This window comes from Heterodontus francisci, chromosome 11 (genome assembly GCF_036365525.1).
Source record: "Heterodontus francisci isolate sHetFra1 chromosome 11, sHetFra1.hap1, whole genome shotgun sequence".
NCBI lineage: Eukaryota > Metazoa > Chordata > Chondrichthyes > Heterodontiformes > Heterodontidae > Heterodontus > Heterodontus francisci.
In genome coordinates, this window is record NC_090381.1 from 31,682,471 (window position 1) to 31,748,960 (window position 66,490).

The 66,490-nt window shown below is 43.7% G+C and overlaps 3 protein-coding genes across 3 annotated transcripts; 1 reads left to right on the top strand and 2 right to left on the bottom strand.

Annotated features, from left to right (window-relative positions):
* Positions 1-6,315: 6,315 nt before the first annotated feature.
* LOC137375010 (probable G-protein coupled receptor 148) lies at positions 6,316-7,383 on the bottom strand. Its single transcript, XM_068041634.1, has one exon. The coding sequence runs from the start codon at positions 7,381-7,383 to the stop codon at positions 6,316-6,318; it is 1,068 nt and encodes a 355-aa protein (XP_067897735.1).
* A 6,923-nt stretch (positions 7,384-14,306) lies between these two features.
* Positions 14,307-15,344, top strand: LOC137375011 (probable G-protein coupled receptor 148). The gene has a single exon (XM_068041635.1). It carries the CDS (start codon positions 14,307-14,309, stop codon positions 15,342-15,344), a length of 1,038 nt encoding a protein of 345 aa, XP_067897736.1.
* A 22,367-nt stretch (positions 15,345-37,711) lies between these two features.
* On the bottom strand, positions 37,712-44,724 carry LOC137374831 (probable G-protein coupled receptor 148). The gene is made up of 3 exons (XM_068041369.1): positions 44,691-44,724; positions 42,837-42,916; positions 37,712-40,362 (listed from the first exon to the last, which is right to left on the bottom strand). The coding sequence occupies exon 3, from the start codon at positions 40,075-40,077 to the stop codon at positions 39,049-39,051; it is 1,029 nt and encodes a 342-aa protein (XP_067897470.1). The 5' UTR covers positions 40,078-40,362; positions 42,837-42,916; positions 44,691-44,724; the 3' UTR covers positions 37,712-39,048.
* Positions 44,725-66,490: the final 21,766 nt, after the last annotated feature.

The following is a 66,490-nucleotide window of genomic DNA, read 5'->3' on the forward strand; positions in this document are numbered from 1 at the left end:
CCTGCCCATTTACCTCCTCTCTCCTCACTATCCCAGGCCCCAAACACTCCTTTCAGGTGAAACAGCGACTTACTTGTACTTCTTTCAATGTAGTATACTGTATTTGCTGCTCACAATGTGGTCTCCTCAACGGTGAGGAGACCAAACGCAGTCTGGGTGACTGCTTTGTGGTACACCTCCGCTCAGTCCGAAAGCATGACCCCGAGCTTCCGGTTGCTTGCCATTTCAACACTCCCCCCTGCTCTCATGCTCACATCTCTGTCCTGGGATTGCTGCAGTGTTCCAGTGAACATCAACGCAAGCTCGAGGAACAGCATCTCATTTACCGATTAGGCACACTACAGCCTGCCGGACTGAACACTGAGTTCAATAATTTCAGACCATGAGCCCCCCATTTTACTTTTATTTTTAGTTATTTTTATTTTTTATTTTTTGTATTTTTTTTGTGTTTATTTTATTTTATTTTATCTTAGTTTGTTCAGTTTGCCTACCCACTGTTTTTTTTAATGTTTGTACTTGCGACTGTTCAGTTTTCAGTCCGTTAACCCTATTTGTACTAATGCTTTGTCTTTCAACACACCACTAACATATTGTTTGCCTTTGCTCCATGACATTCTGGTCAGTTATTCTCTGTGACCTTGTCCTATCTACACCTTCTCCTTTGTTATCTCTTGCCCCACCCCCGCTTTACTTGCTTATAACCTTTTACATTTCTAATATTTGCCAGTTCTGAAGAAGGGTCACTGACCTGAAACGTTATCTCTGCTTCTCTCCCCACAGATGCTGCCAGACCTGCTGAGTATTTCCAGCATTTCTTGTTTTTATTTCAGATTTCCAGCATCTGCAGTATTTTGCTTTTATATACTTATAAAATATGATGGTTATATTGGAAATCAAACAACCGCCTCCCCCACCCATGACATCCTGCCATTTGTTGTGACCAAAGCAAAAGGATCACTGATCACTGCTGAGCATGGTTCACAAATCATCATACAAAACGTGTCATTCTTCAAAGTATTGCAAACACCATCAGCAAGTGTTGCATCTAATCCAGACATCAACACTTTAGCTGTTGCACGAGTTAAATGTGACAACACCTGATGGTACATGTTAATAACCTACTCATGAGCAGAAATGTCACCATACTTAAGCGATTATTTGACAAACTGAAGTAATATCCAAACAGAATGTAAGCAAACCATTGAAACTCTCATTTACCAAGAAGAGGAGGGATGTTGTGTATTTTTCATTTATTGTTCATTTGAGGCCACTGTACCTGCTTGGTGTAGAATGCACAGTGTGCCATGAGAGGGAGTCGACAATAAAGTTTTAGTTTCACAGCAGCAATCCAGAAGATAATGCCATGTGTTTCTTCCAGAGATTTACAGTAGCAGATGTAAAATGTGAGATTCTACAGTCCCCCAACACCTCAACTTTAAAATTCTCATCCTCCTTTATTAATCCCCTCATGGCCTCGCCCCTCCCTATCTCTGTAATCTCCATCAGACATTTAACTCCTATCACACCTCACCACCCCGCACGCTGACTAGCTGTTTATTTCTCTGACTCCCCCACCCCCAATGGCTTCTTGTGCGGCTCCTTTCACCCCACCAGCGGTGGCCATACCCTCAGCCACCTCAGCCCCACACTCTGGACTTCCCTCTTTGTACCTTCACACACCTCCTTCAAGACTGTACTTAATTTCCACCTCCTTTACCAAACTTTCGGCATCCTCAACTAATAACTCCTTCTTTGGCTCACCATCCATTTTTTGATAATGCCCCTGTGAAGCACTCTGGTCTGTCTTTCTGTCTTAAAAGCACTAGGTGAATGCAAGTTGTTGTAACCTTGGTTACTCAGATAGGCTTAAAGAGATGGGTCTTTATACTTTAGAGCAGTGTAGATTTAGAGGTGACCTGATAGAGCTGTATAAAATAATAGAAGGGCTGAATTGTCCACCTATTAATAGACTATTTCAATTTATCAGATCAGGGAGCACCAGGGGATATGGATTTAAACCACACAAAAGTAGGGAAGGTTAGATGTTAGGCAGCTCCTCTTTTCCTGGAGAGTAATGAGCTTCTGGAATGGGTTGGCAGGGTGATGCTGACTCACTACACACCCTCAAGAAGGGGCTGGACAGATTCTTCATTGGGGCAAAGATCACGTCACACAATAGGTAAGTGGATTAACAGTTAATGTACGCATGATCAGTGTGATCTCCTGGACTGGTTACGATTGCCTGAGGGGGTCAGAGAGGAATTTTCCAGTTTTAATTTCCCTTTTTAACCCTTTTTTTCTTGTTTTTTTTCTCTCTTCCAGAAGATTCCATGGCTGTGGGTATGAATACAAAGTGTCTAGTTATGATGCCGCAGTCATGAGTGTGGGAAGGTTTGATTGACCAGCTGGTACTTTCCCACCTATAATTGTTGTATATTCATATGTTGTCAATTCCATTTGAGATCTTTTTAAATTATTTCTTCTCAGGATGTGGGAAATGGGGCAAGGCCACATTTATTGCCAACAAGTTGGTCACCTTCTTCAAGCAATTGTGCAAGTGAGTAATGTGCCAGGGCCTTTCAGAGGGCATGAGTCAAGCACATATGGTGTATTAACATCTGCTGTCAGGTTCCCTTCCCTGAGGAAATTACTGAACTGGCTGGTTTTTTACAGCAATCGAGTATCTTTTATTGTCCTTTTTTCTGGTCCTTTCCATATTTTACCGAATTCAATTTCAGAATTTCCCACACTGGCATTTGAACACTGGTATTAGTCCAATACCATAACGACGACATATGTACGTCCTCAGTTTTTTTGCCTCGGTCTGTAGATTCAGACCCACATCATCTCAGCGCAAATCCCTGCTCAGACCAAACTCCCGCCCTTATCATCTCTCAACGCAAACTTATTTCATTTGTATATCACTCAGTCAGCCCCTCGTAGCTCCAGTCACTTCTACCTGATGACTCACCTGACTCCTGTCTAAATTCACTTAGCCACATCTACTAAATCAATAATAATTAAAGTATTTCTATCCACATACCCATTGCATAAATATGGTTCTGTTTTCTAGGTATAATCAATAAAACTCCATAAGACAGAAAGACTTGAAGTAATTTATTTCAGCAGCACAGGTAAAACTCACCAAAGTTGGCAATAGGACATCCTAAACATAGCATTCCTTTTCACTACTACAGGACTTTTCAGCACAGATTGACAGAACTGGTTCAGTGCTAACAACACATCCTTACAAAAGCAAAATACTGCAGATGGTCGAAATCTGAAGTATAAACAGAAAATGCTGAAAATACTCAGCAGGTCAAGCAGCAACTGTGGAGCGAGAAAAACAAAAGAACAGACTTTTTCTTTTATTCTTCCCCCATCCCCACTTTCCCTGCCTCTGTACTTGCTTAAAACCTGATAATGTCTCTAATTTTTCCAGTTCTGATAAAATGCCATTGGGCTGAAATGTTAACACTGTTCCTCTCTTCACAGATGCTGCCTGGCCTGCTGAGTATTTCCAACATTTTCTGTTTTGATAACACATCCTTACATTTGTTTCTTTCAGTCAGCTCCATCAATCTGGGTTTGGAGGCAAAAATTTAGAAATTGAGAGAAGCACAGTGCAGAAAGAGTCATCACCATGGCAACCATTCAGGTAGAGCCAGGGGAGTTTGAGAGTCAGCTCCATGGTTATCGCCACAGCGAGTGTTAGCATTCAGGACAAGTCCAGTGACGTCCAAGAGTGAGCTCCATAATTGTCACCACAGCAAGCGTTAACCATTGAGGTTATGTTGAGAGAGGTCTAAGAGAGTGCTCCACACCCAATACCACTGTGACCATCAGCTGTTCAGGCTGAGTCCAAGGAAGTACATGTGTCATTTCTGCTTATAATCTGTAAAGGCAGTGGCAGTGAGCTCTCCAAACAAAGAGCTGGGTCCTGTTAGTTGAGGAGCAGGCAGCTAGGCCAGCAGGTGAGGGATGGGTGGGAAAGTGAGGAGGCATTATTTCAACACAAGAAATCTGACTGAAGATAATGCTGTAACTCAAGTTCAGTGAAAGTCCCACTAAGAGGCAAAAGTTGGGTATTTTAACTATTGGTCCAGATGGCTGCCTCGAGCAGGAGAGCTGGTCCATTTTGAATTCTGGGCCTTTTCAGCATTCTTCTGTGAACAGCAGTCCTCCTATAGCTTGCAGGCTTTAAAAGTGGGCGGGAGAGCCTAGGGTGGCAGCAGCCCATTTTGTTCTTTGTGGAGCTTCGATGGGTGTTTTCTCCTGTACTGCCACACTTTACTGAGCATGGCTTTCACAGCTCATGCTCTGCCCACTTTATAAAATATAGGAACCACTATTTATACATAAAGTCATAGGGCTGGATTTTACAATTGGTGGGGGGGCGAACTGTCCACCAGCCAGGTGGTGATCCCGCCTCCACTGGGACTGGGGATCCAGACAGGATTTTACAGTCCCCAGGCCCTTAATTGGTCTTGGGTGGGACTTCCACCTCATTGAGGCAGGAAGTCCCGCCTAATGGAGCTGCTGGCCAATTGGCAGGCTGGCAGCTCTTAGTCCCAGCAGCGCCACCAGATGTGGTGGCCACTGCTGGAACTACACCCAGCTACAGGATGCAGATGAAGGACGTTCCCAGAAAAGAGGTAAGTTTTTGGGGCCTCACTGGGGGCAATTGGTCAGGCCCTAGTGAGCAGGGGGTTAGGTAGGGGGGGGCGGGGGACGGCTTGTGCGTCGGGGGCAGTTGGGTCTTCGGGGGAAGCCCTCCGTGGGGCACAGGGTGCCAGATAAAGAGGGCTCCCCCCACCCCCCAGGCCACCAGAAGGCTGCATAGTTTTATCAGGCAGGTTTCCTGAGGCCTCAGCTGCCCGCCAGCCAAACGTAAAATCCCCATGGTAGCGGGCGGAGGCCCTTAAGTGTTAGTTAATTGGCTACTTAAGGGCCTTGATTGGCCTGGGATTGGTAGGCCGTTTCTCACCACTGCCGCCCTGCGTAAATTGGCAACGGAGGCGGGAGCGGGTCGGAAAGGGCCCCCCAGCCTCCCACTCCATTTTATGCACCCCCCAGCCCCGCCACCAGCCCACTCTTTTGGAGGGCGTAAAATTCTGATCACAAATTCATTATGGCACAGAAGGAGGCCATTTGGCCATTAAAGGTCATGCCAGCTCTCTGTAAAACAATCCAGTCAGTCCCATTCCTCTGCTCGATGCCCGTAGCCCTGCAAGTTTATTTCCCTCAAGTGCCCATCCAATTTCCTTTTGAAATCATTTAGCCCTTGTAATAGTAACGATACTCTCGACTGATTCAGGCAGGGTCTTCAGTCGTCTAGTGTAAGGCCCTGGGAATAATGGCTGCAGTGTGGGAGCAAGGCAGTAAGTCAACCACCATGATTTTTAACTCTGCTACCATCCTGCTTCTAAAGGGTAGAGGGAGTTAAAATCCCCAGCGCTGTGGAAAAATACTAATAAACATTGAACTTGGAGCAAAGGAAAGGTAAATAATAAGACATCTGAAAACCACCTCAAAAAATACTCAACATCCAAAACATCGAAATTACCCCCAAAAAATCAATACCCTCCACCCAAAATGCCGAACCCTCCTCTACAAACACCAATCCACCCGAAGAAAAATCAAATCTCATCTTGAGCATCCATTTGTAGAGATTTGTCCATCAGGACTGCTGATTAGAAACCAGCTTGTCAGAAACACTGACAGCCAGAACCTTGGCCTCTATGCCCAAATAGAATACAAACTAAATAAAAGTGGCCAACAAAAAGTAAAGCGTTCCTGTTGTGATGAATGGACTGTGATGAGAACAGTGGCATTCAATGATTATTTATCGTCACGCTCTGATTCCTGACAAGTATCCTCCAGCAAATTTTGTTTTACGTTGAGAAACCTAGGTGAAGGGCTAAGGCCCAAAGAGAAGATGTGGTAAATCAGGACATGGTAAATAGGTGTCACCAAGCTTGAGTTTTAACAGTCTGAAGATTTCACTAAAATGTTAAAAAATGTTTTAAGCATCTTTTGGGCATGTTGATTGTTGAGCTTATGTGAAGCACAAACACAGGCAGAGTCCAGTAGGGCCAAATCACCTGTTTCTGTGCTGTAAAATCAAAGTAAATCAGAAGCCACAACTTCAAAACATTTCCCTGGCAGGATCTGCAAAATATCAGTTTGTACTGAGCCAGAATGCACTCAAGTGCTGTGTAATGTGCCATGCAGAATATGTATTAACTGAGTAAAATCCTCCTCTCAGTACAATCTGGAGATGTTAAAGAGACTCACAGTCACATACCTTTTCTCTCATGTACTAACTTGCAGTGGCCTTACTTGAGCTGTGGACTTCAAAATGAAGAACGACCGGATTGTGTTTGCAATATCTCGATATCTTAGCCCATAGACATAAGGGAGTACTGCCTTTGGTAACATCAGTATATTGTTTACTGCCACAATGATCCAGACTGCTGACTGGCGCCCAATCAAGTGCATCCCAAAAAGCACTCCCTCTGCTACCAGCAATGCCAGAGGGGAGAAGTAAACAATTAATAGCACTAAATGGATGAGATACGTCTGCCTTGCCCTTGAGTTGCTAACCCATATCCCTGATGTCCTAGTTTTGCAGTATAACATGACATAGAAACTTGAGATCAATATTAAACATATTAGAAAATACAGTATTGCAAAAATGTAAGCAGTCTTTAACAAAAATGTTCCCAGCGGAGAGGATAAAAGCACTAAAGGCACCGCACACACCAATAATCGGGAGGATGGATTCTCTTGTGTCCACAGTGTTATTATGAACAGGACAGAAGAACTACTGACAGAAAGAATCCATATGCAAGCGATGATTTTAATGGTCCTGGAACGGGGTAAAAGTGAGGTATAGCGAAGGGGCCAACTGATGGCCACATAAGTGTCTACCACCGTAGCAGTGATTGTCAGAATCCCATTGCAATAAGCCACCGTTAGCAAGAACAGGAGTGTTTCACAAACTATTTTAGGCATTCCTATATCTGCTGCGTTTAGGTAGGCAATGAAGGTGGTCAGTATTGAATAAATCAAATCATTAAACAAAGTATTTGCAAGTAGCAGATACCTGGTCTCCTGACGAAGGTTGTTGTTTGAAAAGATGGCCAGTAGGACCAAAGGAGTGGCCAACAGTGAGGCAAAGAGACAAAATACCAGAGGAATGACTAAACCATCCCTTCCCCATTGTGGCATATTGAGAAAACATTCCTGCACCATGTTATATAGAATTCGGAGTTCTGAAGGATGAGAGGCAGTTGTCGAGAATTGCACAGTAACAATTTCTTGCCCCAGTGCTGACATCTCATTGTAATAATTACAATTTTCACATTTAGATAAATTCATCCTGTGCTGCTTAAAGAGAGTTCACAATTCCAAGGATTTTTGTTTGCTTGTATCCGATGTAGCAATGGTTTCCAAATTCTTCAACCTACTTAGTGCTCTGACTTTGGATAAACCTTTATTCTGGGTATTTGCTGCAATGTTACTACAGATAAGGTCTGCAGCCAAATATAAGTAATATGTGTAAACTCTCCAAACATAAAGAAAGCAAATTCTTCTGTTCAAATTGGCAGGAAGCACTCAGTTTCCGTGTGTAACACAAACCCGACTTCAAAATATTGTCCTGTTTAATTTTCAGAATCGCATGCATAGAAGTCAATCCTGCAAAAGCTGAAGACAGCAAAGAAATTCAGGCTTATTCCAGTACCACCCAGATCCATTGCACCTACATACCGAGTATCATTGTCCTCTTATGAACATCAATGGATTACATTGACCGTGATTCTTACAGAGAACAAGGGCATATGTTCATGAAGAATATAGCACCAGAACTGTTGCTGTCCCTCGAGCAGAGATTTGAGCAGAGATTCAGTGCAGCTCATTGCTATGTTTGCCCTTCTCTGCAGTATTATCTTTGACTATCTGTTTGATTTGACACTTCAGTGAACACACACCATGCATGGCCAATCCCAATGCACAATAAGTCCTGTTTACACAGGCCAGCCTCTGAATGGCCATTATTTTGTTCCAGATCCATTAGTAAAGGAAATGTGCCATGAATATAAACTGGCACAAGTGCAGGATGTTGCAATTTTGCAATTTCAGAAACAACTTGTGCAAGATCATCTTACCAAGTGGCTGATTAATGACATACAGCATAGCAACAGGCTGGATAAAATCTGGCTTAAAAATGTGGTTGTGCCTGAAAACGGATGCCCAGGGGGTTCAAAGCATTCCACAACCAGCGGACATTGCAGGACATTGATGATGAGAATTGAATCATCATTTAGCTCTCTGCATGCATTTTTAGTTTGACTGGCACTAACAATGTTAGGGGTTTCCTGCCCCACAGGGAGAGTCCTGTAGTTATAGTTATTCTGATGTCATTGGACTCACACCCAATGTCACTCAATCAGCTTGGACATCGATAGAGACTGGTCATTGACCAATAGATGTTACTCTGATGAATCAATCATTGCCCAGGCTATGGTATGTTTTTCTCCAAAGGAACTGAGAGAAGACAATTATCCAGAATAAGTGGGACATGATAAGCAGTCAGGTCAAGTGCAAATTCATTACTAACTTATACAGAGGAGGTCAGGAATAGTGTGATGTAGCAGTATCTGCTCAGACATAAACTGATCACAGTAAACTGGGCTGGACCGTTAACAGGTAATCCTACAGACAAACAGTGGGATGTGTTCAAAGGAGCATTTGGCAAAAGTACCCACAAAAGGGAAAAGCTCCACTTGTGTGGTTAGGTAATTGTGGTCAAAAAATTAGGTAAAATATCGTATAAATTTAAAAGAAGAGGCTCACAGAAATGCAAAGAAAAGTGGAAATCCAGCGGACTGAGTTACAAAAAGAAACAAAGAGGCATAAAGTTATAAGAGCTGCAAAAAAAAAATACAAGAAGACTTGCACGGAATATCAAGACTAAAAGTTTTTATAAATACATTAAGAAAAATAGAGTGGCTAAGGGAAATGTAGCCTCTTAAAGACAGATGCAAGTGATATTGTAATCGCCAATGAGGGAATCCCAGACTTGTTAAATGATGGCTTTGCATCATTTTCACAGTAGGAAGCGAACAAAATAGCATGGTACAAAGGAAACCAAAAATAAATCAAAGGGGTTGAAGTTATTAGATTTAATGTAACTTAAAAAATTATATTCGAGAAACCAACAAGTTTTAAGATAGACCAATCGCCAGGACCAGATTCCTTCAACCCTAGGGCATTGAAAGAAATAAGTAGAAGAAACTGTGGATGCGTTTGTCATAATCTTCCAAAACTCTCCTGATTCAGGAATTGTGCTGTCAGATTGGGAAGTTGTAAATGTTACTCCAGGTAACTGCAGACCTGTCCATCTAATGTCAATTGTGCAGAAGTTACTAGAATTTGTTATTAGGGACAAAGTGACAGAGCACTTGGACAAATGCAAGCTGATCAGAGAGAGTCAGTTTGGATTGTGATGGGTCAGGCTTGTCTGACTAACCTAGTTGAATTATTTAAAGAGGTCATTAATATGGTGGATGTAGGAGTTTTATGGATATTGTCTACGTGGATGTCCAGAAGGCTCTGGAAGAGATTGCTAGCAAAAATGAAAGCGCTTGTAATTGGAGGGACCCTTGTGACATTGGATGGGAATTGGTTTGGAGATAGGAAAGAGAGTAGTGACAAGTGGTACATACTCTGATTGGCAAGATGTGACAAATGATATTCCCCAAGGGGGGAGCTCAGCTTTTATCTAAATTTATCAATGACTTGAAATAAGGAATAAAGAGTTGTATATCCAAGTTTGCAGATGACACTAAGTTAGGAGGTACAGTAAGAATTGCAAGTGGGAGCAGTAAATTACAAAGAGACGTGGACGGATTAAGTGAGTGGGCAAATGGAGTTCAATGTGAGGAAATGTGGGAAAGACAAATCGGAATATTGTTTAAAGGGTTAGAAACTAGGAAATGTGAAGAGTCATAGAGAGATACAGCACTGAAACAGGTCCTTCGGCCCACAGAGTCTGTGCCGACCATCAACCACCCATTTATAATAATCCTACATTAATCCCATATTCCCTACCACATCCCCACCTTCCCTCAATTCTCCTACCACCTACCTACACTAGGGGCAATTTATAATGGCCAATTTACCTATCAAGAAGCAGAGAGATTTTGGTGTCCATGTACACAAATCACTAAAAGGTAGTGGATAGGTACAAAAATAAATCAAAAAGTCTAATGGAATGTTTGACCTTTATCTCAAGAGGATAGAAGTACAAAGGCAGAGGAGGTTATGTTTCAGTGGTATAGGGCTTTGGTCAGACGTCATCTGGAATATTACATTCGGTTCTGGGCACTGCAGGTTAATGGGTTAAATTATGAGGATAAGTTGCATTAAAAAAATCACAAAATCTTCGAGGTAATATTTGAGAACTGGGATACTGCTTCTTTGGTCCTGATCGACTGAGGAATCAAGTGAACAGATGGTGTAGTGGATGGCTTATCTCCATTGTGTGGACTGAAAGTAACTAATGCAGACATACCACCTGCACCAGAGTACCTGTGTAAACAGCTCTAAGTGAGGAACTTATTAATTGCAGACAAATTAGTGACGCAAGACCAGCTCACTGAAATTACTCACTGACTCCTGTTTCTAGGTCTGCCAGGTGACTGTGACTCTTCCACTGAATGGTCAGCTTATTGGCTAGATCTTAATGTTGTTTTTAAGTGCCCCACTCAGCAGCGCTCACAGTGCCAACACAATCCAAGACCCTTAGAATAATGCAACATGAATTTAAACTTTGTATAATTCTGACCTCTGAAGTACCTACCTATGCAGCCCATAACAGTAGAAAATTTGGACATTGCTGAACTCCGAAGGCAGTGCCTGGTTTAGTACTAAGTAATACAAGGCAGAAGGTAGAAGCAAAATACTGCAGATGCTGGAAATCTGAAATAAAAACAGAAAGTGCTGGAAATACTCAGTAGGTCAGGCAGCATCTGTGGAGCGAGAAGCAGAGTTAACATTTCAGGACTGTGACCTGAAGCGTTGGCTGGAATTTTACTTTTGTTGAATGGGAACTGTCCATCGCCTGAAAAGTCGGTGGCAATCCCGCCTCCGCCTGGCCTGGGGATCCGGACCGCATTTTACGGTCCCTGGGACCATAACTGGAAGTCCCACCTAATGGAGCTGCTGGCCAATCAGCGAGTCAGCAGCTCTTTGTCCCAGCAGCGCCACTGGGAGTGGTGGCCACAGCTGGGACTGCAACCCAGCATCAACAAGAAGAGGATGGACGACCTGGGAAAAGGAAATTTTTTGGGGCCTCACCGGTGGGGGGGGGGAGTGATCAGTCGGGCCCCGATGAGGCAAGGGTGGTCGACTGGGGAAACGGTGTCATAACTAATTCCACAAAACACAGTGCGCGCAACAAGTGCACTACTTACTTTCATGGGAGTGAAATTCAATTTGGACAACATTGAAGTCAATAGAAAAGAACATTCAGTGGAGTGTAAAGTGGGTTACTGATCTGCTAGCGCACAAGACGAATTTTGCTCCCATTGTGTTTTTTCTGTCAGTTTATTCTTCCCCCTCAACACCATGCACATTCCCTGTCAGAGACAACTGCTGGAGTCCTGTTCCCAGCTCTCTAGCGATGCTATTGCTTAATTTCCTGCTGTGAGGTTTTTAAATGTGAGTTGAGAAAATGTAAATTGCTACTTTATTTTCCCCTTTCTAGCCCCGAAACACTGAAGCAAATGATGGTGTGCCACTGTTAATCCCAGCTGAGACCAGCACAGACCAGTGATTGAGCTTCCGACTTTCCTGGTCTGTAAAGCTCAATACCACACCAGGCAATTTATTTATTCACTGAGCCAATGGCAGCCTAGCATATCAATCTGAATGGATTCCAAGTTCAGAAGCTCCCTCCTGGGAGCACAGAATCGCACAATTGTTCCCAGTGTCCAAGTAAATATACATTCCAGCCAGCAATGCTGTAATGGTTCAGGAAATGAGTCTCGTCTCACCAGTCATTACAGTTTCAGTTTACAAGAAAGACTAAGAGATGTTCGGAGAATGCACTGAGAAGAAGCTGTGTGTCTGTCAATACCACCAGCAGAACTTTCTAAGTTCCGACCTGTTATTTTCTCCCTGTAAATCTTTTAACAGGTTCTTTTCACCATGTCTCTAGTCTGTGTTATCAAACCATCTTCACCAAAGTTGTGCAAGTCAGTAGAAGTAAGGATTTAATTGCTATCCGTTTGCAAAAACAGCAATTATTCTGATCCTCCCATCCAACCAGGGAATACAGCTTCCAAAAAGATAACATGTGGCCCTTTGCCACCACACTCCGGGAATCTCCTGCAGATTCCAAGCCCTCTCCCAAACTAGTTACCTCTCCAATGATGCCAGGCTGATAGGTTAAAAGTCTGTGAATGTAATAGAATTTCCCCCCACTACTTCCTCAGACTGCCAAGTGTGGGGAGACAAATGACAGTAAAAAATTCTCATAGGGTATCTTTTGTCTCTACTGCGGCATTTGTCTTCAAGAGCAGACCAACGTCTATCCAAAATAGGAAAAATTCAAGGACTTCCCAATAAACCACAAATTTGACGGGCTATGTTTGAAATCCAGGTCTGTTCTCGTCATGGCAATCTTTTGGTACAGTACAGTCAAATCTTTTCTGATGCATGCGAGAATCACCTTTCTGTGATGAAGATAAGGGTGCAATGCTGGCCCCATAAGCATAAGGGTACAGTTGCTTCAAGCACAGTGCACCGCATATATACAGTACATAGCAGAGACTCTGTTAGACTATAATCCTGAAATTTCCTCAGAAATGTTCCAGATCCACTGCCATAACTTCACTGGAAAAACAGTACCAACAGGGTTTCCATCAGACTTCTGGTAAAGATTTAGCAGTGGAGTGGGAGCAGCCTGAGGGAATTCCAGGCTATATGTTTTTTTAGTTTAGTTTTAGAGATACAGCACTGAAACAGGCCCTTCGGCCCACCGAGTCTGTGCCGACCATCAACCACCCATTTATACTAATGCTACACTAATCCCATATTCCCACCACATCCCCACCTGTCCCTATATTTCCCTACCACCTACCTATACTAGGGACAATTGCTAATGGCCAATTTACCTATCAACCTGCAAGTCTTTGGCATGTGGGAGGAAACCAGAGCACCAGGAGGAAACCCACGCAAACACAGGGAGAACTTGCAAACTCCACACAGGCAGTACCCAGAATTGAACCCGGGTCGCTGGAGCTATGAGGCTGCAGTGCTAACCACTGCGCCACTGTGCCGCCCAGTAACTCTGGAAAGCTAAGGATAAAGCTTGTTGATTTTAACAAGTGAACACTCAGCATGTCTGGATGACATTCCACAGTCATTATCATGACAAAGGATAACCTGCATAGTTAAGATTGGTTAACACCTCAGCTAAAATAGTAAATAGAGGCATGTCATATGAAGGAACTAAGTATTTTCCCGCTGATATTGCTAATAATAAACTCTTGGCTTTGGTTTGCCTTTCTCCACAGTGAAGTTTGAGTATCTAACTGGACTTCAAGAACCCAAGTCTTCCTTTGGTCGATTGGTTCAAATATAGGAAAATTGGCACTGCAAGAAATCATTACTGGAGAATTTCAATGGATATTTTTAGACATTCTCTGAAAAATAAATAATCAGCTAAATTAGCAGGTAATAAATAAATGTGTTTGTCAAACAAACAGATAACTGGTTGTTGTTAGGAAAACATTAGGAAAAGTGGAATGTGTGCACTAGTAGCAGTCCAGTTGTTTGCCTTTGTTTGACTAGTCCATCTGTTCACTGCCATGCACCCAGCATGAAAAAAAACATCAATTGCAATGATTTGAAGAGCGACACTTGCTCTAAAGTTTCATGGAGAGGCAGAGAGAAGCGTTCTGGAGCTAATTGAGCTTGGAGTGGTTATGGGGCTTCCACGCTGTTACATTAGGAGTGCAACTGTGCCCACAATATTGGCAACCTGGATTTCGAGTGCAGTTAAACAGAGAGGTGCACTGCACACTGTGTCTTTTTTCTTACAGTAAGACATTTGGATCTTAAATATCTGTTTCCTGTGGGAGAGGTGTGCAATACGGTTTGGAGAGCAATCTAGAACGAATATTAGAACGGAAAGAAATTTGGAAAAGACATTCTAACTATTTAAGATCGCGTTCCCTTTTTTGTAGAGGATAAAGAAGATAGTTGATTTATGAATCTTCACTAAACACAGCAGGATGACTCTACTCAATGCTGACTGTACTTTTCAATTCCACGTCAATGACTCAGCAACAGAGCTTCTAAACTCCACAAATGCCTCCAGCACAATTGCTGGAGTATACTTGCAATGGCTTCAGGCTTTGATGCAGGCTCGAAGCAGACTCATCATCATCCCTGGAGCAATCTGCTTCTTTGCATCTTTGGTAGCCAGTCCGCTGATCCTGCTAGCTATTTTTACCAGCAGCAGTCTCCGCCAAGAATCCAGATACCTGCTGCTCAGCAACACCTTGGTCAGTGACTTAATTTACTTGGTGCTAAACTTCTGCATCCAGCTTTGTAACATTTCCCAGCTGAGCTCTCCCAAGTTGGTGTGTGAATTGTTGCTTTTTACTCTAACAACTACAAGCTGCTGTGGGATAATGACAGTCACAGCCATGGTAATAGATACCTACTTAGCTGTAAACTGGCCTCTGCGTTATACCCTACTGTTTCCTGGCTCCAGGGCTGTTAGACTGGTCATCTTTATATGGATTTTCGTTGCTTTGCCGCAGCTCATCGTCACCATAGTAATGCTAACAACCCAACAGTCTCCATTTTGTGAGTTGGCATTATGTGAGGTAGACTACATTTTCCTGATAGTCCCAAATGGTGCAGCCCTCACCCACCTCTTTTATGGCATGATCATTGCTCTGTTGCTGTCATGTGTATGTTTGCTGCTGAGCTGTTACTTCATGTTGTACTGGAAGACAAGGAATTCCGGGATATGGCGTGGCTTTTATTCCAGGGCGAGACTTACATTTCTAATGCACTCTGTTGTCTTTGCGTTTTACTTTTGTTCAATGTTTCTGCTGGTAGTGGAAAGGATTTTATATAATTGCGGCATGGTCAAGTTCGAGATGGCCATTTTCATAGCTCGGACCATGTCTAATATAATAATGATGGCACCAAAGGCCCTGGCTCCCTATCTGTACGGAATGCGGTACAGAGAATTAGCAAAGGTTATCAAATCTTTCTTTTTTTTAAAAGATGTCAATCAGGTGCAACCCATACGTTAAACCTGTGGGAACACGGAATTTATATAACCCCCTCAGACTATCAGAATATATTTACACTCAACTAAGATTTCACACGTGTTGTATGGTTATGTACGTGTCTGGCTCTCTCTGTTTTAAATGAACTGAAAGTAATTTCTTATAAAACATACCAGTTATGCATTATATAACATATACATTGACTCATTTACTACACCAGTGAATGTCCCTTGACTTTGGTCATGGTATGTTAGAGTAAAAGAAGAAAGTATTTGCATTTTTACAGCAGCTTTTATAACCTTAGGACATCCTGAAGTGTGTTACAGCCAATTAAATAGTTTTGAAGTGTAGTTACTGTTGTAATGTAGAGAAGTGTGAGAGCCAATCTGCACACAGCAAGTTCCTACAAACAGCAATGAAATAAATAAGCAGATCATCTGTTTTATATGTTGGTTGAAGGATAAATGTTGGCCAGGACACCAAGGAAACTCCCCTGTTCTTTGAAGAGTGCCATGGGAGGACAGAGTGGTGAAAATGTAATTTATAAGCCACATGGGGAGAATAGTCCCGACATGGTGTATTTGGCGTCATTAGCCAAATTTGTCCTGGTATTTGCCTCAGTCAATGTAAGTGTGTTTTACTGGTTAAAGAAATCACTTTTGAAAATGGTGAAGAGCTATCTGCAGAGGTCCTGCCATCCCAAATACTGTTCCACTTGAAAGAGAACTCTGTAAGCTTGGATAAATTCCAGCACAAAACTGCACAACAGTTGATCAGTGAGAAAGGTATAATAAACTTCCTGCATGCCCATTGTGGCAAGTATCGTCATCCTCTCCTGCATATAAAGAAGACACCAGCAGACAGTCACTTTTGACAGATTTTGGCATATTTATGTCTTGCCAGACTATAAAGACTTAGAGACTCCAGGTTTAACATCTCATCTGAAAGAAGGCACCTCTGACAGTACATCATTCCCTCAGCAGTGCATTAAGCTGCCAGCCTTGGAGTGGGAATGGAATGAATTACCATTAAGATGGGGAAAGGGTTAAATTTGTAGAAGACAGTGCTTACAAAGATATTGGTAGGGATGTGTTTATTTATGGTAAGGTGAGACCATTTACTTGCGTTTTTAAGTTGGGGAAATAGTGTAAAGTTATTAATTTAGATAAGGGAGATTTATTAATAAAATAGCTGCAGTGAGGCAGGCCCATGGCAGAGAGTAGCCAGGAGCAGAGAGCAGGGCCAGAGGCCTGAAGTTAAAATTTTATTCAGGGCAGTAGGACATGTGAGTAGTAGGTGAGATATTGCAGAGCTCTGAGACGCAGAGGGATCTGGGTGTCCTAGTGCATGAATCGCAAAAGGTTAGTATGCATGTCCAGCACGTAATGAGGAAAGCTAATGGAATGTTATTGTTTATCGTGAGGGGAACTGAATACAAAAGTAGGGAGGTTATGCTTCAGCTATTCAGGGCATTGGTGAGACCACATCTGGAGTACGTTGTACAGTACTGGTCTCCTTATTTAAGGAAGGATGTAAATGCGTTGGAGACAGTACAGCGAAGGTTTACTAGAATAATACTTGGAATGGGCGGGCTGTCTTACGAGGAAAGGTTGGACAGGCTAGGGTTCTATCTGCTGGATTTAGAAGAGTAAGAGGCAACTTGATTGAAACATATAAGATCCTGAGAGGTCTGGACAGGGTGGATGTGGAAAGGATCTTTCCCCTTGTGGAAGAATCTCAAACTAGGGGGTCACTGTTTAAAAATAAGGGGTCGCCCATTTAAGACAAAGATGAGGAGAAATTTTTTCTCTCAGAGGGTCGTGAGTCTTTGGAATTCTCTTCTTCAAAAGGCAGTGGAAGCAGAGTCTTTGAATATTTTTAAGGCAGAGGTAAATCGATTCTTGATAAGCAAGGGGTGGAAGGTTATCGGGGGTAGGTTGAAATGTGGAGTAATCAGTTCAGCCATGAACTTATTGAATGGCGGAGCAAGCTCGAAGGGCCAAGTGGCCTACTCCTGCTCCTAATTCATATGTTCGTATGATATAAGATGTTTATTTCAAATATAGCCAATGGGAGCAGCAAATACATCCCTCGTGCTCAATTCTCTCCAATGACCCTCCATACTCCTTTACTATATTCCTTCCTCAATCCCTCAGAGAACTCCGCATTTCTCCAATTCTGCTTCTTGTGTGTCCACTGCCACCCTTCACCCCACCATTGGTGGCTTTACCTTCAGCCATCTAGGCCCTAAGCTCTGGAATTCCCTCCCTAAATCTTTCCACCTCTCCACTTCTCTCTCTTAATTTGAAACCCTCCTTAAAACCCACCTTTTTGGCCATGTTTTTGATCATCTGACCTAACGTCTCCTTCTTTGGCTCAGTGCCAGTTTTTGTCTGATCACAATCCTGTGAGGTGCCTAGGAATGTTTTACTAAATTTAAATGCGAGTTGTTATTGTTGTTGCTCTAAGTTGTTGTATTAAATGGCAGGAAAGTTCAGGAAACTTGGCAGAGGCAATCGGTGTGTAGGAGGAGGCAGAGTGTGTGGAGATCAGCATTCGGAATAGAGTAGGTGATTGCAAGAAACACAATATTTAGCAAAAAAAGTTTAAGGATGAGAATAAAAAAGTAAACACTTGCTTGAACTTCGGCAGAGATGCTGAAGTGTTCACACAGATTGCTGGCTTTGTTTGAGGACCAGACTTACTATACAGCTCCATCCAATGGTACTTGCTGGCGTGATAAGGGCCTGTGACATCTCCTGGGGGATTTTCAAGTAGCGCCCAAAACGGGAGCAAAGTGGCTGCTCTTCCTGATTATTCATAAGGCCTGATCCTCATCATCAGGCTGTCGGCAAGATGAGGGCACCAAGCAGGCAGCCTGTTATGGCACACCTGGTCCAGGAGGACAGGAAATCAGATGGCTCCCACACTCAACCAGCCACAGGTCGGGCACAGGGAGGGATGGTGATCTGTGATGGGGTCCCAAATTGGTCAGCAGCAAGCCAGACGTTTTTGGGGCTCCAGGAAGGAGCACAAGGGAAAACAATTAAAAGCTTCCTGAGTTGTTCAGTGAGCAGGGTCCAGGAGACCTTTTAAGGCAGAACAGGGTCTGTCCATTTGTACCGAATAATTGCAATTGGCATCCTACAACAGGCGTAAGACTCTAATTTAGATATATCAGCAGCCTCCTGCATGTTTCAAACAGCCAGGCTCCTTGCCATTTATAAGCCTTCCAGAAAATTGGTGGATATTAGATATTAATGGATCAGTAAGTTAATTCAGCACAACATGGAAATGAGTTAAATGAGCTGAGAAATAGCATAACCATTGACATCGACCAGAACAGCTGCATAAATGCTGTGGCTACTACAGAGGTTGGATGTGGGTTTTTTTTATTCATTTGAGGGATGTGAGCATCGCTGGATAGGCCAGCATTTATTGCCCATCCCTAATTGCCCTTGAGAAGGTGGTGGTGAGCTGCCTTCTTGAAGCACTGCAGTCCTTGGGTTGTATGTACACCCACAGTGCTATTAGGAAGGGAGTTCCAGGATTTTGACCCAGCGACAGAGAAAGAACGGCGACATAGTTCCAAGTCAGGATGGTGTGTGGTTTGGAGAGGAACCTGCAGGTGGTGGTGTTCCCATGCATCTGCTGTCCTTGTCCTTCTAGGTGGTAGAGGTCGCGGATTTGGAAAGTGCTGTTGAAGGAGCCTTGGTGAGTTGCTGCAGTGCCTCCTGTATATGGTACACACTGCTGCCACTGTGCTTTGGTGGTGGAGGGAGTGAATGTTGAAGGTAGTGGAAGGGGTGCCAATCAAGCGGGCTGCTTTGTCCTGGATGGTGTGGAGCTTCTTGAGTGTTGTTGCAGTTGCACCAGTCAAGTGGAGACTATTCCATCACACTCCTGACTTGGGCTTTGTAGATGGCATTGGGGAGACAGGAGATGAGTTACTTGCCGCAGAATTCCCAGTCTCTGATCAGCTCTTTTCGCCACAGCATTTACGTGGCTGGTCCAGTTCAGTTTCTGGTCAATGGTGACCCCAGGATGTTGATGGTGGGGATTCAGCGTTGGTGATACCATTAAATGTCAAGGGGAGATGGTTAGATTCTCTCTTGTTTGAGATGGTCATTGCCTGGCACTTGTGTGGTGCGCATGTTACTTGCCATTTATCAGCGCAAGCCTGGATGTTGCTGCATATGGACATGGGCTACTTCAGTATCTGAGGAGTCACGAATGGTGCTTAACATTGTGCCATCATCAGCAAACATCCCCACTTCTGACCTTATGATTTAGGGAAGGTCATTGATGAAGCAGCTGAAGATGGTTGGGCCTAGGACACTACCCTGGAGAACTTTTTTGATTTTGATTTCGAGATACAGCACTGAAACAGGCCTTTCGGCCCACCGAGTCTGTGCCGACCATCAACCACCCATTTATACTAATCCTACACTAATCCCATATTCCTACCACATCCTCACCTGTCCCTATATTCCCCTACCACCTACCTATACTAGGGGCAATTTATAGTGGCCAATTTACCTATCAACCTGCAAGTCTTTTGGATGTGGGAGGAAACCGGAGCACCTGGAGGAAACCCACGCAGACACAGGGAGAACTTGCAAACTCCACACAGGCAGTACCCAGAATTGAACCCGGGTCGCTGGAGCTGTGAGGCTGCGGTGCTAACCACTGTGCCACTGTGCCGCCCAATGATGTTCTGGGACTGAGATGATTGACCTCCAACAACCACAAACTTCTTCCTTTGTGCTAGGTATGACTCCAACCAGTGGAGAGTTTTCCCCCTGATTCCCATTGACTCCAGTTTTGTTAGGGCTCTTTGATGCCATACTCAATCAAATGCTGCCTAAATGTCAATGGCAGTCACTCTCACCTCCCTCTTGAGTTCAACTCTTTTGTCCATGTTTGGACCAAGACTGTAATGAGCACAGGAGCTGAGTGGCCCTGGTGGAATCGAAACTGAGCGACAGCGAGCAGGTTATTACTGAGCAAGTGCCGCTTGATAGTACTGTCACCAACCCCTTCCATCACTTTGCTGATGATTGAGAGTAGACTGATGGGGCGGTAATTGGCCAGGGCGGATTTGTCTTGCTTTCTGTGCCCAGGACATACCTGGGCAATTTGCCACATTGCCGGTCAAAGCCAGTATTGTAGCTGTACTGGAACAGCTTGGCTAGGGGCGCAGCTAGTTCTGGAGCTGGTCTTCAGTACTATTGCTGGAATGTTGTCAGGGCCCATAACCTTAGCTGTTTCCAGTATCCAGTGCCTTCAGTCGTTTCTTGATATCACGTGGAGTAAATCGAATTGGCTGAAGACTGGCATCTGTGATGCTGGGGACCTTAGGAGGAGGCCGAGATAGATTATCAACTGGGCACATCTGGCTGAAGATGGATGCAAATGCTTCAGCCTTCTCTTTTGCACTGATGTGCTGGGCCCCCCCATCGTTGAGGATGGGGATGTTTGTGGAGCAGCCTCCTCCTGACAATTGTTTAATTGTCCACCACCATTCACGACTGGATGTGGCAGGACTGCAGAGCTTAGATCTCATCTGTTGGTTGTTAGATCGCTTAGCTCTGTCTATTTGCACGCTGCTTCTGCTGTTTGGCATGCAAGTAGCCCTGTGTTGTAGCTTCACCATTGAACAAAGAACAAAGAACAAAGAACAGTACAGCACAGGAACAGGCCATTCGGCCCTCCAAGCCTGCGCCAATCTTGATGCCTGTCTAAACTAAAACCTTCTGCACTTCTGGGGTCCGTATCCCTCTATTCCCATCCTATTCATATATTTGTCAAGATGCCTCTTAAACGTCGCTATCGTACCTGCTTCCACCACCTCCCCCGGCAGCAAGTTCCAGGCACTCACCACCTTCTGTGTAAAGAACTTGCCTCGCACATCCCCTATAAACTTTGCCCCTTGTACCTTAAACCTATGTCCCCTAGTAACTGACTCTTCCATCCTGGGAAAAAGCTTCTGACTATCCACTCTGTCCATGCCGCTTATAACTTTGTAAACCTCTATCATGTCGCCCCTCCACCTCCGTCGTCCCAGTGAAAACAATCTGAGTTTATCCAGCCTCTCCTCATAGCCAATGCCCTCCAGACCAGGCAACATCCTGGTAAACCGCTTCTGTACCCTCTCCAAAGCCTCAACATCCTTCTGGTAGTGTGGCGACCAGAATTGCACGCAATATTCTAAGTGTGGCCTAACTAAGGTTCTGTCCAGCTGCAGCATGACTTGCCAATTTTTATACTCTATGCCCCGACTGATGAAGGCAAGCATGCCATATGCTTTCTTGACTACCTTATCCACATGTGTTGCCACTTTCAGTGACCTGTGGACCTGTAAACCTAGATCTCTCTGCCTGTCAATACTCCTAAGGGTTCTGCCATTTACTGTGTACTTCCCTTCTGTATTAGATCTTCCAAAATGCATTACCTCACATTTGTCCGGATTAAACTCCATCTGCCATTTCTCCGCCCAAGTCTCCAACCGATCTATATCCTGCTGTATCCACTGACAATGCTCATATCTATCCGCAACTCCACCAACCTTTGTGTCGTCCGCAAACTTACTGATCAGACCAGCTATATTTTCCTCCAAATCATTTATATATACTACAAACAGCAAAGGTCCCAGCACTGATCCCTGCGGAACACCACTAGTCACATTCCTCCATTCAGAAAAGCACCCTTCCACTGCTACACTCTGTCTTCTATGACCGAGCCAGTTCTGTATCCATTTTGCCAACTCACCTCTGATCCTGTGTGACTTCACCTTTTGTACCAGTCTGCCATGAGGGACCTTGTCAAAGGCTTTACTGAAGTCCATATAGACAACACCCAATGCCCTTCCTTCATCAATCATCTTCGTCACTTCCTCAAAAAACTCAATCAAGTTAGTGAGACACGACCCCCCCTTCACAAAACCATGCTGCCTCTCGCTAATAAGTTCATTTGTTTCCAAATTGGAGTAAATCCTGTCCCGAAGAATCCTCTCCAATAATTTCCCTCCCACTGACGTAAGGTTCATCAGCCTATAATTTCCTGGATTATCCTTGCTACCCTTCTTAAACAAAGGAACAACATTGGCTATTCTCCAGTCCTCTGGGACCTCTCCTGTAGCCAATGAGGATACAAAGATTTCTGTCAAGGCCCCAGCAATTTCTTCCCTTGCCTCCCTCAGTATTCTGGGGTAGATCCCATCAGGCCCTGGGGACTTATCTACCTTAATGCTTTGCAAGACACCCAACACCTCTTCCTTTTTGATGACAACATGACCCAGGCTATCTACACTCCCTTCCTTAGACTCATCATCCACCAAGTCCTTCTCTTTGGTGAATACTGATGCAAAGTACTCATTTAGTACCTCGCCCATTTCCTCTGGCTCCACACATAGATTCTTTCCTCTTGAGTGGGCCAACCCTTTCCCTGGTTACCCTCTTGCTCTTTACATACGTATAAAAAGCCTTGGGATTCTCCTTAATCCTGTTTGCCAATGATTTTTCATGACCCTTTTTAGCCCTCCTGACTCCTTGCTTAAGTTCCTTCCTACTTTCTTTATATTCCTCAAGGGCTTCGTCCATTCCCAGCCTCTAGCCCTTACCAATGCTTCCTTTTTCTTTTTTACTAGGTTCACAATATCCCTCGTTATCCAAGGTTCCCGAAACTTGCCAAACTTATCCTTCTTCCTCACAGGAACATGCCAGTCCTGGATTCTAATCAACTGACATTTGAAAGACTTCCACATGTCAGATGTTGATTTACCCTCAGCAGCCTGGTGCTGCTTCCGGCATGCCCTCCTGCACTCTTCATTGAACCAGGTTGGTCCCCCGGCTTGATGATAATGGTAGAGTAGGGTTTATGCTGGGACATGAGGTTCCAGCTTATGGTTGAATACAATTCTGCTGCTGCTGATGGCCCACAGTGCCTCATGGATGTCCAGTTTTGAGTTGCTAGATCTGTTCGAAATCTAGCTCATTTAGCACAGTGGTAATGCCACACAACGCAGTGGTGGGTATGCTCAATGCGAAGACGGGACTTTGTCTCCACAAGGACTGTGCAGTGGTCAGTCCTACCAATACTGTCATGGACATATGCATCTGTGGCAGGCTGATTGGTGAGGATGAGGTCAAGTAGGTTTTTCCCTCCTGTTGGTTCCCTCACCAACTGTTGCACACCCAGTCTAGCAGCAATGTCCTTTAGGACTCGGCCAGCTCGGTCATTAGTGGTGCTACTGAGCCACTCCTGGTGATGGACATTGAGGACCCCACCCACAGTACATTTTGTGCCCTTGTTACCCTCAGCGCTTCTTCCAATTGATGTTCAACATGGAGAAGCACTGATTCATCAGCTGAGGGGGGTGGTAGGTGATCGTCAGCAGGAGGTTTCCTCACCCATGTTTGACCTGATGCCGTAAGACTTCATGGGGTCCGGAATCAATGTTGAGGACTCCCAGGGCAACTCCATCCCCACTGTATACCACTGTGCCACCACCTCTGGAGGATCTGTCCTGTTGGTGGAACAGGACATACCAAGGGATGGTGATGGTGGTGTCTGGGATATTGGGATGGATTTTATGTTGCTGCCGGCCGTAAATGATGGTGGCCCTCACGTGCAGTTTTCACTCTGCGGAGCCACCACTATCTTATATGCGGCGCCTCATTAACATGGCCGGGGCGGACCGCCCCCCCCCCGCAAATGACATGGAGGGGGGGCAGGTGAGCTGTCCCCAGTAACGGCAACGGCGTCCAGTGCCACTGCGCAGGTGCTGGCACCATTTTTAAATGGCTTAGAGCCCTAAATGACAATTTAAATTTTTAAAGGAACAGTGAATTTAAAATTACTAACAATAATTAAAAACATCTTTTCAGCCTCTCTCCCACCCCCCCCCCCCATAGCTTTACATGTCATTCCTGCCCCTCCCTCACGCCCCGAAATATATGACCTTCCCCTCATCTACAAAGTTCAGAACCTTTTACATTTGCCCCTTCCCATCATCCCCTAGACCAATCAAGTAAGTTTGACCCCGCTCCCCCGCCCTGCACTGATAAACTTCACTCTTACCCCCTCCCCACAGGTGGTGCACCACATTTCCCCGGACAGGGATTTGAAGGCGCGGCAGTGCCAGCCACCGATGAAAATCGCAGCAGCACATCAGGAGGCGATGGGAGCTTTATTGATGCAGGTAAGTAAATTAATCTGAATATTTAAATGATGGTCCTGTCGCCAAGCAGTGGGAGGCCGTCAAGAGGCCTCGCCGCCGCTGTCAAGATTGGGATGGGCTCTGCCGGCATTGAGGTCTGTGGCAGGCCTCATCTGGGGCAATCTTCATGCACCCACCTCCTCCCCCCACCCCCCCGCTCCCCGACCACAGTTCCTGACGTCGAGGTGCTTATGAAATTCAGCCCATTGCAAGGTATGATTCCGTGAGTATGACTATGTCAGGCTGTTGCTTGACTAGTCTTTGGGATAGCTCTCCCAATTTTGGCACAAGTCACCAGATGTTGGTAAGGGGGACTTTGCAGGGTTGACAGGGCTCGTCTTACCGTTGTCATTTCTGATGCCTAGGTCGATGCCGGGTGGTCCGTCCGGTTTAATTCCTTTTCTTAGGCTTTGTAATGGTTTTATACAATTCAGTGGCTTGCTAGGCCATTTCAGAGGGCATTTAAGAGTCAACCACATTTCTGTGCATCTGGAGTCACATGTAGGCCAGACAGGTAAGGACAGTAGATTTCTTTCCCTAAAGGACATTAGGTGACTGGCTCCCCTCCTCATTCCCTAAAGCCTCTCCATTGCCTACAAGGCACAAGTTAGGAGAGTGATGGAATAATCTCCACTTGCCTGGATGGGTGCAGCTGCAGCAACACTCAAGAAGCTCGACACCATCCAGGTCAAAGCAGTTCACTTGATCGACACCCCATCTACAACCTTAAACATTCACTTCCTCCACCGACGCACACTATGGCTGCAGATGTTCTATCTGTAAGATGTACTGCAGCAACTTACCAAGGTTTCTTCAGCAGCACCTTCCAAATCTGTGAGCTCCACCATCTAGAAGGACAAGGGCAGCAGACACATAGAGTACCACCACCTTGTTACGATTCCATTAGGGACCATGAACTTTTAAAAAAAGGAAGTCGAATTTCCAGTTATTATTGAAAAAATTATGCCACAAGATTTCATGTTTTAAACAAAAAACTTTACTGTCCAAGAATTAAACAAAGCAAAACACTACTAACTAAACACTACAATTTGGAAACATTTATATTTTAAAATCTTAACAGAGCTTTAAGATATAGACTTTAAACTCTAAATCTCAATAGAACACACTCAGTTAGCTTCTACCTCCAACCCAAGAGTTCCCCTATACTTTACAGGATCTGGGTGAGTTATTCACTTCTCCTGGGACCAATCCAAAGTGTACCACAGCTCTTAGGAATTCTCTTCAATCTCCTTAATTGCTCAGCTATCTTCTGAGGTTCCAGATCTCTCGAATCTGGACTTCCCAGCTTGAGCAGGGGCCTGCCTCAAAGCAGAAACACCCCCTGTTCCCGATGGCCTCTTTGCTCTTGAATCCATATGGGATGTCCCAGATAGCAATTTAAACTAACTATTTCCAACCCCAAATCTTCTCTATGTTCTGGGAAATCATATGAATTATTCAAACCCCTGATCAAGGCAGCTGCAGACACACCGTTTCCATCAAGAAGTTCCGAGAGGTTCCCATTGCTTTGTGTCTTCACTCCTCTCTAACGCTGTCTCTATAAGTACTCATGGAGAGATGTCTGAACTTTAAAGCTTGGGTGGTCTGCAACCTTTTGAAATTCTTACAGCTACGCATTTACTTCCTAAAAACTAAAAGTGACCTCTAAAATATTGTTACAAACCATGAACCAGGTGATTGTAACAACATCCAAGTTCCTTCAAATCTCACACTATCTTGAATTGGGCATATAGTGACATTCCTTTATCATCACTGAATCAAAATTCTGGAGCTCCCTACCTAACAGCACTGTGGGAGGACCTTCACCAGAAGGACTGCAGTAGTTTAAGAAGAACACTCACCATCACCTTCTCTGGAGCAACTAAGGATGGCTAATTACATACCAGCTTTGTCAGTGATGCTCATATCCCAAGAATGAATTTTTAAAGACTTCATTCAGTAGAGCACAGAAAGGAATCAAATTAAGTTAAGAATAGTGTAACTTCATTCCGAACACTATAGAAAATGAATTGAATCTGCTGGAAAACTGACAAAGTGCTAAAGCTTCAATGGTGGCACGGGTTTCGGAAGTGTTGGGGGCAGGGTGAAGTTTAATGAGTGAGCTAATAGAAAATAATACAACCAGGCAAAGGAACACAGTGATTTGAAAGAGTTGGAGGGGGAAATATTTGAAAAACAAAGTGAAACAATGGTGGCATTGAATCCAATGGGGAGAAAAAGCAGTTCCTGAGCATGAGGAGATGGGGTGGCAGACAGCAGGTCTTGCAGCAGAGCCCACAATGGAAGAGTTGAAACAGAACCCAGGGAAGCAATTTCAATCCAGCCCACAGATAAAGCAAGTTCTATGAAGACAACATTTTAAAATTCACATTTATTTACTGACTACTATGAAGAATGTAACAGATTAAGCTGAGCATAGGAATCTGGAAGAGGTTGAGCAGTGATGGTGTGACAGGGAAATGTTTACCGCATAGTGAAGAAATTAATGTTGGAATTCCAATAGAGTGGCACCCAGTGCATGAGAGGAGGTCATTATATTTAAGTGTAACACATGAATGTTGACATTTTAACTTTGGAATACCCATTGGAAATGTTTACATAGCTGTTTACAATGAGTGCCACAAGCAAATTTTCAGGGCCATGGGGAAAAGGCAAGGGAATGGGACTGGCTGAGTCGCTCTTGCAGAGTGCCGGCACGGACACGTTGGGCCAAATGGCCTCCTTCTGTGTTGTAACCATTCTATGATTCTATAATTCTATGAAAAGCCAGTCTGCCATAATGTTGCCTCCAGGAGGCAAGATCAAACATAGTGTTCAGGTGAACTGGGGTTAGAGAAGTTTGGATAATTGGACCAGGGCATGATGATGTAATTCAGTCTCCAGTTTTAAATCATGTATTCTGTTCTTATTTTTGACAATTATTTTGACTTTATAATATTACTTATAGTTAAATAGCAAAACCCCCAGCAATTTGAGAAACAGAACAGTAGCGTTGGTTGGAACATAGGGGTTTTACTGCAGTATATACTGAGAAGTGCGGAGATATAAAACTGTGCCCCACTGGCAGGAAGGTACAATTGTAGTGTGACAAGTTTACATAGGCAGTTTTCCATTAGCGATGTGTACAAATGCTAAGGTTTTTAGTTTATTATTAGTCAAGCTGCCATGGCATCTTAGTAAGTAGTAGGGCAGATAAAGGGGAACCAGTAGATGTAGTATACTTGGATTTCCATTCAATTGGGTGCCACACAAAAGGTTAATATGCAAGATAAGGGCTCAAGGCGATAGGGGTAATATATTAGCATGGATAGAGGATTGGTTAACAGACATGAAACAAAGTGTATGAATAAATGGGGCATTTTCAAGTTGGCAGGCTGTGACTAGTGGAGTGCCACAAGTATCAGTGCTGGGGCCTTAGCTTTTTACAATCTATACAAATGACTTAGAAGAAGAAACCACAAGTAATATATCTAAGTTTGCTGATGGTACAAAGCTAGGTGGGAATGCAAGCTGTGAGGAGGACACAAAGAAGCTGCAAAGAGATATAGACAGGTTAATTGAGTGGGAAATATGGTGGCAGATGGAGTATAGTATGGAGAAATGTGAGGTTATTCACTTTGACAGTAAGAATAGAAAAGCAGAATATTTTTAAAGGGTGTGAAACTTGTAAATGTTGATGATCAGAGGGACCTGGGTGTACTCATACAAGGAACACAGGAAGTTAGTATGCAGTACAACAAGCATTTAGGAAGACAAATGGCATGTTGGCCTTTATTGTAAGGATGTCTTACTATAATTGTACAAGGCTTTGGTGAGACCACATCTGGAGGACTGTGCGCAGTTTTGGTCTCCATATTTATGAAAGGATATACTTGCCTTGGAGGTGGTACAGCAAAGGTCCACTAGATTGGTTACTGGGATGAGAGAGTTGTCCTATGATAAGAGGCTGAGTAAATTGGCCCTATACTCTCTCGACTTTAGAAGAATGAGAGTTGATGTCATTGAAACATACACGATTCTGAAGGGTCTTGACAGGGTAGACACCGAGAGGTTGTTTCCCCGAGCTGCAGAATCCAGAACATGGGGGCCAATAATTTAGGGCTGAGATGAAGAGAAATTTCTTCAAAGGGTTGTGAATCTTTGGAATTCTCTACCCCAGAGGGTTGTGGATGCTCCATCATTGAATATATTTAAGGCTAAGACAGACAGATCTTTAGTCTCTCAGGGAACCATGGGATATGGGGAGCAGGCAGGAAAGTGGAGTTGAGGCAGACGATCAGCCATTGTCATACTAAATGGTGGAGCAGGCTTGAGGTGGCGTATGGTCTACTCCTGCTCCTATTTCTTATGATCTTTATGTATAACAAAGGCTAAATATTGTCTTCATCTGAAGTGGGTTAGAAGGTGGAAGATAATTGGATCAGGATGCACAGGCATAATTCAATTACTCTATTAAAATCATACATCTGTCCTACTTATTCTATAATACATTGATCTTATCTTGTTTATACTTAAATATAAACTCAGATGGTGGTTCGGTAAATGGAGAAGTAGAGTTAGCTTGTTGGAGAAGACTTTCTTTACAGTGCAGACTGAAGATTGGAGAGATGCAAAACATAAGAACATAGGAAATAGGAGCAAGAGTAGGCCATTCGGCCCCTCGAGCCTGCTCTCCCATTCAACTAGATTTTCCCACATTAATAGGAACATAGATGTTGCAGTGCCACCACTGGCAAGGTCTAATTATAGGTGTGAGATTATTAATATACTATAATAGATGAGCAGTGGCATTGCTTACAGTGTATCCAAGGATATAGTGGGGCTACACCAACACCTGGTAGCCACACTTTGTGAGCAGCATGTCACTAGGACCTGTTTATACGGGGAACTCCCACTATAACAGATTACATGGCTACTTTTCATGATAAAAGTTGGCATATAAAGTGTGACCAACTATTATGACAACATGAGGAAGACCTTTTTTAACGCAGCCACTGGTTAAGATCTGGAATGCACTGCCTGAGACTGTGGTGGAGTCAGTTTCAATTGTGGCTTTCAAAAGGGAATTGGATAATTATCTGAAGAGAAAAGATTTGCAGAGCTATAGGAAAGACAGGGGATGGGACTAACTGAGTTGTTCCCGCAGAGAGCTGGCACAGACATCATGGGCCGAATGGCCTCTCTCTGTGCTGTAACCATTGAATGATTCTATAATTTAATTAAGGCTAACTCAATATAATCCTAATAGCTTTTTATCTCAAATCCCTTTTTAATGTGCATTAATACACAACCTTTAAAACACAATGTTTAAAGTAAATTTTGCCAAATCCTTCCTCGGGAAAACTTGTCAAATGATCCCAAGATTTGACAATTATATACTGTGTTCTTACTCAACATTTAATACACACTGAACCTGTAATACATAATATTTCTTGACTCAGTACGTAAGATGTTGTGAATCTGTGACTGTGTTATGTAATAAACCAGTACTGTATAAGGTATTCTGACTCAGTAACTGATACATATTGATCCTGTATTGTATAAGGCATTCTGACTCAATAACTGTTACATATTGACCCTGTATTGTATAAGGTATTCTGACACAGTAACTGTTACATATTGACCCTGTATTGTATAAGGTATTCTGACACAGTAACTGTTACATATTGACCCTGTATTGTATAAGGTATTCTGACACAGTAACTGTTACATATTGACCCTGTATTGTATAAGGTATTCTGACACAGTAACTGTTACATATTGACCCTGTATTGTATAAGGTATTCTGACACAGTAACTGTTACATATTGACCCTGTATTGTATAAGGCATTCTGACTTAGAACCCAATATGTTTTGATCTTATGTTATATAACTTGTTGAGTCAATAGCAAGCTTATCATTTTCAAGTAAACAACTGCTGATTGTCATGTGGTCAATTTGCAATAGTTGTACCCCTGATGTCATTCATCCACATCAACAGTGATGTGGTGCACAGGAAGAATTCTGCTACCTGCCAGTACGATCACACCTGGAAAAATAAAACAGAACTAAACCTTCCTTTGAAGTGCACCATCTGTGTTACATAAAAAACACACATCCTGAGGTGGGTTTGAGACTTTAGTCAGATGGTGTTCCTGAAATTTTTCTCTCAGACATTGTATCATGATCCAAACCAGTCATTTCAATTACCATCTTGTGGTCACTCCTATCAGTTAACTATTCCACATATGTCCAGTGCAGGTCACCACATTTTAAGAAGGATGTGAGGGTCCTTGAGAGGGTGCAGAGGAGATTTACCAGAATGGTTGCAGGGGTGAGGAAATTTAGCTACAAGGTTAGGTTGGAGAAGCTGTGGTTGTTCTCCTTGGAACAAAGGGCATTGAGGGCAGATGTGATCAGGGGGTACAAGATTATGACAGGTTTAGATAAGATAAACAAAGAAAAGCTGTTCCAATTAGTGGATGGTACAAGGATTAGGGACACAGATTGAAGGTTTTTGGCAGAAGATGTGAGGAAGAACGTTTTTACAAGCGAGGGATAATGACCTGGAACTCATTGCCTATGAGGGTGGTGGAAGAGGAGACAATCAGTGATTTAAAAAGGAATTTGGTTGGGCACTTGAGAGAAATAAACTTGCAGGGTTATGGGAATAGAGTAGGAGAATGGCGCTAACTGGATTGCTCTGCAGAGAGCCAGCATAGACTTGATGGGCCAAATGGTCTCCTTCTGTGCCATTATGACACAATTGAATTATAAATGGAGTAATTCAGAAAGGCAAAATTCTAAACCCTTCAAATTAATTCCCCCGAGAAAAACAAAAGAAAGCCTCCCCACTGAGACACGGGTAGAAATGCTACAGTGGTAAAGTGAGGGTACAATGATAGAATCTTACTATGTAGAAGGAAGCCATATGGCTCATCATGCCTGTGCCAGATTTTAGAAAGAGTCCAAACAGTCTCCCTCTCCTGCTCTTTCCGCATAGGCCAGCAATGTTTCCTTTTCAAGTATTTATCCAATTCCCTTTTAACAGTTACTATTGAATCTGCTTCCACCGTCCTTTCAGGCAGTGCATTCCAAATCATAACAATTCACTGCATAGAAACATTTCTCCTCATTTAGTTCCTGGTTATTTTGCCAATTATCTTAAATCCTTGTCCTCTGGTTTATCAATCCTTCTGCCAGTGGAAACACTTTCCCTTTAGCTAGTACTCTATAAAAACCCTTCATAATTTTGAACACCTCCATTAAATTTCACTTTAACTTTCAGGGAGAACAATTCCAGCATCTCTAGTCTTGCCGCATCACTGAAGTCCCAAATCCCATTCACCATTCTAGTTCATCATCTCTGCGGCCTCTCAGATCACCCCTTAATTTCCTATACTCAAAGGAATGAAAGGGCCAGTTTAAGCAACTTGCTCTCATAACACTCTATGTCCTGGTACCCTTTGTGCTGCACCAACACAATATATAAATATGTCAATAGATCCTTCCTGAGGTGCAATATCCTAAACTGGACACAGGACTCCAGTTGCGGTCTGGCCAATGAAGCATAGCTTTCTCCCTTTTGTATTCCAGCCCACTTGTGCTAAGGATGCTGGCTATAAGAGTGAATGGTGTGAAGGAGAACAGTTTGAAAATATGAATTAAACTGAAGGTGAGTTGAGCCACAAGCCCAGGTGATGTAACAAGCTCTGATGTCATAAATAATAATGAAAGGCCACTGACCTGACACATTAACTCTGCTTCTCTCTCCACAGATGTTGCCAGACCTGCTGAGTATTTCCAGCATTTCTTGTTTTTATTTCAGATTTCCAGCATCTGCAGTATTTTGCCTTTACTTAAGCAAAATGTCATGGAGGAAATGCAGTCATTGCCATGACTACTGAGCACTAGTTTATTAGCTTGTTTAGGTCTCCCATCTCTAGGACTTTCATTGCTGGCAGCACGGTTGTTAAGGAATGTTGCTTAGTGCATAGTTTAATGGACAAAAACCCAGCTGCATTCAACTTAAACATTCTGTGCATTAAGGGATCTATATGGAAGGTGCCTTTGTACAGCCACAGAGTGCACTCAACACAAAATAACTCAAAGATAATACTGATGAATGTGTAAACAGCTCAATTTATCTTAATGAAAGGTTTTATCAGCCTGTTTTCAACAAAACAATAAAGATTTCAGCTTGGTCCAGGCACACTGTGAATATTAACTTTCTCCTTTCTATACAGCCTCTTGTCAGCCATGAGATATGGTTTCCATAGACTGTTAGAAGAAAAAGGAACTCAGTTAAAAGTAAGACAATGGAGGAGGAAGTTTGGGATAACAAAAAGCAAATAACCCTAATGAGAGCACATCCTACAACAAGAGATAATGGATAACAGAGTGAGCCTGGGATAATGGAAAGAATAGTCTGGATAACAGAGAGAGCAAAAAGTCTGGGATAATAGAGAGAGAGTGAATCTGGGATAATGGAGAGAGAGTGAGCCGGGGATAACAAGGAAATGGAGAACAGCATGAGCCTAAGCAGGAAGATTGAAACTGGAGTAACAGAGAAGTATATAGCAGATTGAATCTTGGGTAACAATGAGCATAAAGCAGAATAACTGGGAATAACAGAGAAATAGGCAGAAATAAAGCTAGAATAAGGGGCCCCAGAGTAAGCCTGGAATAACAACAATAACAACTTATATTTAGGTGGCACCTTTAATATAATAAAATGCCCCAAGGCGCTTCGCAGGACCATTATAAAGCAAAATTCAACACCGAGCCACATAAGGCAATATTAGGGCAAATGGCTAAAAGCTTGGTCAAAGAGATTTTAAGGAGCATTTTAAAGGAGGAGAGAGAGCTTGAGCGATTTAGGAAAGAAATTGCAGAAATTAGGCCATGGCAATTGACGACACGGACACCAGTGGTGGAACAATTAAAATTTAGAGGCCAGAATTAGAGGAACACAGATAGCTCGGAGGGTTGTGAGGCTGGAGAACATTACAGAGATAATGAAGGGGGGTTGAAAACAAGGAGGAGAATTTTAAAGTTGAGGCATTGCTTAACAGGGAGCCAGTGTAGACCAGCAAGTACAGGGTTGATGGGTGAATGGGACTTGGGTGCAAGTTAGGACACAGGCAGCAATTTTGGATGACTTCAAGTTTACAGAAGGAAGAATGTGGAGCCCGGCCAGAAGTACATTAGAATAGTCAAATCTAGAGGTAACAAAGGTATCAATGAGGGTTTCGGCAGAAGATGAACTGAGGCAGGGTTGGAGTCAGGTGAAGTTACAATGTTGGAAATAAGCAGTCTGAGTGATGGTGCAGATGTGTGTTTGGAAGCTCATCTCGGAGTCAAATATGACACCAAGATTGCAAATAGTCTACTTCAGCAGCCTCAGAAAGTTGCTAGGGAGAGGGATGGAGTTAGTAGCTCGGGAACAGAGTTTGTAGTGAGGATCGAAGACAGTGGGCTGAATTTTATAGGGGCCTCGATGTCGGGATCTGTGGCGGGGGGAGGGCATGAAGATTGCTCCGGATGAGGCCTGCCACTGGTCTCGACGCCGGCAGGGCCCGTCCCAATCTTGACGCTGATGGCGAGGCTTCTTGGCGGCACCCCCACCCCCACAACTGTCGCTCAGCGACGGGACCATCAAATTAATTAATTAACTCACCTGCATTAATGACTTTCTCAACACCTCCTGAAGTGCTGCTGCGATCTTCTTTCTGGCGGCTGGTACTGCAGCGCCTTCGGATCACCATCCGGGGAAACAAGGCACAACACCTGTGGGGAGGGGAGAGGAGGTAGGTTTCTCAGGGGAGGGGGGAGGGCAGAAGGCGGGGGAGGTTGCGGTGGGGGAGCGGCAAAAACAAACGCGATTGGTTGAGGGGATGGTGGCAGGGGGTTTAAGGTTAAAGGAAAGAAAGCTCGGGGCGAAAAGGTCGTGATAGAAAATTTACATTTTTGAGGGGCAGAGGACAAATAATAAATGATTATTCATTGGGGCTGGGAGAGGCAATTGGAAGGATGAATAAAACTTTATTTTAGTTTATTGGAAATCCTGTTGCTTTAAAACTGAAGGGCTGGAAGTCCTTTAAAAATGATGCCGGTGTCTGTGCAGTGAAGCCAGACGCCATTGCTGGGGACGGCTCGCCCGTCTCCTCCACATCATCGGTGGGGGGGGGGAGGGGTCTGCCCCAACCGTGTTAATGAGGTACCGCATTTAAGATCATGGTGGCTCCGCAGAGTGAAAGCCGTGCTTGCGGGCCACCACCTTTTATGCCACCGTCAGCGGCAGCGGCAACATAGAATCCAGCCCAGTGACTTCGGTCTTTTCAAGATTTAATCAGAGGAAATTTCTGCTCATCCAGTACTGGATGTCGGACTAATAGTCTGGCAATTTAGAGACAGTGGTGGGGTCGAGAGAGGTGGCAGAGAGGTGGAATTGAGTGTCGTCAGTGCACAGGTGAAAACTGATGCTGTGTTTTCGATGATGTCGCCAAGGTGCAGCATGTAGATGAGAAACAGGAGGTTTTGGAGGTGGTGGTGGGGCTAACCGTGTCAAAGGTTGCAGACAGGTTAAGAAGGACATTGGAGCAAATAAGAGTGAACTTGTAATAACAGTAATTTTCACTTATATAGCACTGTTAACATAGAAAAAGAATCCCAAAGCACATTAAAGAGGCTTATGGAAAAATGGACCAAGCAAATTAAGGAAATAATTAGGAGGGATAACTAAAAATTTGGTCAGCGGTGAGTTAGAAGGAGGGTCTTAAAGGAAGAGAGGGAGTTGGGGAAGTCGATGCATTTAGGGAAGGAATTCCAAAATGTGGCACTTAGGTAGGTGAAGGCAAGGCTGCCAATGGAGGGATGAAGGAATGGGCAATTGCGCAATAGGTCAGAGTCAAGAGAAACAGAGAGCTCTGGGCAGGAGAGTACAGAGATAGGGAGGTAAAGCCATTGAGGGATTTAAACATAGGTATGAAAAATTTACATCTGACATGTTGGAAGCCAATATCGGTTAGTGAGGATAGGGGTGATGGGTGAGTGGGACATGGTGCAGCATAGGATACAGGCAGCAGTTGAGTTGATGTTTACGGAGGGTGGAGAATGGAAACCCAGCCAGGAAAACATTGAAGTAGTCAAACCTGGAGGTGACAAAGACTTATTGTCTAGTGCTTCCACAATAATACATTACAATTGACTTTTTTCTTTATTTCTGTGAGGTCCTACATGTTCCTCAATCAATAACATGTTTGACAATTTTAGCAATTGTATAAAGTGGGAAATACAAGAAGAGTGAAAACTTGTGATCTACCCATTTCTTTTGTGTTATGTTTGTCAAGCCACACATTAACTTCATACCTTTGCAGATGTGCTAAATACTTTTGATGGCCTTTCTAACAGAATATTATCTTAGTATGTATGTGGCAGGTTGGAGAGATCCACCCAGGCTGAGGTTTAATGGACAATTATTTAATGGATGGGTTACATCCAGGAGACACTCTCTTCCTTCCCAATACTAGGGGGGTTTTCACATTTATTATATTTTTAGCAGAATCATATAGCACAGGAAATAAGTGTGACAAACAGTAAGTGCACACTAGTTGCAAGACTATTCATGTATATTTGACTTGGTTACTTCCTGTGTCATAATTTTTGTCATACTTTAGTCTCTGCCGATTTCACTGGCACTTTAGTTTTCAAATGCTGTTACAGTCAATAAATGAATTATAAACTATTATTGCATGTGTTAAATCAGCAAAGATTAGGCAGTGGACTCAGGACAGGGGGTTTATTGAATCCAAACATTTCAGGTGATTTATGATGGGTTGGGATAGAGATGGCAATCAAGGAGAAAATGGACAGGGGTATTGGGGAAGATGGAATAAACTGAGGAGATTTTGAAGGTGAACGGAGCAGACCAGATATATTTTAAGTGTTAAGGCTACATTAAATGTAAATTGGGCTCTCTCCTACTTCATAATTTCCCACCTCACATAGGAAGAGAGATGGTGAGGGGAATAGGGTTTGTAACAAGTATAAAAACACTCTAGAGCACTACCATATTGCCAAAGCCGACAACTTCATGCAGACTTAAAAAATTTCCCCCAATATTTGGACTGAGATCATAGGGTTTGTGACAGCCATAATGTTATCAAACTCAGTCACTAAGTCCTACCCAGTACCATCTACAGGCATTGCAAGAGAAAAAAAGTTACCTCCAAGCCAAGGTGACCAAATGATTAAGGCTCCTCAACCTTTCGGCACAGGATTGAATCCAGGCCTTGTTACTGGGGCAGTGATTGCTCTTAAACTTTCAACATTGCTTCTAGCTAGGGAAATCCTGATAATTTGACTTACATGAGGTTGGGTGAAAAGATGGCAGATGGCCTGCCCACCCGGAGCTCAGTTGAGCCACTTAAGTGGCCAATTAAGGGCCTCTTCCCACCTCCACTGCCATTTTACTAGTAGCAGGGTCCATCCACCATGTGGGGAGACCTCCAGATAAACCCTGGCAGCCTCCCAGTGGGCTCCATGGAGGCCCTCCTTTTTGGCCCACAAATGCAACCCTGGGCAGCAATTGTCACCCGTGCAGCATTGGCACTACCTACCCTCAGCGACACAGAACCCCACCCACCCCCCTCACTGGGGACTGCCTGAGTGGCCCTGGCGCCCCCAGACCCCATTTACCCTGTTGTGAGAGCGCACATCCATCGATGTTCCTTCGCCCTCCAGGTGCTGCCCCAGCAGTGGTCACCACTCCTGGTATTGCTGCTGAGGCTGCTGAGTTTCCAGCCCTCTAATTGGGCCGCCAGCTCTTGGGGGCGAGCTGTCATCTTTAATTGGATAGCAGGTTCAGCAGCAGGGACTTAATTAGCTTCTGCCCATAAAATGCAGCCCCCGGTCCCGCCACCCGCCGAAGCAGGATTGCCCCCACACCCTCACACCCCCTCCCCTTTTCAGCCCCAGTGAAGGCACACCTGCCGCCTCTGAAAAATCCCAGCCATAGACTCCATACAAATCTAGCAAGCATGGGCATACATTTAACATGCAAAACTCTAAAGGAAGTGTTTACATAAGACTTTTCAGTTAAAAATGTGACAAATTTAGTAACATATCGATGGTTCTTACAATTAGGGTAAGTTACATTTTCTGCCTCCCATAATCCATTCCCTCTCTCTTAGACATAATGTTAAAATACCATGTGATTCAATTCCAATTTTCCAACAACATTCCATTTTGCAATGTCTACAAATTCTTAATTGATCTGTCAATCAAACAAACCCAGGGTTCGGATCTGTGACCAGATTGACAAACGACTCCATCACTAATTTCAAGGACGCATAGTTAGTGACCTTAAAGGGACACACACCTACTTTCTATAAAACATGATGCAATCTTCCTAATCTTATAAACAGCTCATCCTCTAATTTATCATGAGCATCACCACAAGTGGCTTTCTAGTGTGTGTTTATCTGTATATGCAAATAAAAGGCAGAAAATCTCAGTAATGTATTTAACATGTTCACAGTTTCATGACAATTCTCTACAATCTTTCCAGTAAAATATTCTTTAAAAGGCAGAGTGGCAAGGCACTATTTTGAGGTACAGATCGATCTGTTCCAGATCTGGGCTGTGGGCAAAAGCCCTTAAAGCAGAACAGCATATCAACCCAGTATGTTACATGGTTGTCCACATTGGCCTTTGGCAGTTGCTCCGAGCTCGATGACATGTTCCAGTTGAGGAGGGTCAAGGGCAACAGTATCAACAGCCAAAATAAGCTATGACCCTGAGGTTCCACTTGGGATCAAGGCAGAATCCCAGGAGATCTTGTAGCACCGAGCAACATTTTCCTAGACTGTTTAAAAAAGTAAAATCTTTGCAAGGGAACGATATTCGATCCCAGGGGGAATTAATCGCCTCCCGAATAGACTCACTTGCTTCATTGAGAGCTGATCTGGAGAAGATACAATTTCTGGGGGCTCATCGGACCTTCACTCTGCTATTAGAGTAGTATGGCCGCAGAACGACATTACACTGGTGGATCAGCCTGGCCACCACTGATACATCCTTGCAGCAGCGAGTGACCCACCCCAGCCCTGCATGTGACCCCTTTACTGGGATTAGAGGCCTGGAGTTAGGATGGGACATTTCACCACCTTTAAGTCAGTAGAGGGCCAAAGTCAAGAGCTCTACCACCTAGTAGTATAAGGGCAACTGACGCATGGGAACAGCACCATCTCCAAGTTCCTCTCCAAGCCACACACCATCCTGACTTGGAAATATAGCATGGTTCCTACATCGTTGGGGTGGGGTGGTGGGTCAAAACCTTGGAACTCCCTCCCAACCAGCACTCTAGGTGTACTTACACAGCGTGGACTGCAGCAGTTCAAGAAAGCATTCACCACCACCTTCTCAACTAGGGATGGGCAGTACCAACGTTCCAAAGATGATTTAAAAAAAAAATATGACTACCCCTCTGCCAAAATTTTGGGCCCCTACGTGTTTATTGAATGTACGCGATTCTTTCTCACGATGAATAGCTTCTTGACTGCCACTGCTAGTTCTCTGTACCTCAGCCCATAAAGGTAAGGGCACAGCAGTCGTGGGAACATCATGAAAACGTGAATGTTGATGTTGTAGAGCCACAATCTAGTGCTGGAGTTGATGTGGTGTGAGCCACTGAATAGCATTTCAAAGCTAAAAAGCAGACAGGGGCCAAAATACAGGAAGAGCACGATCCCATGTATCAGCAGGGTCATTCTTGCCCTAGAGTTGAGACTGTCCCAGATCCCTGAGCTCCTGGTTTTGCAGTAAAGCATGATGTAGCAGCCCAGTACCAGTAACAAGCATGTCAGAACACTGCAGGTGAGGAAAATATTGATACCTAATATCAGCTGGCGGCTGAAAGGGCCCAAATCAGGGGTTAGCAACATGAGACATATCTTGTGGCCATGAATGAGAACCGGTTGCTTTGCCAGCATCACAGTTAAGAAGGTGAATGGATACATTGATGCTAGAATCCAAATCATGATTACAAGTTTGACAGTTCGTGAGGGAGATATGAGTGACAAGTAACGCAGTGGCAGACTGACTGCTACATAGATATCAATAGCCATAACGGTGATGGTAATGACACTGCTGAAGACAGATATGGTTCGTCCAATAACTGCGACATCACAAAGGAACTTGGGTATGCACTGCCACACTGCAGTACTAATTGCTATAAAGCTGTTAAGTAGTAGGAAAATAAGGTCAGCCACCAGTATGTTGGCCAGAAGCAGATACCTTGTCTCCTGGCGAAACCGTTTTTTAAACAAAATAAGCATTATGAGCAGCGGGTTGGCCAACAAGGTGCCTGCGAGGCACAGAGCTACAGAGATAAGCAACAAGTTTAAACGCTGGTGCTGGTGAAGGATAACTTTAACAGAGTCACTGCAATCTTCACTGTCATTGACAACATTGGAAAGCCCAATGTCTGACAAGATCACTGTAAAATTAGAAACATTGATCCCCAGAAAAGCCATTGTACTTCTAGTCAGTTGGAATGGGCATTGAAAATTGCCAACCTTGCAGCTAGGTGTGGACGCAATGACCTTCTGCACACTTTCCAGTTGCTGAGTGTTGTACTTTCCCCTGGATTTGGGACCTGAGTCACAAAAGGAAACTTCAGCCAGTGGCAATGATATGGTTAAGGGGTCACATGAACTGTGCACTGTTCTTTCTTCGCCAGTCAATATCCAGCTTTAATCCTATCCTAGATCGGTCGGCTTGAGGGCATCGTTTGGCACTTTGTTCTCACCTCTTGATTTCTGTGAATGAAGATTGATTGAAATCTAACAACAAAATTGGCACAAAATGCTTTCAAGCCTTGAACCTTGCAGGAATCTTAAAGAGAGAGATTCACAGTCAGAATGATTCAAAAATCAAACAGAAGCAGAGAATTAGAATTGCCTCCAACATCACCTTGTCCAAAACCCATTTCAGTTGATTTATATTTAAAAAGCATGTATAGGTGAATCTGTTGACAATATAGGCAATGAATAAGCTACGGAGATCGGTAGATTTTTGTTAGGTATGTTGATCACGGGATAGGGAACAAAGGCAAGTAAATGGGAATAAGGTACAGATAAATCATGATCAGACTGAATGGCAGAACAGACTTGACAGGCTGAATGGCCTACTCCTGTTCCTATGCTGCTGCTATTGAATATCAAGCTCTTTCTGAGTCACCTCTGCCAGGTCCCACCAAGGTGGCAGTTTAGGAATGATAGCATAGATTTTCTCCAATGTTAGTGAGTTGCGGGGCCATCGAGGTCAGGCTGAATGAATTGCTCACCGTAGACTCCTGCCATACGTCAGTCATTGTGAGCTCACTGTTTGATGAAGGGGTGAGATGGACATCTGGCACTGGCTCTAGGGATTTAAACATCTGCAACAACAATTTGGAGGACAGGAAGTTTTTGACAGACCAATCACTGCTCTCAAAGGCTTAGACGAGCCCCTCGATTTGCCGATGCTGAATACAGTATTTGCGGGGGTGGAGGGGGGGGGGGGGTCCCCAGGAATATGCCAATATTTGCAGGGGATCCTCAGGAGTGTCTCTGTTTACAAGGGGTCCTCAGGAATGTGCTAGTATTTGTAGGGGTCCTCAGGGTTATATCAGTATTTTCAGGGGGCCCAGGGAGTGTCTCAGTACTTGCAACTGGGGCTCTGTGGAGTATGCCAATATTTACAAGAAAAAAGAAAAGCACCTTTCACCATCTTCAGACATCGCGAGCTACTTTGCAGCACATTTGAAATGTAGTCACTGTTGTAATATAGGAAACACTAGTCCTTGGGAGTATGACAATATTTTTGGGGGGTTGCACAGAGAAGATTTTGTGTTTCAGGATGGAGCTCTGACTGCCAGGAATTACAAAAAATTGGAGCGGATGTAAATGCAGCAGTGGAGGGGACAAGCAGCCATGTTATAATCTGTCCATTACACTAACGGACTTAAATAGTAACAGATTTAAAGGGTGATACATTTAAAGTATAGCAGTTTTAAAGTGTGATATATGTTATACAAAACATTTTTAACTATATAGATAGTGTTATGACGGTCTCTGGTTCTGTAATTCTATTTTTTATTTGTTTTAATTTTTCAGATAATTGGTAAATATTTATCAATCATTTACTGTTTATATGTATCAACAATTCATTGTAATTTGAAAAATATTTTCTGGAAGTTGATCATTTTCTAATTTCTGGATTTTGCCTTTTTTGATTTTCCAGAATTTGTTTTAACAGAAGTTTTGAAAGGATCTGTCCTGTTTCAAATTATGTAATATATTTACATTGGTCCCAAAGCTCTGAAATTCCCTCCTTCAACCTCTCCGTCTCTCTACTTCTCTCTCCTCCTTTAAGATGCTCCTTAAAACCTACCACTTCCACCAAACTTTTGGTCAGCTGTCCTAATATCTCCTTATTTGGCTCAGTGTCAAATTTTGTTTGATTACCCTCCTGTGAAGCATCTTTGGATCTTTTACTATGTTAAAGGGTGTTATATAAATGCCAGTTGTTGTTGTATCTTGTTTATTTGAATAGTACCACGACGTTTAAAATGGATTTTGCCGACAAGATTCCTTTTCTCTTTTGCCTTAACATGAGCTACTGACAAGAAGTGGGTTGGGAGAGTTGGGGGTGTAGGTGGAGAGAGAGACTGAGTGAATACTCAGGTAAGGGGGAATTTTCCAATATGGATGCAGTTTTCACCTGAATGTTTCAAAACAGGATTTACACTGATGCCAATTGAAAGTCTGCCACTTCTACACTCATCATTATAATTATGTACATTCCCACTGCAAACTTGTTCGTGTGAAGGGAGTGCACATGTGGAAAATTACCTGTAAGTCAAAGTTAAAAGGGAAGATTACAATTAAAGGGCAGTGTCCCACTAGGGTGGCAAATATTCTGGAAGCTTTCAAAGTCCTAACAGCATCTTAACTCATCAGTAGCTTATGGCAAGGCTGAAGGGGAAGAGGTTGAAGCAATAGGAATAAAGAGCACACTGCCCATTCCCTCCCCCTCTCTAGGTCCCACATCACCTTCTGATTTCTAATTCTTACCCAGTGTACTCCACACAAGCATTGACTGACTGAGCCATCATTTCTAGATACACATCTCATTCTGTTTTAAGTAGTAAGATAATAATAAAAAAGCAAAGCCCATTAAAAATGGAATGTTTCCAACCAGTGCAATCATGCATTAACTGTACACAGAATAAGTTCAGATTTTCACTCACCTGACTGAACTGAGCTGGTGGTAAAGTGCGTTTGGAAATGGAGTCGCTGTTAAGTAAACCTCTCAGCAGCCAGTCACCTCCTGGATGGAAATGGAGCTGTTTCAGTAAATATTGTCACTATTGACTCATTATGAAATGAAGTGATAACACCATTGTCATCAGCACTGAGTAAGTAGGCAAGGCTATCTTTGTCATAGTAACTGAGAAAATAAAAATCACAACAGGTACCATGATGCTTATGCACATTATTGCCACTGATAAGCACAGTTACAGCTGGGGAGGACAGCCGGGGGTAAAGTGGATTACAAAGTGAAAATTGTGTTGACCAGCAGTACATCACCAGCACTACGTGAGAATAGAGCCGATGACAACCATCTGAAAAATAAATTTTCCCTTCAAGGGCTTCCTGTGAAGATGTAACAAATATTGAATTTAAGGCAAGGGAATTACATGGTAACATTTTGGCTCCTTCAGTGGAATTACCAGGGCAACATGTTTCCTGGCAAAGATTTAATGTGGAGTTAAGAGATTCTTAACGCCTCTGTTTCAAAACCTTTGACTTTATGGAAGATAATTCCCATGATCCATCGATTTGAAAAAGTTGGATATGATCACATCCTCACCAGAAGATATGGGTTAGAGGGACACAATCACATCCTCACCAGCAGATATGGGTTAGAGGGATACAATCACATCCTCACCAGCAGATATGGGTTAGAGGGACACAATCACATCCTCACCAGCAGATATGGGTTAGAGGGACACAATCACATCCTCACCAGCAGATATGGGTTAGAGGGACACAATCACATCCTCACCAGCAGATATGGGTTAGAGGGACACAATCACATCCTCACCAGCAGATATGGGTTAGAGGGGTGCAATCACATCCTACCAGAAGATATGGGTTAGAGTGATACAATCACATCCCCACCAGCAGATATGGGTTAGAGGGACACAATCACATCCACACCAGCAGCTATGGGTTAGAGGGACACAATCACATCCTCACCAGCAGAAATGGGTTAGAGGAACACAATCACATCCTCACCAGCAGATATGCGTTAGCTGAATATGATCACATCCTCACCAGAAGATATGGGTTAGAGGGGTGCAATCACATCCTACCAGAAGATATTGGTTAGAGCGATACAATCACATCCCCACCAGCAGATATGGGTTAGAGGGATACAATCACATCCTCACCAGCAGATATGGGTTAGAGGGACACAATCACATCCTCACCAGCAGAAATGGGTTAGAGGAACACAATCACATCCTCACCAGCAGATATGGGTTAGAGGGATACAATCACATCCTCACCAGCAGATATGGGTTAGAGGGACACAATCACATCCTCACCAGCAGAAATGGGTTAGAGGAACACAATCACATCCTCACCAGCAGATATGGGTTAGAGGGATACAATCACATCCTCACCAGCAGATATGGGTTAGAGGGACACAATCACATCCTCACCAGCAGATATGGGTTAGGTGGAGATGATCACATCCTCACCAGTGGATATGCGTTAGAGGGATGCAATCACATCCTCACCAGAAGATATGCATTAGAGGGATTCAATTGCATTCCAGCAAGCAAATATGGAGGAGAGGATACAATCACATCTCAGCAGAAGATGTGGGTTAGAGGGACACAATCACATTTTCACCAGATGATATGGGTTATGGGGACACAGTCACATCCCCACCAGCAGATATGGGTTAGAGGGACATAATCACATCCCCACCAGCAGATATGGGTTAGAGGGACACAAGCACTTCCTCACCAGAGATAATGCAATCACATGCGCACTAGCAGATATGGCTTGGAGGGATACAATCACAACCTCACCTGAAGACATATGGGAGTGAAGAAGTGGGGTGGAGTAGGATACAATCACATTTTCACCTGCAGATGATGAGGAGAAATATACCATGATATTTCAGAAGTAAATATTGGAGAGATACCATCACATCTTCACCAGATATGGGGAGAGTAGTACTGTACATCACATCTTCAGCTGCAAATATGGAGGATGAGGGATACCATTACATTCCTGCAGCAGATATGGTGGGTCAGACAGCACCAGTGGCATTTGAAAAATGCTCACAGGTGTAATCCCACGAGGATATTCCAACCAAGGCAATCCGACCTCAATGTGTCCCAGCAACAGTGCCTTTGGAGGCTACACGTCACTAGAAAACCATTTACAAGTTGTCTGACATATTGGAACCCAACTTGAAGACCATTTCATCCACTGCACCTGCTTCTATGAAAGGCATAATGAATTTTGAATTTGTATGCTTCAGGGACGTTTCACGCTGCAGAAGTTTTAAAATCTGTAACATAATTCAATCAGTTGTGCATAGATACATTAAACAAATGACAGAAGCCTTCCTTGTTAGTCTGAGCTTTCTAACAAGCTTCCCCAAGGATTCACATCACCATAAACAGAGAGCACTCCGGGCAGACCATTGCTATGTAGTTTCTTTTTATTATTCATTGTAATGCAGTTCATGTGTTCTCTAAACAGTTTATGTATCTTATGAATTGTTTGCTACATACATTCCTGTTGATTAATGGTTTTTGGCATTTCTGACTGTAGAAGAATGTAATCAGTTGTGGTGTAGATCCTGCGTGCAGAGTTCATTGGGTGGTAGGGACATGGAATGTGGAGAACATCAGGATGATGGGGAGAAGCATTCTGACCGAAGACATCATTGATGGGGTTCATACATTGGACTTTTGAAAATAAGGACAGTTTTAACTGAACAAGGATACACACACTGGCATGTCAGGACATGTCATCAAGGTGGTGACCCACACTAATAACACCACCAGACACTCTGTCTGCAACAATCCTTATAGACAATGGCTTCCCTGGAAATGGATAAACAGCTTTCTCCCTGCCTTATCTGGATAGAGGCATCACAAACAAAAGACACCCATTGCTGGACTGCGCCCCCCCCCCCCCAAACCCCCTGCCCGCCGCACCCTATTGGGGGTAGGAAATTACTGTATGTTAGATGGTCTTGGGTGGGGGGAATATGGTGAGGTGCCATGGTTGAATTGCTGAGGTATTGGATGACCCAATTTGGGGTTTTACCTTATATGTGGTTTTACCTTATATGTTAAGGGGCCAGAGTCAGAAAAGGGTATAAAAGTCAGAGCCCATGAGGACATAGCTGCTGCAACCAGAGGACAGTGACCTGATCAGTCACTGGAATACATGCAGAAACATTGTTCGGTGGTCCAACCACCCAGGGACAAACTCCAGCATGCAGAATTACTAAGCAATTGGTACTGTGAGTATGTACTGTCATTTAGTGGGTTAATAAAGGTGTGCCACATTTAGTGGAACAGTATCCAAATTGTTGTGTGCCATTGATATCCAGAGTAAAGGCTAGAACCATGAGACCATTGTATTGTATTGGGATTGGGATTGTATTAGAGAGATACAGCACTGAGTCTGTGCCAACCAACAACCACCCATTTATACTAATCCTACATTTATCCCATATTCTCTACCACATCCCCACCATTCTCCTATCTACACTAGGGGCAATTTACAATGGGCAATTTACCTATCAACCTGCAAGTCTTTGGCTGGGGGAGGAAACCGGAGCACCCGGCGGAAACCCACACGGTCACAGGGAGAACTTGCAAACTCCACACAGGCAGTACCCAGAACCAAACCCAGGTCACTGGAGCTGTGAGGCTGTGGTGCTAACCACTGCACCACTGTGCTGCCCATATGTGGGATGAGGGCGTCACTGACAAGCCTGGTACATATTGCCTATGCCTATACAGGTAAGTGGCTTGTTAGGCCATTTCAGAGGGTAATTAAGAGTCAACCACATTACTGTGGGTCTGGAGACACATATAGGCCAGACTGGGCAGGACAGCATATTTCCTTCCCTGAAGGACATCTGTGAGCCAAATGGGTTTTTATGACAATCTGATAGTTTTATGATTACCATTGCTGAGACTAGATTTTTTTTATTCCAGATTTATTTATTTAACTGAATTTAAATTTAAATTCCCCAGCAGCCATGCTGGGATCTGGGGATGATTTAGGAATCATTAGTTGAAGCCTCTGGATTACTAGACGGGCAACATAAACACGATGCTACCGTACTCCCTGAATTTGGTGATCAGCCTCATCTAGAGGAGCAGAGAAAGAACTGGGGTTGCAATGGGTTTCTGAGAAGCACATGTTACAGAGGGAATTGGGTTGGTAGGCTCTGGATCACCATGGAGGCCTCCAAGATCATCTTCCAGTGCAGAGTCCGCTCCATTGAGCAGGATGAGACATGCTCGCGTTACTTCTTCCAAAAGGTACACAGAGCGAGCTCAGTTATCAGCAGCCTGAAGGAAGAGGATGGCTCGGTAACGTCTTCGCAGTCTGACATACTAAGGATCAGCAAATCCTTTTATGCTGGGCTGTATGACGCGAAGCCCACAGACAGCAGAGCCTCCTAGTCCTTCCTGTCATCTATCACAGAGGTCTTAGATGACAGCAGGAGGGAGAGACTGGACAAGCCGCTAACTCTGGACGAGCTGACAAAGGCCGTCAAGGCCTTCAAGACGAGTAAAACTCCTGGAAGTTGTATTCGGCCCTGTGGGACTGATCTCCTTTGTACTGTTTGTATTTTTTGACTTGGTGCTGTTTAGAACTGTTTTGTCATATATTTTTTTACAGATTTTTATGAATAAAGTATATTTTGGAAATAAAACAAAAACCTTGGAGCCCATTGTTGGTATGTGCCAAAAAAAAACCTTGGAGCCCATTGTTGGTATGTGCCAAAAAAAACCTTGGAGCCCATTGTTGGTATGTGCCAAAATAAAACCTTGGAGCCCATTGTTGGTATGTGCCAAAAAAAACCTTGGAGCCCATTGTTGGTATGTGCCAACAAAAACCTTGGAGCCCATTGTTGGTATGTGCCAAAAAAAAACCTTGGAGCTCATTGTTGGTATGTGCCAAAATAAACCTTGGAGCCCATTGTTGGTATGTGCCAAAAAAAACCTTGGAGCCCATTGTTGGTATGTGCCAAAATAAAACCTTAGAGCCCATTGTTGGTATGTGCCAAAAAAAACCTTGGAGCCCATTGTTGGTATGTGCCAAAAAAAAACCTTGGAGCCCATTGTTGGTATGTGCCAAAAAAAACCTTGGAGCCCATTGTTGGTATGTGCCAAAAAAAACCTTGGAGCCCATTGTTGGTATGTGCCAAAAAAAAACCTTGGAGCCCATTGTTGGTATGTGCCAATCTCTGTGTTTCCATCCTGGTGAACATAAGGATCCTCTTCAGTATTAGTCAATGTGCTGACCACACGTGCATTAAATAGGTGATTAATATCATTTTTCTCTCCTTTCCAACTGAATAGCAACAGCTACATGTGACTGCATTGCATTTCAGATCATAACTCGCTGCGCAAAATATTTCTCATCTCCCCGTTTTTTGTGCCAGTTTGTTGCAAGTATACTCGGATCATCTACCTGGCAGGTGGTACTGTTCAATAATCTTATCTTAAAGAGTGCATGTTTAGCTGCTGCCCTTTGGGGAAAATGGGAACCAATCAGGTCAATCCTACTTCTCAACCAAGTTACCCTTCCTCACCCTCCACCCTGGTGCAGCAGCCACTCTTCTTATGCCCCTCTAGGAAGTGCTTGGGACATTCTTCAAGCTAAAGGTGCTAGGTAACTGCAAGTTGATGTTGCCATGAATGGCATTGAAATAATCAAGGATGAAGCTAAAAGTGAGGGAGATGCCTTAGTAGGCTCAACATCAAACATGTTCAACCAAGGCAGTGTTTTTTTTTTATTCTTTCGTGGGATGTGGGCATCATTGGCATTTGTTGCCCATCACAACAGAGTGACTTGCTGTGCCAGTTCAGAGGAAACAACATTGCTGTAGGTTTGGAGTCACATGTCAGCCAGACAAGGATAGAAGATTTCCTTCCTGAAAGGACATTAGTGAACCTGATGAGTTTTTATAACAATTGAATAGCACTACTACAGACACTAGCTTTCAATTCCATTTTTTTTTATTAATTGAAATTATTAATTAAATTCAAATTCTACCAGCTGCCTAAGAGATAATCTTATGGAAATGTGTGAGATAATTAATGGAATAGGAAAAGTAAACCTAGAATATCAGTTTCAATTAACAAAGAAACACAGATTCAAACTAACATCAACCTAAAATTTTAACTTTGTTTCTCTCACCACAGATGCTACCAGACCTGCTGTGTATTTCCAGCATTCTCTTTTTATTTTATAAAAGATAATTGGTATCAGAAACAAGCCCTTCATATACTGTCAGCTGTGGATCAGTTGATGGTACTCTTTCCTCTAAATGCAAAGATAGTGAGTGCAAGTCTTGCTCTAAGACTTACTCCAGTCGGAGTATGGTGCTGTCCATTTGCAGGAGATATTGAACTGAGGCCCCAGCAGCTACCTTCAGATGGAGGTAAAGGATTCCACTGTGCTATTTTGAAGAACAGCAGGGGAGATATCCTGGTTAATATTTATCCCTCAATCAACATCACCAAAGCAGATTATCAGGTCATTAACTCATTGCTGTTTGTGGGAGTTACTGTGCACAAACTGGCTGCTGCATTTCTGACATTACAACAGTGACAACTCTTCAAAAGTACTTCTTTACTGTAAAGCACTTTGGGACATCCTGTGGTACTGAAAAACTCTATATAAATGAAGTCTTTCTTTTTTTCTCTCTTTGTACAAAGAGTGATCAACATATAGAATAAACTCTTCCACTGAATCACTGAAGTCACGAGAGGTGGTGGAGATGTAAAGGAATTCAAGGTAAATGTCCGGCTAACCTTATTTTTCTGTTTGCCAAGCACAGAACATGATGATAGGAATCATATTGGAGGGTTTCCCTTGTCTCTTACATGTGTTGGAGGTAGGTATACCTTTACAATTCCATACACCTGACAGGGAGGCTTGCTTGCCAGGAACGGCTACGGAGAATTCTGAAAAGTACTGTCCACGATGTTACGACCATGAGCTTGGATTTCTGCTATGTGCTCACTATCGATATAACTTCGCTTTGGAAATGTGGAATCACAATGTGTTGAGATATGGAGAATTACACCAGGCTTTGGTGAGTCTGCCTTTTGGTTGCAATGAAGCCAGATCCACATTAAATCATTCCTCCTACAATGCACCCCAGTGTGAAGGCACTGCCAAGTGCTATCAAGTTTCCTGTCCAATACCAGCGCTGCTGAGTCAGGTAGAAGGGACTGGAAATAGGAAAAGATCATCGATTAATGTTGTTCAGGAGGAGGGATAGCACTCTTGCCTGTGAACCTACCTTCTATTTCTATTTCTGACACGTTTGAGTTTATTTGGGAGTGCAAGTACGGATTTGTAAAAGGCAGATCGTGTTTGACTAATTTATTTTTTTGATGAAGTACAGAGATGGTTGATGAAAGGAAAGCAATGGATGATATCTATATGGATTTTAAGAAAATCTTTGACAAAATACCACATAAAAGGCTGTTTACCAAAATTGAGGCGCACTGAATAGGAGGGTCAGTGTCAGCTTGGATTAAAAAATTGGCTTAAAGACAGAAAACAGCAAGTCATGGTAAATGTTTCTTTTTCAGATTGGAGCATGGTAGACAATGGTGTTCCCCAAAGGTCAGTGCTAGGACCACTTCTTTTTTTGATATACATAAATGACTTGGAATACACAGGAACATTTCTAAATTTGTTGATGATACAAACTTGGAGGTATGGCAGACAGTGAGGATGATACCAATCAACTGCAACAGGTCATAGATAAGCTCGCAGAATGGACAGACAGGTGCCAGATCTAATTGAGTATAGAGAAATGTGAGGTAATGCATTTTGGCAAAAGGGATAGGGAGAGGCAATATAGACTAAATGGTATCGTTCTAAAGCATATACAGGGACAGAGGGACCTGGGAGTTCATGTACATAGATCTTTAAAGGTGGCAGGACATACTGAGAGAGTCATTAGCAAAGCATATGGGATCTTGACATTATAAATAGAGGTATTGAGTACAAAAGCAGGGAGGTTTTGCTGAACCTTTATAAAGCTCTAGGCCACAACTAGAGTATTGCAGCCAGTTCAGGTCACCACACTTTAGGAAGGATGTGAGGGTCCTTGAGAGGGTGCAGAGGTGATTTACCAGAATGGTTCCAGGGATGAGGAATTTGAGCTACAAGGTTAAGTTGGAGAAGCTGGGGTTGTTCTCCTTGGAACAAAGGAGATTGCAGGGAGATTTGGTAGAGGTGTATAAGATTCTGACAGGTTTAGATAGGGTAGACAAAGAAAAGCTGTTCCCATTAGCGGATGGCACAAGACTAAGGGATAGAGATTTAAAGTTTTGGACAAGAGATGCAGGGCGGATGTGAGGAAGAACTTTTTTACACAGCGAGTGGTAATGACCTGGAACTCGCTGCCCACGAGGCTGGTGTAAGCGGAAACAATCAATGAGTTCAAAAGAAAATTGAATGGACGCTTGAGGGAAATAAACTTACAGGGCTATGGGGATAGAGCCGGAGAATGGGACTGATTGGATTGCTCTGCAGAGAGCCGGCATGGACTCGATGGGCCGAATGGCCTCCTTCTGTGCCTTAATGACTCTATGACTATGACTCTATGTCGTTAGCATATAGGTGGAACGTGATGTGTTTTCAAATGATATCGTCAAGGGGCAGCACGCAGATGAGAAATAAAAGGCAGCCATGCTTTCAGCTGCCTTGGCCCTAAACTCTGGAAGTTCTCCGCCTCGCTACCTCTGTCCTCCTTTAAGGCGCTCCTTAAAATGTACTACTTTAACCAAACTTTTTATCACCTATCTTCGTCTCTACTTCTGTGGCTCAGCATCAAAAAAGTCTTTATTGATATTTGCCTTGGGACATTTTGCTACATGCGCTATATAAATGTGCAAAAAAATATTCACGAGAATGGTTCCAGGGATGAGGAATTTCAGTTATGAAGATAGATTGGAGAAATTGGGACTGTTTTCCTTAGAGAAGGCTGAGAGGTGATTTGATAGAGGTATTCAAAATCACGAAGGATCTGGACAGAGCAGATAGAGAGAAACTGTTCTGTTTTGTGAAAGGATCGAGAACGAAAGGGCACAAATTTAAAGTAATTGGCAAAAAAAGCAAAAGCGACATGAGGAAAATCTTTTTCTCGCAGGGTGTGGTTAAGGTCTGGAATGTACTACCCAATAGTGTGGTGGAGGCAGGTTCAACTGAAGCATTCAAGAGGGAATTAGACTGTTATCTGAAAAGGAAGAATGTGCAGGGTTATGGGGAGAAGGCAGAGGAATGGCATTAAATGGCATTCATTCGGAGAGCCGGTGCAGACAAGATGGGCCGAATGGCCTCCTTCTGCACTGTAACAATTCTGTAAATGTAAGTTGTTGATGTTGTTGAATCAGAAAGTCTTGGGTTCCTGTCCCACTCCAGAGACTACAGCACAGAATCTTGGCACTGGGGGACGTGCTGCATTGTCAGAGGTGTCGTTTTTAAGATGAGACATTAAATCGAGACCCTATCTGCCCTCTCAGGTAATGTAAAAGATTCTATTTGAAGAGCAGGCTAGTTCTCCTGGTGCCCTGGCCAATATTTATCGCTAAACCAACACTATTAAAACAGATCAACTGATCATTAGCTCAGTGCTTTTTGTGGGACCTTGCTGTGTGCAAATTGGCTGCTGCATCTCCTGCATTACCACAGTGACAGTGCTGTCATGGCTATGGAGTACTTTGGGATTCCAAGATCGTGAAAGGTTCTACATAAAAGCAAGATCTTTCCACCTCTCACAGTACAATGTGCTGGATTGTTGAATTTGATCCCGAAAACATTGGCAAAAATTTCAGACTCTCATGCAACAAAGAGGGAATTTGGCTCATCATATATCAGTGGCCCTGCAGTGCGGCAGAGACATTGAGCTGTTAGTCCACACTGCTTTAAACAAGCTTAAAAGGAGATGGTGCCGTCCAAGATTTTATTTTGCTGCAATTAGTTTGTGCTCCTTGCATTTTAATTTCAAACGGCTGTAAATCATGACTGAATGGCTCATTCCAGATCTTGTGTACACAGAATGGTGTTTAATTCCATGCTTAGTATCGAGCCTGCATATTCACTGATGCAAGATGGGCTTAAAACAACTTTGATTCAAATAAAGCTGCTATTGCATCCACTAGTGGCCACTGAGTAAAGTTAGTGTGTACTGCAAAATTGAGAAACACGCGCCAAGTAATGAATCTCTCAGACACACACATGCCAGGTAAACACACGCACGCACACACATACACACACAGCTCTGAGGTTTCACCAGGCCACAGACCCACTTTTTACTCATGCTTGGAACTTCCGCCAGTGTCCAAAACCCTCGCCGGGCCCCCTCCCTGGAATTTGCTGCTTGCCATTTCCTGCTGGAATCCCTACCTCCTCCTCCCAGACGCAAGGATTCCCCCCAAACCAATCCCTCCAGGATTCCCCAACCCCCAACACCACCCCACCCCCATGCCAACCCCTCCCGCCACCCTCCCAACAGCCCCTGCACTGCTGCTGAACATAAGAACATAAGATGTAGGAGCAGGAGTAGACCACAAGGCCCCTCGAACCTGCTTTGCCATTCAATACGATCATGGCTGATCTTTAGCTTCAATTTCACTTTCCTGCCCGCTCCATATATCTCTTGACTCCCTGAGAGACAAAAGTCTGTCTATCTCGGCCTTAAATATATTTAATGATGGTGCATCCACTACCCTCTGGAGTGGAGAATTCCGAAGATTCACATCACTTTGAGAGAAGAATTTTCTCCTCATCTCAGTCCTAAATGATTTTCCCCTTATCCTGAGACCGTGCCCCCGTGTTCTGGATTCCCCAACTAGGAGAAACAACCTCTCTGCGTCTACCCTGTCAAGCCCCTTCAGAATCTTGTATATTCAATGAGGTCACCTCTCATTCTTCTAAACTCCAGAGAGTATAGGCCCAATTTACTTAGCTTCTCACCATAGGACAACTCTCATCCCAGGGACCAATCCAGTGAACCTTCGCTGTTCCACCTGCAATGCAAGCATCCTCCTTCTTCTTTGGCCACCTTATCTCGAGAGACAATGGGTAAGCGCCTGGAGGTGGTCAGTGGTGTGTGGAGCAGCGCCTGGAGTGGCTATAAAGGCCAATTCTAGAGTGACAGGCTCTTCCACAGGTGCTGCAGAAAAATGTGATTGTCAGGGCTGTTACACAGTTGGCTCTTCCCTTGCGCCTCTGTCTATTTTCCTGCCAACTGCTAAGTCTCTTCGACTCGCCACACTTTAGCCCCGCCTTTATGGCTGTCCGCCAGCTCTGGCGATCACTGGCAACTGACTCCCACGACTTGTGATCAATGTCACAGGATTTCATGTCGTGTTTGCAGACGTCTTTAAAGCGGAGACATGGACGGCCGATGGGTCTGATACCAGTGGTGAGCTCGCTGTACAATGTGTCTTTGGGGATCCTGCCATCTTCCACGCGGCTCACATGGCCAAGCCATCTCAAGCGCCGCTGACTCAGTAGTGTGTATAAGCTGGGGATGTTGGCCGCCTCGAGGACTTCTGTGTTGGAGATACGGTCCTGCCACCTGATGCCAAGTATTCTCCGGAGGCAGCGAAGATGGAATGAATTGAGACGTCGCTCTTGGCTGACATACGTTGTCCAGGCCTCGCTGCCATAGAGCAAGGTACTGAGGACACAGGCTTGATACACTCGGACTATTGTGTTCCGTGTCAGTGCGCCATTTTCCCACACTCTCTTGGCCAGTCTGGACATAGCAGTGGAAGCCTTTCCCATGCGCTTGTTGATTTCTGCATCTAGAGACAGGTTACTGGTGATAGTTGAGCCTAGGTAGGTGAACTCTTGAACCACTTCCAGAGCGTGGTCACCAATATTGATGGATGGAGCATTTCTGATGTCCTGCCCCATGATGTTCGTTTTCTTGAGGCTGATGGTTAGGCCAAATTCATTGCAGGCAGCCGCAAACCTGTCGATGAGACTCTGCAGGCACTCTTCAGTGTGAGATGTTAAAGCAGCATCGTCAGCAAAGAGGAGTTCCCTGATGAGGACTTTCCGTACTTTGGACTTTGCTCTTAGACGGGCAAGGTTGAACAACCTGCCCCCTGATTTTGTGTGGAGGAAAATTCCTTCTTCCGAGGACTTGAACACATGTGAAAGCAGTAGGGAGAAGAAAATCCCAAAAAGTGTGGGTGCGAGAACACAGCCCTGTTTCACGCCACTCAGGATAGGAAAGGGCTCTGATGAGGAGCCACCAAGTTGAATTGTGCCTTTCATATTGTCATGGAATGAGGTGATGATACTTAGTAGCTTTGGTGGGCATCCAATCTTTTCTAGCAGTCTGAAGAGACCACGTCTGCTGACGAGGTCAAAGGCTTTGGTGAGATCAATGAAAGCAATGTAGAGGGGCATCTGTTGTTCGCGGCATTTCTCCTGTATCCGACGAAGGGAGAACAGCATGTCAACGGTCGATCTCTCTGCACGAAATCCACACTATGCTCCTTTAAGTATAGAGACCAAAACTGCACACAGTATTCCAGGTGTGGTCTCACCAAAGCCCAGTACAACTGTAGCAAAACTTCTTTACTCTTGTATGCCAATCCCCTTGCAATAAAGGCCAACATGCTATTTGCTTTCCTAATTGCTTGCTGTACCTGCATGCTAACTTTCTGCGTTCCTTGTATGAGTAAATTCAAATCCCTCTGAACATTAACATTTATAAGTTTCACAACTTTTAAAAAATATTCTGCTTTTCTATTCTTACTACCAAAGTGAATAACCTTATACTTCCTCATATTATACTCCATCTGCCACCTTGTTGCCCACTCACTTAACCTGTCTGTATCTCTTTGCAGTCTCTGTGTCCTATTCACAGCTAACATTGCCACCTACATTTGTATCATCAGCAAACTTGGATACATTACTCTCTGTCTCTTTGTCAAAGTCATTAATATAGATTGTAAAAAGCTGAGGCCTCAGCACTGATCCTTGCAGCACTCCAGTGGTTACAGCCTGCCAACTTGAAAAGACCCTTTTATCCCTACTCTTTTCTTCCTGTTCATTAACCAATCCTCTATCCGTGCTAATATATTATCCCCAACTCCATGAGTCCTTATTTTGCGTATTAACCTTTTGTGTGGCATCTTATCAAATGCCTTTTGGAAATCCCAGTATACGACATCTACTGGCTCCCCTTTATCTACCCTACTAGTTACATCCTCAAAAAACTCTAATAACCTTGTTAGACCTAAAGGCTGACAAGTTAATCTAATACCTTTATTCAAGAGAGACAGAAAGCAGAAAACTAAAGGCCAGTCAGCCTAACATCTGTCATAGGGAAATTACTAGAATCCATTATTAAGGAGGTTATAGCGGAATACTTTAAAAATGGGGTCAGAGTCAACATGGTTTTGTGAAAGGGAAATTGTGTTTAACTAATTTATTAGAGTTCTTTGAGGAAGTAACAAGCAAGATGGATAAAGGGGAACCTGTGGATGTGGTGTACTTAGATTTCCAAAAGGCATTTGATGAAGTGTCACATCAAAGGTTCCTACACAAGATAAGAGCACAGTGTGTAGGGGTATCGTATTAGTATGGATAAAGGACTGGTTAGCTAACAGGAAGCAGAGAGTAGGGATAAATGGGTCTTTTTTGGGTTGCAAGCTGTAACTAGTAGAGTGCCACAGGGATCAGTGCTGGGGCCTCAACTATTTACAATTTATATCAAGGACTTGGATGAACTGACTGCATGCATGGTAGCTAAATTTGTTGATGACACCAAGATAGGAAGGAAAGGAAGTTGTCAAGAGGAGGTAAAGAGTCTACAAAAGGATAGAGATAGGTTAAGTGAATGGGCAAAAAATTGGCAGGTGGAGTATAATGTGGGAAAATGTGAACTTGTCCACTTTGGCAGGAAGAATAGAAAAGCTGTATACTATTTAAATGAGAGAGATTGCAGAACTCGGCGGTACAGAGGGATCTGGGTGTCCTGGTAGATGAATCACAAAGTTAGTATGCAGGTGCAGCAAGTGATTAGGAAGGCAAATGCAATGTTGCCGTTTATTGCAAGGGGAATCAAGTATTAAGGTAGGGACATTTTACTGCAGCTGCAAAGGACCTTGGTGAGACGGCATCTGGAGTACTGTTTACAGTTTTGGTCTCCTTATTTGAAAAAGGATATCATTGCATTAGAAGCAGTTCAGAGAAGGTTCACTTGACTAATTCCAGGGATGAAGGGCTTATCTTATGAAGAAAGATTGAACTGGTTGGGACTATACCCATTGGAGTTTAGAAGAGTGAGCGGTGATCTTATTGAAATATATAAGATATTGAGGGGACTTGATAGAGTGGATACTGGGAGACTAGAATTAGGAGGCACAGTTTAAGAATAAGAGGTCTCCCCTTTACGGTGGAGATGAGGAGAATTTTTTTTTCTCAAAGCATCATTAGTCTCTGGAATTCTGTTCCCCAGAAAGCAGCAGAAGTTGGGTCATTGAATTTATTCAAGGCTGAGTTAGATAGATTTTTGATAGACAAGGGAGTCAAGAGTTATGGGGGTCAGACAGGAAAGAGGAGTTGAGACCACAACCAGATCAGCCATGATCTTATCAAATGGTGGAGCAGGCTCAAAGGGCGAAATGGCCTATGCCTGCTCCTAAGTGTTATGTTCCTATATTCAAACACAATTTCCCTTTCGTAAAAACATGTTGACTTTGTCTGACATTACTATGATTTTATAAGTGCATTGCTAAGACTCTCTTAATAATAGATTCCAGCACTTTCTCGACGAGTGATGTCAGGCTAACTGACGTGTAGTTCCTTGTTTTCTCTCTCCCTCCTTTCTTGAATAGTGGTGTTACATTTGGTAACTTTCAATCCACTGGGACTGTTCTGGAATCTAGGGAAGTTTGGAAAATCTTAACCAGCACATCCACTATCTCTGCAGCTACCTCTTTTAGAACCCTAGGATGTAGGCCATCAGGACCTGGGATTTAGAGATTTTAGCCCATTAAGTTTCTCCAGCACTTTTTCTCTGCTGATGTCAATTACCTTAATTTCCCTACTCTTATTAGGTCCTAGGTTACCCTCAATTTCTGGTATGTAATTTGTGTCATCTATTGTAAAGACAGACACAAAGGGTTGGAATTTGGGTCATGAAATATCTTTAGCAAACAGGGTTAAAGAAAATCCCAAAGCCTTTTATTCAAATATAAGGATAAAGAGGGTAACTAGAGAAAGGATTGGCCTACTAAAGGACAAAGGAGGAATGTTATGCTTGGAGTCAGAGAAAATGGGTGAGATTCTAAACAAGTACTTTGCATCGGTATTCACCGAGGAGAGGGACATGACGGATGTTGAGGTTAGGAACAGATGTTTGATTACTCTAGGTCAAGTCGGCATAAGGAGGGAGGAAGTGTTGGGTATTCTAAAGGGCATTAAGGTGGACAAGTCCCCAGGTCCGGATGGGATCTATCCCAGGTTACTGAGGGAAGCGAGAGAGGAAATAGCTGGGGCCTGAACAGATATCTTTGCAGCATCCTTAAACACGGGTGAGGTCCCGGAGGACTGGGGAATTGCTAATGTTGTCCCCTTGTTTAAGAAGGGTAGCAGGGATAATCCAGGTAATTATAGACCGGTGAGCCTGACGTCAGTGGTAGGGAAGCTGCTGGAGAAGATACTGAGGGATAGGATCTATTCCCATTTGGAAGAAAATGGGCTTATCAGTGATAGGCAACATGGTTTTGTGCAGGGAAGGTCATGTCTTACCAACTTAATAGAATTCTTTGAGGAAGAGACAAAGTTGATTGATGAGGGAAGGGCTGTCGATGTCATATACATGGACTTCAGTAAGGCGTTTGATAAGGTTCCCCATGGCAGGCTGATGGAGAAAGTGAAGGTGCATGGGGTCCAAGGTGTACTAGCTAGATGGATAAAGAACTGGCTGGGCAACAGGAGACAGAGAGTAGCAGTAGAAGGGAGTTTCTCAAAATGGAGACGTGTGACCAGTGGTGTTCCACAGGGATCCGTGCTGGGACCACTGTTGTTTGTGATATACATTAATGATTTGGAGGAAAGTATAGGTGGACTGATTAGCAAGTTTGCAGACGACACTAAGATTGGTGGAGTAGCGGATAGTGAAGGGGACTGTCAGAGAATACAGCAGAATATAGATAGATTGGAAAGTTGGGCAGAGAAATGGCAGATGGAGTTCAATCAGGGAAAATGCGAGGTGATGCATTTTGGAAGATCCAATTCAAGAGTGAACTATACAGTAAATGGAAAAGTCCTGGGGAAAATTGATGTCCAGAGAGATTTGGGTGTTCAGGTCCACTGTTCCCTGAAGGTGGCAACGCAGGCCAATAGAGTGGTCAAGAAGGCATACGGCATGCTTTCCTTCATCGGACGGGGTATTGAGTACAAGAGTTGGCAGGTCATGTTACAGTTGTATAGGACTTTGGTTCGGCCACATTTGGAATACTGCGTGCAGTTCTGGTCGCCACATTACCAAAAGGATGTGGATGCTTTGGAGAGGGTGCAGAGGAGGTTCACCAGGATGTTGCCTGGTATGGAGGGCGCTAGCTATGAAGAGAGGTTGAGTAGATTAGGATTATTTTCATTAGAAAGACGGAGGTTGAGGGGGGACCTGATTGAGGTGTACAAAATCATGAGAGGTATAGACAGGGTGGATAGCAAGAGGCTTTTTCCCAGAGTGGGGGATTCAATTACTAGAGGACATGAGTTCAAAGTGAAAGGGGAAAAGTTTAGGGGGGATATGCGTGGAAAGTTCTTTACGCAGAGGGTGGTGGGTGCCTGGAACGCGTTGCCAGCGGAGGTGGTAGATGCGGGCACGATGGCGTCTTTTAAGATGTATCTAGACAGATACATGAATGGGCAGTAAGAAAAGAGATACAGACCCTTAGAAAATAGGCGACATGTTTAGATAGAGGATCTGGATCGGCGCAGGCTTGGAGGGCCGAAGGGCCTGTTCCTGTGCTGTAATTTTCTTTGTTCTTTGTTCTTTGTATTTACTGGCAGCTTGACGTCATGGGTCGTGGCGTGGAGGCCAGTAAAATGCTTGCGGGAGCGGCTCGCCATGACCCACAACGCCAAGAAGGCCCCGCTGGATATTAGCGACAGCGGTGAGGCATCGACACCACCCCACACCTCCCCACCGCCTTCACTAAAATATTGAAATGAGGTTAAAAAGATACAAATCAACTTAGCAGCTCCATATGGAGTTCCGAGGCAAAACACTGGTGGGGAGAGGGGAGGAATAAAATTATCATCAGGGTGAGTTGGGGGGGAGCAGTAAAAACAATCCTTATTGGCTGCGGGGATGGTGGGAAGGGGTTTAGCATCAAAGGGAATAAAGTTTGGGGGGAAAGGTTGTGTGTGAGAACTCACTTTTGAGGGGGGGGAGGACTAGGGCATAAAACTAGGTATTTATGCATTGGGTGGGGTGGGAGAGGGGATTGCAGGAGTGGACAAATCTTCTTTGAAATTTGTATGGACTGGCACCATTAAATATTTAAATCTCTCCTGAAGGGCTTGGAACCTTTTAAAAATGGCCCCTCTACGTCATCGGGAATGGCTGCTCCGCCCCCTCCATTTAAATGAGCCGCGATGTGCAGCGCGCTAATAAAATTCAGCCCAAACTGTTTGTTGAATGTCTCTGCCATTTCATCATTTTCCATAATAGTTTCTCCTGTCTCTGCATCCAAGGGACCAACATTTATTTTAGCTATTCTCCTTTTTATATACTTGTAAAAGCTCTTACAATGTGTTTTTATATTCCCAGGTTAGTTTACCCCCATGTTCTATTTTTTCTCTTTTTATCAACTTTTTGGTGGCACTTTGCTGATTTCTAAAACACTCCCAATCCTCAGGCTTACTACTATTCTTTGCAGCTTTATAAATCTCTTCTTTTAATCCAATACTATATTTAACTTCCTTAGTAAGCCACAGATATATCTTTCTTGCTGACTTTTTGTTTTTTAATGGAAAGTACTTGTGTTGAACATTTTGAATTGTTTCTTTAAATGTTTCCCTCTGTTTATTTACCCCCACATCTTTTAGTCCATTTACCCAATCAACCTTAGCCAGCTCTCCCCTCATACCTCAATAATTGGTTTTGTTTAGAACATAGAACAGTACAGCACAGTACAGGCCCTTCGGCCCACGATGTTGTGCCGAACCTTTAACCTACTCTAAGATCAAACGAACTACCTACCCTTCATTCTACTATCATCCATGTACCTATCCAAGAGTCGCTTAAATGTCTCTAATGTATCTGCTTCTACTACCACCGCTGGCAGCGCATTCCACACACCCACCACTCTCTGTGTAAAGAACCTACCTCTGACATCTCCCCGAAACCTTCCCCCAATCACCTTAAAATTATGCCCCCTGGTGATAGCCCTTTCCACCCTGGGAAAAAGTCTCTGGCTATCCACTCTATCTATGCCTCTCATCATCTTGTACCCCTCTATCAAGTCACCTCTCATCCTTCTTCGCTCCAATGAGAAAAGCCCTAGCTCCCTCAATCTTTCTCTGTAGGACATGCCCTCCAGTCCAGGCAGCATCCTGGTAAATCTCCTCTGCACCCTTTCTAAAGCTTCCACATCCTTCCTATAATGAGGCGACCAGAACTGAACACAATATTCCAAGTGTGGTCGAACCAGGGCCTTATAGAGCTGCAGCATAACCTCGCAGCTCTTAAACTCAATCCCCCTGTTAATGAAAGCCAACACACCATACGCCTTAACAACCCTATCAACTTGGGTGGCAACTTTGAGCGATCTATGGACATGGACCCCAAGATCCCTCTGTTCCTCCACACTACCAAGAATCCTGTCTTTAAGCCTGTATTCCGCATTCAAATTCAACCTTCCAAAATGAATCACTTTAAGTTTAAGATTTGTGTTTGAAACTGGAGTATGTTGCTTTCAAACCTAATATGGAATTCAATTGTATTATGATCACTTTTTTCCAGAGGACCCTTTACTATGAGATTACTAATTAACCCTGCCTCATAGTGCAATACGAGATCTACAATAGCTTTATCCCTAGTTTGTTCCACAATGTATTGTTTCAAGAAACTGTCACAAAAACATTCTATAGACTCATCTTCGAGACCACCTTTGTCAATTTGATTGGTCCAGTCTACGTGAAGATTAAAGTTCCCCATAATTATTACATTACCTTTGTCACAAGCACCAATGATTTCTTGTTTGATGCTTTGTCCAACAGTATCTACTGATAGGTGGCCTATAAGCATTTAATAAGCACAGTAAATCCTACTATACAAAGGAATTATTCCAAGTTAATTAAGAATGTATTTAAAGTACAGTGGCGCAGTGGTTAGCACTGCAGCCTCACAGCTCCAACGACCCGGGTTCAATTCTGGGTACTGCCTGTGTAGAGTTTGCAAGTTCTCCCTGTGTCTGCATGGGTTTCCTCCGGGTGCTCCGGTTTCTTCCCACATGCCAAAGACTTGCAGGTTGATAGGTTAATTGGCCATTATAAATTGCCCCTCGTATAGGTAGGTGGTAGGGAAACATAGGGACAGGTGGGGATGTGGTAGGAATATGGAATTAGTGTAGGATTAGTATAAATGGGTGGTTGATGGTCGGCACAGACTCGGTGGGCCGGAGGGCCTGTTTCAGTGCTGCATCTCTCTAAACTCTAAACTAATAACATGAGTAATAATGACAGGACTGGTGTTATGTTGCAGCTATGGCATGTGGGAGTTTTTGCATGCCAAGGCAATCCAGGACAAACATGTTTGCAGAAGGTGTAAGCCACTAGAGGAATTCTGGATCAGGATTATTGATCTGGAAGCCAAACTGCAAACACTGTGCAACATAAGGGAAGGGGAGAAATACCTGGACACTTTGTTCCAGAAGACGCTACCACCTCTTAGAACAGGGTCCTCTGTTTTGGTCAGCAATGAGGAACAGGATGATGTGACCGTGAGTGAGGCAGGTAAAGGGACCGAACAGACAGTTATGGAGGAGCCTCAGACTTGGCAATTGTCAAACAGGTTTGAGGTGCTCTCAACCTGTGTGAATGAAAGCGAGGTCTGCAAGGTGGATGAGCAGACTGGCCACGGCACTGTGGTACAAGAAGCCATTCATCTCGGAGGAGCAAAAAGGAATGTAGTGGTAGTACGGTGAGGGGGATTGATACTGTTCTGTGCAGCTGAGAGTGTGAGTCCAGAAGGCTGTGTTGCCAGCGTTCGGGACATCTGCTCAGGCTGGACAGGAACTTGGAGAGGGAGGGGGAGGATCCAGTTGTCGTGGTCCGTGTAGGTTACAACAACACAGGTAGGACTAGGAAAGAGGTTCTGCTTAGACAGTATGAGGAGTTAGGCACCAAATTGAAGAGCAGAACCTCAAGGGTAATAATCTCTGGATTATTACCTGTGCCACTTGCCAATTGGCAGAGGGCACATAAGATTAGTGAAATGAATATGTGGCTCAAAGACTGGTGTGGGAGACGTGGGTTTCAGTTCATGGGGCACTGGCACCAGTACTGGGGAATGTGGGGGCTGTGCCATTGGGACGGTCTGCACCTGAACCATGCAAGGACCAATGTTCTAGCAAACCAAATAACTAGGGAAGTAGTGAGGGCTTTAAACTAAATAAGGGGGATGAGGGATCAAGCTTGAGTAGATGTAACAAATCAAAGGGTAGAGTCAAGGGAGGAGAGCAGAATAGGAATATGGGAAATGAAGGTCAGAGAATGGCAGGAAGGGATTGAGAAAAAAAACCTAAGAACACACCAACAGTCGAGACTAGATGATGCAAAGATAACAAAAAGACAAAACTAGAGGCTCTGTATCTGAATGCACGTAGCATTCATAACAAAGTAAACAAACTGACAGCGTACATTGAAATAAATAAATATGATCTGATAGCCATTACGGAGATGTGGCTGCAGAATGACAAGGATTGAGTCCTGAATATTCAGGCGTATAAAACATTCAAGAAGAATAGAAGGCTAGGTAAAAGTGGAGGGGTGGCACTGATAATTAAGGATGGCATTGGTGGAATAGTTCGAGATGGAACATAAAGAGGTGAAACACTCTGCAATAGTGGGATATAGGGAAGTTAAACACTGGGGAATAGTGGGATAAAGAGAAGTTAAACACTGGGGAATAGTGGGACAGAGAGAAGTTAAATACTGGGGAATAGTGGGACATAGAGAGGTTAAACACTGGGGAATAGTGGGAGATGGAGAAGTTAAACACTGGGGAATAGTGGGACATAGAGAGGTTAAACACTGGGGAATAGTGGGACATAGAGAAGTTAAACACTGGGGAATAGTGGGACAGAGAGAAGTTAAATACTGGGGAATAGTGGGACAGAGAGAGGTTAAACACTGGGGAATAGTGGGATATAGAGAAGTTAAACACTGGGGAATAGTGGGACATAGAGAGGTTAAACACTGGGGAATAGTGGGATATAGAGAGGTTAAACACTGGGGAATAGTGGGATATAGAGAGGTTAAACACTGGGGAATAGTGGGATACAGAGAGGTTAAACACTGGGGAATAGTGGGACATAGAGAAGTTAAACACTGGGGAATAGTGGGACAGAGAAGTAAAACACTGGGGAATAGTGGGACAGAGAAGTTAAACACTGGGGAATAGTGGGATATAGAGAAGTTAAACACTGGGGAATAGTGGGACAGAGAAGATAAACACTGGGGAATAGTGGGATATAGAGAGGTTAAACACTGGGGAATAGTGGGACAGAGAGAAGTTAAACACTGGGGAATAGTGGGACAGAGAAGTTAAACACTGGGGAATAGTGGGACAGAGAGGTTAAACACTGGGGAACAGAGGGATATAGAGAGGTTAAACACTGGGGAATAGTGGGATATAGAGAGGTTAAACACTGGGGAATAGTGGGATATAGCGAAGTTAAACACTGGGGAATAGTGGGATATAGAGAAGTTAAACACTGGGGAATAGTGGGATATAGAGAAGTTAAACACTGGGGAATAGTGGGACATAGAGAAGTTAAACACTGGGGAATAGTGGGACATAGAGAAGTTAAACAATGGGGAATAGTGGGATATAGAGAAGTTAAACACTGGGGAATAGTGGGATATAGAGAAGTTAAACACTGGGGAATAGTGGGAAAGAGAAGTTAAACACTGGGGAATAGTGGGACAAAGAGAAGTTAAACACTGGGGAACAGTGGGACACAGAGAAGTTAAACACTGGGGAATAGTGGGAGATAGAGAAGTTAAACACTGGGGAATAGTGGGACATAGAGAAGTTAAACACTGGGGAATAGTGGGACATAGAGAAGTTCAACACTGGGGAATAGTGGGATATAGAGAAGTTAAACACTGGGGAATAGTGGGACATTTAGAAGTTAAACACTGGGGAATAGTGGGACAGAGAAGTTAAACACTGGGGAATAGTGGGATATAGAGAAGTTAAACAGTGGGGAATAGTGGGACAGAGAAGTTAAACACTGGGGAATAGTGGGATATAGAGAAGTTAAACAGTGGGGAATAGTGGGACAGAGAAGTTAAACACTGGGGAATAGTGGGACATAGAGAAGTTAAACACTGAGGAATAGTGGGACATAGAGAAGTTAAACACTGGGGAATAGTGGGACAGAGAGAAGTTAAACACTGGGGAATAGTGGGACATAGAGAAGTTAAACACTGGGGAATAGTGGGATATACAGAAGTTAAACACTGGGGAATAGTGGGACAGAGAGAAGTTAAACACTGGGGAATAGTGGGAAAGAGAAGTTAAACACTGGGGAATAGTGGGATATAGAGAAGTTAAACAGTGGGGAATAGTGGGACAGAGAAGTTAAACACTGGGGAATAGTGGGATATAGAGAAGTTAAACAGTGGGGAATAGTGGGACAGAGAAGTTAAACACTGTGGAATAGTGGGACATAGAGAAGTTAAACACTGGGGAATAGTGGGATATAGAGAAGTTAAACACTGGGGAATAGTGGGACAGAGAAGTTAAACACTGGGGAATAGTGGGATATAGAGAAGTTAAACAGTGGGGAATAGTGGGACAGAGAAGTTAAACACTGGGGAATAGTGGGACATAGAGAAGTTAAACACTGGGGAATAGTGGGATATAGAGAAGTTAAACAGTGGGGAATAGTGGGACAGAGAGAAGTTAAACACTGGGGAATAGTGGGATATAGAGAAGTTAAACAGTGGGGAATAGTGGGACAGAGAGAAGTTAAACACTGGGGAATAGTGGGACATAGAGAAGTTAAACACTGGGGAATAGTGGGATATAGAGAAGTTAAACACTGGGGAATAGTGGGACATAGAGAAGTTAAACACTGGGGAATAGTGGGACATTTAGAAGTTAAACACTGGGGAATAGTGGGACAGAGAGAAGTTAAACACTGGGGAATAGTGGGACATAGAGAAGTTAAACACTGGGGAATAGTGGGATATCGAGAAGTTAAACACTGGGGAATAGTGGGACAGAGAGAAGTTAAACACTGGGGAATAGTGGGACAGAGAAGTTAAACACTGGGGAATAGTGGGATATAGAGAAGTTAAACAGTGGGGAATAGTGGGACAGAGAAGT

Coding starts and splice junctions, on each gene's coding strand:
- LOC137375010 (XM_068041634.1), bottom strand. CDS start 7,383: ATGAATTTATCTAAATGTGAAAATTGTAATTATTACAATGAGATGTCA.
- LOC137375011 (XM_068041635.1), top strand. CDS start 14,307: ATGACTCTACTCAATGCTGACTGTACTTTTCAATTCCACGTCAATGAC.
- LOC137374831 (XM_068041369.1), bottom strand. CDS start 40,077: ATGGCTTTTCTGGGGATCAATGTTTCTAATTTTACAGTGATCTTGTCA.